Here is a 69,865-nt window from a genome sequence, read left to right as displayed (position 1 = left end):
GACAGGAACTCATTCCCAGGGACTGGGGAGAGGGAGGGTGGTCGGGCCTTCCCTGCCTGCTCCTGCACCTGCTACTTTGGACGGAATAGTGGGTTGGAGAGAAGAGAGAAGGGAAAGGTGAGGGCATTGGAAGATGAAGAGGGAAAAGGAGAAGGAAGAGAGAAATATGAGAGGGGAGTGGAGAAAGAAAGGGGGGAGAGGCAAGAGGAAGGATTGGGCTACAGGTAACAGAGCCTGTAATAACAGTGGCTTAAACAAGATGGTGGTTTCTCTTGCATACAACTCTCGGTAGGTAGTCCAGGGCTAGTCCTGAGCTCCTACTCTTCCCACCATTCCCAATAATCTCAAGCTTCAGTGAGGAGAAAGGCACACCCCTCACTTTAGGGACACACATCTCACAGCCAGAATGTCCTGACAAGAGCTACCTCTAGCTGCAAAGGATGCTGGGAAATGTAGTCTTTGTTCTGAGCATCCATGTGTCCAGAGTAAAAGGCTCAATGAGCAAGAAGGTGACAATGGATATTGGGTGAGAGGAACGTAAAGAAGAAGAGAAGCTCTCAGGAGGAGGAGGAGGCAGAAACAGGAAGGAAAGGAGAGAGAGACCTTTGGAGTAGCTTGCACTCAGAGTCAGACCTGATGTCCCAGCACATCTGGTCCCACCCCGGGGTGACCAGGCCTAGGGGTTCGTCAGGAGCCTTTCCCTCCCCCTGAGATCGGTTAATGTGCTACTGGGCCCAGGCCTGAAGCAGGCTGGAGACTCGGACGAGGGTCACAGAGAAAGGTCTGTGCCTAACAAAAGGGGAGGAGACAAAGTGCAGGTTCTACGTTCTTTCTTACCGAGAAGAGGCTGTCGAGTGTACCTGGTGGGGTGACTGGAGATGTGATCACTGTGCTGAGATGCCGGGGTCCAACCCCAGCGAGTCCAGGGGTCCCCAAAGGTGTGGATGGAGTCGGCGAAGAAGGAAGGACACGGAGACAGTGTTCAGTTGATCAGCAGCCTAGCCAGGATCTCTAGCCAAGTTCTGGTCAGGATCTCCAGCGAAATTCTGGTTAGGATCTCCAGCCAGGTTCTGTGTCCATGTTCTCTTGCTAGGTTCTCCAGCCAGGTTCTGTAGCCATGTTCCTTCGCTAGGTTCTCCAGCCAGGTTCTGTCCAGGTTCTCCAGCCAGGTTCAGTCACCAGGTTCTAGTCAGGTTCTCTTGCCAATTTCTGTAGTCAGGTTCAGTCCAGAATCTTTTGCCATGTTCTCTCCAGCGAAGTTCTTCTGTCTCTAGGTTCTGTGTAGGTTCTGTCTTCTAAGTTCTGTCTTCTAAGTTCTGTGTCTTGCTGTCTTGTTACATCTGTATTTATACCAGTTGATTCAATCCTATCAATCTCTATTCCAAAGGTTAGGGCGTTTCTTATCTCCATTCCAGGGAGTAAAGATTATGTAGCTTAAGCATGATTGTTCATAGTTAAAGTGATTAATTACCCGCCTGGCACTTAGTTAAGAGGTTTTATTCCCTCCCTAACTTCAGGGTAAAATCCCTACCTGGGGAAACAACCTTTTTCAGAGAGGAGACCTTGGTTAAAACACATAGTGCCAAGAAGGTGAGAAAACATTTTAAGAACAGTATGCCATATATGCCAGGTCCTTTGAAACAGCAATGGTGGTCCGGCTCCCGGCACTGAGTCACCTTCTCTCAGGATTTAAGGAAGAACTTGTCCAGTTTTCTTCAAGGTCTGTGCAGGTACATAAAACCGGGGATCATCTCGTATATCAATTCGGTGGCTTTGGGGCACAAGTCCCAGGAAACCCAACCACAATGTTCAATAACAAGATCCAGAGGAGACCGTTCCAGGATGGATTCATTCAGCAGCTCCGTGATGTTCCAGTTCTCAGAAATGCTCATGGCCTTTTCTTTTGGTTGTAAGATGGTAGCTGGTTCTCCTAAAATTGCTTCAAGGAAAGAAGTCTTCTCACCAGCGTCACTTACCTGGGAGAACCTCTCCCTCAGAATCCCCTTCCTCCTGGCTGGGCTGGGTTATCTCTCTATCTCTCCAGGTTAGGGTTAGGGTTATAGTTAGGGGTTAGGGGTTAGGGTTAGAGTTAGGGTTAGGGTTAGGGGTTAGGGGTTAGGGTTAGAGTTAGGGTTAGGGTTAGGGGTTAGGGGTTAGGGTTAGAGTTAGGGTTAGGGTTAGGGTTAGGGTTAGGGTTAGGCAAGGGGGGATGGGAGCACCCCTCCATGGTGTGGTTGGGTTAGACCAGTGATGATTCACCACCTGGGACCACCTTCTCTGGGCACATTGCAGCTGGATCCTAAGCAAAGACAAATTCTGTTTTCAGATAAACAGGGAGCCGTGGCTGCGGGCTAGGTCTAGGGCAGACATTAGTAATCAGTTACAGCTCTCCTTCTCACAGGGGCCTAACCAATCAAACGACATTGGCTCAGGAGATAAAGCGTGTGTCACCTTGGCCTTAGAGAATGGGAAGGGAGAAAATCACAATCCAGGCATCTTTACTGAGCCAGTCACCTTGCCACTGCTTCATGCGGTGCCTTTAAATGCGCCTACACATTCTTTGACAGCCCTTCCTTCAAAGCGTTGCAGCTAATTCCTCTCCCGTTGAATGTGGTCTGGGCGGAGTAATTCCTTTCTAGTGAATAGAAAATGGCAGGAGGGATGGTGTGCAAACTTTGACACTAGGTTTTGCCCTGCTCTTTTTTGGATCATTTGCTTTGGGGGAGGACAGCAGCCCTGCAAAGACATCTATGTGGGAGGAACTAAGCCCTTCTGTCCGCCATGCGAGGAAATCTTTTTTGAAGGGGATCTTTCAGTCCCAGGCAAATCTCCAGAGGAGCGCAGGCCTGGCCAACATCTTTACCACCACCTCAACCGCCACCTCATGAGAGATCCCCAAGCCAGGACGCCCCAGCTAAGCCACTTTCAAAGTCCTGACTCACTGAAACCATGATATAATCAATGTTTATTGTTTGTGGCCACCAAATTTTGGGGTAATTTGTTATGTATGCAGCCAGGACAAGGACTAGGGTGAAACCAGAGGGGACCCCAGGGCATAATATTTGAGGGCCAACCCTGAGGGTGAGCACCTCCTTAAATTTTGTTTCCTAGGTTCCTCCCTTGACTCACCCTAGTCCCAACCCTGTGTCTAGCAGGACATAAGCCTCCATCCCCTTTCCATTTCCCAGCTTGCATGTGGGGGTCCTTGGGGATCTGAAGAAGCTGGTTCCATCTCTGGTTCCAAAGGGGAGGGGGTGGGGCATGTGACAAAGCCCATCAGTACATTCCAGTGCCCTTAGGTCACAGTGATGGGATCCTTGTGGCCTGTGACTCAGTCTTGTCCCATCAGAGTAGATGTCAAGCCTTTTGCTAGAGATGCTGGGACAGGCATGATTTTACTCTTGCGGTGGAACAAGGTAAGTGTAACTCTGAGGAGTTGTGCCAGCCTTTTTGGGACCTGTGAGGGGAGGCCGTTTGGGGATACAGTTGCCAGCAGGGTACAAGGAAACTGGGTCCTTGGAGATACTGTGCAGCTGCTAGACTAACGCCCACTTGAAGCCAGTCTCGTCTCCGGACTTTTCAGCCGAGTGAGCTAAGCATTTCCCTTTCAACAGTTTAAACCAGTTTCAGTCTGGTTTTCTGTTACAGGCGAAGGAAAGCACAACTGCGATGTTAAACACACAGAGGAGACCCCGCATTGCTCACTCACACAGACGCTGCCAAGGATCCAGCTGCTCCGCACTGCGCAGCGTATCCAGATGTTTCCATTAGGGTGTGCTTGTTTCAGCCAGATGTTGAGTATCTTGTAGATGGAAGGTTAACATGATTTAATGCTTAAAAGCAAACATCCTTCCCTCCTTCTCCCTTCACCCCGTCGGGGGCCTGCCCACTCATTGTCCCTTCCAGGTAGCCATGTCCCACCCAAATCCTCAGGCAGGTGCCATGTTTCATATCCTGGTGTCATGTAACCCCTCTTCACCAATCCCCACTTGTCCCCTTCCTCCACTTTTTGGGACAAAGATTGGTCCTAGAGAGCCAGTGAGGAGGCTGGGCAATAACCCATCTGTGGCCTGGCACAAAGAGACGATCTGGGGCAAGCAGAGCCTGTCTTGGTCTCTCTGAACTAAGACATCCTGAAGGAAGCAGTTATAGGCAGAGCCACGAAGCAGAGGTGGAGCCATGGGAGAATGTGAAGCAAGCGAAAGTCATGCAGGAGCAGAAATGAGGGGCAGGAGGCTACAAGGAAAGGACTGTCCCAGCGTCCAGGGGGGGACTGAGCTCGCTGCCAGTGAGAAGGGATGGAGCTGACTCACCGAGAGAACGGGCTTCCTGAGAGAGGGCATGCACCCTGAGGAGATGGAGATCAATCAGTCAGGACAGGCCAGGTTCTGCTCTGGAAACAAACAACCCCCGTATCTTAGAGGTTTAACCCAACAAGAGTTTACTCTTGACCACACATGGTCTGTCCATCACCGGCGATCAAGGAAGATTGTACACCTGGTGTCATGAGCACTCAGGCCAATGGAGGCGCCACCTGGACACACGTGTCCACCATTGCAGACACAGGGGAAAGAAACTCTGCCCGTTGCTCCTCAGCTATTAAGGCTTCTATCCAGAGGTGACACGTGTCCCTTCTGCTTGCAATTGATTGGCAAAAGCAAGTGTCATGGCCGTGCCTAAGTTAAAGGTAGAAGAACCATGCAATGCTAGTGTGCACAGAAGGGGAGAAATGGGAATATTTGTGACCAGCCTTGCTGATGTCCACAGAGAGGGGAGCTAGTCCCTAGAGCTGCCTCAGATGTCACGGGTCCTGGTTGATACTCACACAGAATCTTCACTATTCTCATTGCCCCACCCATGCCTTGCAATAACCACCACGTTCTATTCACACATTTGCTTATTTCTTGCAACTTAAGACGTCCCTCCATGACTTCTTTAAAAAAACTGTTTTTATTTATTTTAGAAAGAGAGGAAGGGAGAGGAAGAAAGAGAGGGGAGAGAGAGAGAGAGAGAGAGAGAGAGAGAGAGAGAGAGAGAGAGAGACTCTGATATGAGAGAAATATCAATCAATTGCCTCCCATAGACTGGGGATTGAACCTGCAAATGAAGAAGCTGTGGCACAGAGAGGTAAGCAACCTGGGGACATGCCCTGACTGGGAATCAAACTGGCAACCTTTCAGTGCACAGGATGACATTCAACCAAGACAACCAAACAAGCCACACCAGCCAAGGCCATCCATGACGTCTTATTTCCTATGTTCCTTTCTCAGCTGGGAACTTCCTCCGTCAAAAGCGTAAAGCCAGCACAGATCATCTTTGGGTCTCTTTTTCATAACAGGTGGGGATCTACAGGCCCTCCTGCCTCGGGAATGTCAGAGAAGACTGCTGGAAACCCTATTTGCACACACCAAGGCTAACCTGGCAGGTAAGAGAACAAATCCATAAAGTTTTGTGGTGCTTTCGTATTTTAGGGTTTTTTTTTGTTTTGTTAGTTTTTGCTTTGTTTTTTGGTTTCTGTTTTTTTAGCCAAGCACTGTGCTAAGACCTTTGTCTGGACTCTGCCATTTAAAATACTTTCACCACCCAGGCTGGTGTGGCTCAGTGGTTGAGCATCAACTTATGAACCAGGAGGTCATGGTTTGATTCCCTGTCAGGGCACATGCCCGGGTTGTGGGCTCCATCCCCAAAAGGGGGTGCGCAGGAGGCAGCCGATTGATGATTCTCTGTCATCATTGATGCTTCTATCTCTCCCTCTTCCTTCCTCTCTGAAATCAATAAAAGTATATAAAAAATAAAATAAAATACTTTCACCCTGGTCGGGTGGCTCGGTTGATTGGAGCGCCATCCAGGACACCAGAAGGTGGAGGGTTTGATCCCCAGTCAGGGCAAGTACGGGAGGCAACAACCGATTGATGTTTCTCTCTCATGTGGATGTTTCGCTCTCTCTCTCTCCCCCCTTTCCTCTCTTTCCAAAATCAATTTAAAACGACAACACATACCACCAGGTGAAGATTTAAAACAATCAAAATACTTTCAACCTCACTTTGTGAATGAAGAAGCTATGGCATGACTGAGGTTAATCTTTGGGGAGGAGAGAGGACAGGTGGAGGCTGCCTCAGGTGAGCAGACAGCTTACCTCTAAGGAGGAAACAGCCTGGGGTCCAGGAGAAACACACTTATTGGGGCAGGACGTCATACCCTTCAGCTGCTCTTGGGCCCAGACTCAAGTCCTTGTTGGCGAAGATTGAGAAACTGAAAGAAAGTAAGTTGTGTTTGATTGAGCACATATAGTGACCGAACTGTGGTCTCTCTGCACCTTTTCTCACTGAAAGGAACCAAGGCTTCTTGGAGGATTGTCTGTTTCCAGGTCCGGAGCACAAACGTACAAGAGGAGCCCGGCGCATCTGGTTCCATAGGCAAGAAAGCTACCCGCCCCCACTGGGGTCACGTCAGAAGGACTCAGGTGCCAACTTGGAGGAGCTCATACTGGCAGAAGGGGATCATTTGGGCATCAAAACCAAAACTAAACAAACGAATAAAAACCCGACAATGAGCCCAGCCGGCATGGCTCAGTGGTTGAGCGTCAATCTAGGAAGCTGGAGGTCAGAGTTCGATTCCTGGTCAGGACAAGTGCCTGGGCTATGGGCTCGATTCCCAGTGTAGGGTGTGCTGGAGGCAGCCCATCAGTGATTCTCTGTCACCACTGACGTTTCTATCTCTCTCTCTCCCTCTCCCTTCCTCTCTGAAATCAATAAAAATATATGAAAAACAATTTCACAAACACTGCAATGAATTGAAACACATCAAATATTTTAAAAATACATAGGTTCAAATGACAATCTAAAAAACAGACATTTGGAAGGGTGCTTAGAGAAAACTATTCAGAGAACTAAGAGATAAAGGGCAGAATGTTTTTTAAAAGCTAACTTTGGGGCCTCCCAACGATTCAGGGAATTTGGGGGCTAGTTGGAAGGCTTCCCATGTACTCCCCCACTTCCCTTCTGGTTCTCTTCAGGCCTGAATTCCATCATTAGCGATTCATTCTTTGGGTTAAGATTGTCCTGAATCAAAGTGAAAGTAGCCTTGGGAGAGACTTGTTAACTACTTTTCTCACAAATTGTGATAGAGGAAAAATGGAAAGTCCTATGGCTCCGGGGGTCTGGATGGCTAGGGCTATAGCTAGAGAGGATGGGCGGGGAGGGGCAAAGAGCTTGTCAACATCCGGGGGGCGGGCAGGAGAACCTCCATGGGCTGGCCATCCAAAGTTCAGCTCCTCAGTAGCCCAAGCAGATGGAGTCTGATCCAGCAGGTGGAAAGAAGGACAGAAACATGCATTTTATTGCACAGCCCAGGTGCCTCAGACACATGTTGTTTCTGGGGACCCCTGGATCTCCCCAATTGCCCTGTGTGACTTCCTGCCCCAGCTGTGCTGGACTGTCACAGCTGAGCCCTTCCAGCCTCTGCAAACTTCACCAGGCTCCTCGCCTTGGGACCTCTTTCCTACGCCAGGTCCCTTTAAGATGCCAGGCCCTTCCCTGCGAGGGGAAGCTGGCACCACGGAGTAGGGACCCTGTGTGAGCTCTGAGCCGCCTGCCCTCAGCCTCTCTCACGGCGTCTCCCACCCCGTCCTGACATGCCCAGCTTTTTGGGTGACGGCCCACTCACTCCTGGCTCCTGATGCTTGACTACAGTTCTCGGGCTCTGCTAAGCCTGGGACCCTCCACCTCAGCCCAGGCCCTGAGGTGTCCTCTCTCCTCGCTGGGCCCTCCTCCCTGGGCAGGAGGTTCTTTGCAGCCCTGCTGAGCAGCGCTGTGCTCAGCCAGCTGTGTGGCTGCTCTGCCTGCACTCCAGAGTCTGCTCACGGCCCCCACGGTCCTCCTTCCCACTCTACCACCTCCCCTGGCCCCTGCTGACCCTTGGGCTTCTAACTGTCCTCCCTCCCTGGGGTCTGGCCCCTGCGGAGAAGAGCACCCGCATCCCAAGCCTGAGCCCCTCCTTCCCCAGCCATGGTCCCCAGCCCACCTCCTCCCTGGGGACTGAGCGCCCAGTTCAGGGCTGACCTTCGGAGCCTGGTCCCTACACGCCCAGCCCATGACTAATGGGCCCTGGCTGAGCTCCCCTGTTCTGAAACCTGGCCTTTGCCTGACCCCATGGGCAGGCCTGGGCACCAGCCTCGGCCCTCCCTGGCTGGCCTGTCCCCCCTGCCGCCTCAGCCTGGGTTATGGCATCTTTCCACCCAGCGACTCTTATTTTGAGAAGGCAAACACGGTGGTGCCCCCAGGCATTCGCACACGCTAACGCGTGCACACACACACACACACACACATGCACCCATACAGCACACACACACACACACACTCACACACACACGCAGGGCGTGAAAATCCGGCTGGTCATGTTTATTTTCCTTTCCCCTTTAGAACAAACACCCGTCCTGTACCGCCGACCACCCTCTGCCCTGTCCTCCCAGCAGCTGTGAATGGGAACAGAGCGCGGCTTTTAGCAGGAGGCAGCAGCCTGAATGAATCCATCGGAGCCTCAAAGCCGGCTGAGCATGTGTTTGCTTCTTAGCAACTCAGTGCCTCTCCCCAGGCGAGTTTTCCCTGGGCCTCGGCGCAAATGCCTCCCCATCTCGCCCCCTCCCTTCCGATTTTATTTTAGCTCATTTTTGGTCCCAAGCATTTTGTTTTCTGTTTTCTACAAGGGAGCCTGAATCTGGGCCTCAGAAAAACAAGGCCGCGCTGCCAACTGGAAATGTTTGCTCTGGGGGCGAGTTCGGAGGCTGGCGTCAGGCGGGGCAAGATCCGTGCCAGTGGAATGTGATTTGGGGGGGAAGCTGCAGGTCACTCAATTGCTGGCAGCCTGCCCGGGAGCAACTGCATGCTTTCTGGGCTGTGTGTGTGCGCGCAGCTTTCTTCCCCTCCTGCAAACGGAGCCCTGGGGACTGGAGACAGAAGCATTAGGAAGAAACTAGACAGGGGGCTGGAAAGTCAGGGGGACCGGCGAGATTAAGTGGGCGGGGGTGCGGGAGGGTGCCAGGATCAGTGCAGCCACTTGATCCGCAGCCATTGTGCTCTCAGCCGGGGGCGGGGGCTCTTGGGAGCAAGGAGAGATAGATGCAAACCAGCTCGGCCCCCAGAGAGCTGTTTGGAGAAACAAGGCTCCCAGTACAGGACCCAGGAGGGAAGACGTCCTGGAGGCGGTTCAGGGTCCGAGCCCTGAAGCATGAAGTGTTGGCGTTGAAAGGAGAACTATTTCAGATACTGTTAGCAGCGACCTTGTGCCAAGCCCCGTGTAAGCTCTTGACTTTGATGATCTCCTTTAATCCTCCCAACAACCCTACCAGGGCCAGGAATCTTCCTTTTTTTGTTTGTTTGTTAATCCTCACCCAAGGGTATTTTCTCCATTGCTTTCCAGAGAGAGTGGAAAGGAGGGAGAGAGGGGGGGAGAGACAGAGGAGAGAGAGAGACAGCTTGATGTTAGAGAGACACATCAGTTGGTTGCCTCCAGCAAGAACCTCGACCTGGGCAGGGATTGAACCTGCAACCCAAGAATGTGCCCTTGACTGGGCAGAAACCGTGACCCTTCAATGTGTGTGTGTGTGTGTGGGGGGGGGCGCGCAACGCTCTAACCACTGAGCACACTGGCCAGGGCTCTTTCTCTCTTTTCTGAAACTTTGAAAATGAGGAAACGGAGAAACTGAGGCCCAGAGAGATTAGGGACCTTGGCCAAGTCCCCAGCTTGTAAGTAGTAACCCTCGGTTAAGTTCAGGCAGCCCGACTCCTCATCACTGAGGGTCCTTTTCCACGGAGCCACTTTCCCTAGTGAAGGGCCTGTTTTTGTTTTTATTTTTTAAAGTTTTTTTTTTCTGTGCTTGGAAAGAGAACTGTTAAATTCAAGGTGGGGGATCTAAGATGCGAAGGTAGATTTCCCAGAGGGCAGCGTGGGAAGTGCTTGGAGACCCGAGAGGACCCTGCCCGCTTCATACCAGGCCAGGCCTCTCCTACAGCCTGAATCACCTGGCCGGGGGCCCCCACCCCTCCGGCACTCCCCCCCCGCCCCCTCCACGTGCCAAGTTCCTCCCACCCAGGGGTTCACTCTGGGACTGCCCACTTGGGGGTCCTCAGAAGCTGTCCACACTGCTCTGAGCCGTGGACGGGAGGTGAGCCGGCCGGATGGATTTGCTCAGGGCAACCAGCACGACCTTAGATTCGGAGTCAGGAGACCCGGGCTGCCACTCCTTTCCAGTGATGCCAAGTGAGGGCTTACCCTGCTCAGGTCTGTTTCCTCCGCTCTAAAACGGGGAGGAGCCAGGATGGCCTTCGAGCTGGCACAGGCGGAAGGCAAGGACCTAAGGTGGCCGGCTTGACAGGCAGGTGTGGGGTGGGGGTGAGAGGAGCTCGTCTAAGCTGTCCAGCCCCCCGCTGAAGGATCCTTTGCCGGAAGAAGCAGGGTCCGGCACAGGCTCAGGAGCAGATGGAGGGAGGAGGGGGAGTCCTGGTCAGGCAGTGAGGCCCAAGCTTGTTGCGTGGAGATCAGAGGGACAGTAATCTGTCTGCTTAGAACAGCTCCATTGGCCACTTGGGGATTTTATGGTCCTGAGGCTCAACAGTTGGCTAGTCTCACCCACTGATTCTGTTTTTACCTACTGATAACTACCACTAGTGACAGGTAGACACTGGCCTGGGGCCACCTGCCCCATCATCTGTGTTGGCTGAACTGACTCCTCAGTCCCATGAGACAACTGATTTGTAGCAATTATTTCCAGGAACCAGGCAATCTCCTGACTTCACCCAACCCACGAACTGTTTTGGCTTTTCAGAGACACACTGGATTTGACATCTTTGGTTCTCAGGAGACAGGCCACCGGCCACTTACCAGTAACAGCCAGATCCCTAAGAAGGCTGGGGAAAGCCCTGCCAACAGCGGGATTTGGGACTCAGTCTACCCCCTCAATAAAATGGGAAGATTGGACTAGACCAGCAGCAGCAAACACATGGCATGAATACTGCCACCCTGACTCTTCCATCCACGGTGGACACTGCTGATCAATTACCGCTCATCTCCGTGGGACCCCGGTGCAGCCTCAGAATCCTTTTCAGCCCGGGGCTTCACGCAGCCCCTGCCAACCAATTCGATGTGGCCTGTGTCATAAAAAGCATCTGTCCTCTTGGCCATCCGTGATCTCCAAGCGCCCCTCCAGCTGTGCCGACTCAGAATGGCAACTGATGGGGTGACTCGGGAGACAGACCACCAGATCGCCAGCTGTCCCCGAGGCTTCCCAGGTCCGCCGCGCTGCCCCTGAGCGGGGCCAGGGCTGAGCGGTGCCTTATTAATTTTCCTCACTGCTAATAAATGTGCATTGCGTCAGCTCCGTCCTGCCCCCTCCTGTTCTCCGGCGGCCGCCGTCAGCGGGGACTTTTTCAAGAGCCGTAAAAATAGTTTTTTTTGAGGAGCCTGCACAGAGAGGCAGCCAAGCCTTTTTGTTCCCTTTCTTTTCTGAGGGAATGGGAGAGATGGGTAGGGAATACTTCACAACGAAGGAATGTGCTCCTTGGGGAGCTGAAAGTTGTTTTCCTTAAAATAAAATAAAGAAGAAGTTATCACACGCTGGTTTCACATGGAGCCGCAGAGCGTCTGTGAGGCTGGGTAAGGGCTCCCGGGAGATCACCGGCTTCAACGGGGTCTCGCTAGGCTGCCGGGTGACAGACCTGAGGAACAAAGCCCTAATGAGCCCCTTGCTCCCCACCCGCCCCCTGGCAGGCCCGCTTCCCTGTCCAGTGGGCCTGATGGCTCCGTGAGAGAGCTTGTCCTGCCTGCAGTGGAGGCGAACATGGAGGAGAGCTTTCTTTCTCAGAGGGGATGTGACTTTCCCCAGTGTGCTCTGGATTTTGAAGAGACAAGACAGATGCTAAGAGGCCAGGGATGGGAGGGCCCTGAGGTACATAGGCTTCACTTCCTCCTCACTCTTCCGATTTTACAGATGAGGAAACTGAGGCTTGCAGGGGCTGGGGCTCAGGTAAGAAGGAGGGACCAGGGGGAAGGACACGTAACTGGTCCCGGGAAGAGGAGGCTTCTCTCGACTCCCAGACCAGCAAGTCCAAGCTGCAGGAACATTCGAGAGCGTTCGCCGAGCTCCTGGAGCCTGAGTGACATGTGCCCCTATCTTAACAGGCAACGCACTGTCCCAGGGCCCTAGGACATCATTATGCTCTTATGCTTTCGGCTTTTAATTCTGATGTAACTGCAACCCAAAACAAATTAATACATTAATACACAAGACCACAATAATATGGATAATATCGTTTTGCTGAAACAGAACCCACAGGGCATGGAACAGGAGCAGAGAAGAACAACAGAAGGCTCTGGGCTTCCGGTCAGAAGCCACTAGAAGGAAGGAATCTGGGGGCAGTTAGTGTCAGGGGGAGAAGGCAGGACCTGGCACGGGGCACCGCGTCTCCTCCCCCAGAGTGTCAGCTCCCAGGGGCAGCTTGTGCTCACTCAACGCTGCACCCCCAGCCTCAGTGGGCATTCTACACATGGGCCCTGAACTGTTAGAGGGGGACCCAGTTGGGGATGGGAGTCATCTGTCCTCAGTGCTTGAGCTCCTGACAGTAGACACCTGGTTTTCCTGTCTCAGTCCCATCGAAGGCTCAGCCTAAGATCTGTCAAATGAATGAATGGCTATTGATTAGAACTTACTGTCTCCTCTCCGTTGATCAGCCAGGGAGACCCAAAGTCAGAGATAAGAGAGTGAATTCAACACGACCACCAGTTCTCAGTGGTCAGAGCAGCTGTTCTTGTGACACAATTTAGCTGTCTCTGGATCTACTGGCTTCTTCTACCAAAGCAGCTGGTTGAATAGCTGAGCAAGCCCTGGTCTACACTAAGCAGTGGGCCTTCCTTCATTTAGTAAGTGCTTATTGAGTGCCTACTGTGTACTAGGGACTGGAGGCTGGGGTAAAGCAGCGAGCAAGGCAGGCAAAAATCCCTGCGCTCATGGAGCTGACATTCTAGTGGGGAGACAAACAAATAAACACACTATGTGTGCATATGTGTGTGCATATATATAGCCCGGTGCACGAAATTCATGCATGAGGCAGGGATACCTCAGCCTGGCCTGCACCCTCTCCAATCCGGGACAACCCTCTCACAATCTGGGTCCGGGATGACTGGCTCCTAACTACTCTCCTGCCTGCCTGCCTGATCGCCCCTCACCGCCTCTGCCTCAGCCCCTGCCACTGTGGCTTTGTCCGGAAGGAGGACCGGACGACTGGAAGATGTCTGGTCTATCTGGTCTAATTAGCATATTACCCTTTTATTAGTATAGATATAGTTAGATGATGGTGGTTAGTACTCGAAAAATTAAAACAGGGAAAAGGTAGAAAATACTGAAGAGGGAGGGCACAAATTTTATATGGGGTGTTCAGGGAGGGACAGCCTTACTGAGGAGGTAACATAGAAATACCAGACGTGGGTGGGGCAGTGAGCCATGAGGCTACCTGGTGTAGTGCATTCCAGGCAAAGGGAACTGCCAGTGCAAAGGCCCCGAGGAGGGAGGGATGGCTGGGTAGGTCTGAGGCGTGGAAAGGAGCGCAGTGTGGTGGGAGCAGAGTGATTGGAGGGGTGGGGGTGGGAAAGAGCAGAGGGGATGAGGTCAGAGAGGAATGGGGGACCAGAGGTCAACTTTGGCTCCCATTCCAATGTTCCCGTTTGCCTCTGCTGCATAACAAACTACCCCACACTGCAGTGGCTGAACACGCAATGCAGTGTTTGCTCCCATGATCCTGTGGGTTCACTGGGCTGCGCTGGGTGGCTCTTGCTCTGGTTCTCCCATGTGGTTGCAGCCAGATAGAGGCTGGGGCCAGAGGCATCTGAAGGCTCCGCCCACAGGCCTGGCGCCGCGGAGTTCTCCAGGTGGCCTCTCTTTCCAGCATAATAACCAGGACTTCTCGCGTGGTAACGAAGGGCTCCAAGTGGCGGGAATCAGCCAGGCCCCTAAGAGCACAGCATCGCTTCCACTTCTGCCCGCTCCATTAGCCAAGTAGTTGCTAGTCAGCCCAGATCATGGGGGTGGAGGAATAGACGCCACCTCCCTGGGATGCTGGGAGAAAAGAAATGGATGGTATCTCCTAACCGTGGTCGGCAAACTGCGGCTCGCGAGCCACATGCGGCTCTTTGGCTCCTTGAGTGTGGCTCTTCCTAAGCCTTAGGAGTACCCCAATTAAGTTAATAACAATGTACCTATCTATATAGTTTAAGTTTAAAAAATTTGGCTCTCAAAAGAAATTTCCATCGTTGTACTGTTGATATTTGGCTCTGTTGACTAATGCGTTTGCCGACCACTGTGGACCTAACCCAGCTGAGAAAAAGCAGCAAGTCCCTGGAAGGTTTGGGGCAGAGGAATGACATGACATGTCCTATATTTTAACAGGATACCTGGCCAGCTGTGTGGAAACCTGGCACCTGTCTGCTCACCCCACCAGGCTCCTCCTGTTGCTTACTGAGCACCGTCTTTCCGCCCTGCCCCTCACCGCAGCCACGCGCTCTGCAGGGAACCTGCTCCATTCACAGCAGAGCACATGCGCACTGCTGAGGAGGGGCACCGCAGGTCTCAGAGAAGGAGTGCTGAGGCCTCCCTCTCTCCCTTCTGTAGCGCCTCATCCGGCCTCTGTCCCGGCCCCGAAGACTCTCCGTTTTCCATAATTGGCAACTGGCACGGCCACACGGATAGCGGAAGGTAGAGTGAAGACCGGAGAGTAGGAGCTTCAGGCCTGGATGCCTCAGCACCACCTTTGGATCCAACATCCTGATGTTTAACGGTGCAGTGTGGGTGCTCTCACTTGGGGGCCACCAGGCGGACGGTATTCTACTTTCTGCTCCCTCCCTGGGGTGGTCCTGCCCAGGGCTGCTGTGAGTACACCTCCAGGGGGTGCCAATCACATGCATTCTGTTTCCTTCTGCCAATCTACTTCCTATTCTTTCTCCCTCGCATGGGTGACACACCCACTTTGGAACCATCTGAACATCAGAAATAGGGACTCCAGATTCAGGGATGTAGAGCGTCATCTCACCTGGCCGAGAAGGCAGCGATCACCGATGCCACCCTGCAGAGCTGTCCTGTCCCCACCCACAGAACGGCACCAGCCTGGATGCCAAGATCTGGGGTCCATACGCCTGAGACTCTTGAATGTCCAGAGGTGGTGCCTCTGCCATCTGACCTTTTCCTGGAAGGAACTGGAGGGGCACCCGGCTGGTCCAAGGGAGGCCAGCGGCTTCAGTGGAGAGGTGGGCAGCAGAGAGCTCACCCAGGCTGGCAGCACATGCAGGGAGAGCCAGGTTGCTAAACAGGCCAGGCCTATATGTGGCCCAGTTATCTCCCTCCTCCCCCCAAGTAGCAGTGAAGCACATGGTTCAAAACTTAGGTTTTGGAGCTATTTGGCTTGGGTTCAAATGCCACTTCCATTATTTCCTTTCTGTTGGCAAGGCTTTCCCTCTAGGCGCTCCATCTCCTACCTGCAGAATGGGTTCACCTCCTTGGGTTGTCATAAGGATTTGGTGAAATTATTCCCTGTGTGGCAGTCATTATTACTGCCTGGCTTTCTAGCATTTGCTCCCAGTGGCTTAAGCCCTAAGCCCCTGACTTCCCTTCCCTTTTTAGTTTTCTTACTGTTCCCTGGACCAGCCATTCAGGGGATGTGGAACCTCCCATCATGCTAGCCTTGAACCGTTGATTCAGTGGGGGATGTTTTTAACGTAGGGTGTACGTTTTCTTGGGGTGTCTGCATTGTCCCAAACAAAGCCGGGAGTGAGACCAGCTGTAACCGTGAGAGCCTTTTCATTCTGGCAACTCTATGACTTCATGAAATCCATATTACTGTCCTTGCAGGGCCACGAACCTGGCTCCACAGTCAGCCAGCAGATCCTTGCCGGAGACCACAATGTTGTGTGCAGGCCCGGCAGTGCCATACCACCAGGGGGCGCTGCCTGGCTGGGCTCTCTTCCCACTTCTCAAGGAGGCAGAATGGGAAGCCCTAGGTTTGAAGCTCAGACTAGGGGGCTGTGGACAGGGAGACCCGACTTTGAAGGTCTGCCACCTGGCAGGCTGGGAATGGCAACAGGGATTTTTCACATCACCTGGGCCCATGACAGGTTGCCTCCTGTTCCCCCAAATGCCATTCCATCTTATGACTAAGAGGATAATGCCCAGATAACGAGCCGGGGCTCAGAGAGGCGAAGGGGCTGCTTGCTGAAGGCCACACAACTGGTAAGTGGCAAAGCAGATTCCTCCTAGGCTGCCTGATGCCAACCCTGGGGCTGCAACATCTGACCAGCAGGAGAGGCCGAAAGGTAAGGGGGAAGAGCGTGCCCTGGAGACTGGAGACGGGTCTGCATCCCACTCTACCTCCACCCAGCGCAGCTGACCATCCCCTTCGCCCCGCTTCCCCTCCCGAGACCCCATGGATGGGATCGCAGGGAGCGCCTCCTCTTTTGGGTCAGTGGGTGAGGGGCTCGGGATAAGCATGAGAAGACCTCAATACTCAACCAAGACGTGTGATTTTCCTGGCACATAGCCTAGCCTCTTCAGGGATGATTTTCAGTCTTGCCAGAGACTTCCACACGCTCCCCCACCTCCCACGGACACCCCAGCTTGCAATTGCACCCCAAGTCTTGGGCAGGTGCTGGGCTAGATGGAGCCTGGGCACCTGTGCTAGGGAGTGAGACCACCTGGAGCCACAAGAGTGCTGAAGGCCACCATTCATTCTACTTCGTGCCCCTTGCTACATGCAGCCTCATTTAAGCCTCATGCCTGCCCTGTGAGGCACACTATTATCATCTCCATTTTACAGAGGGGGAAACTGAGGCTCGGAGAGTGCCTGAGCAGGTGGAGAGGAGGCTTGGCTTCCTCCCATCTCTGCCGCTGACTGGCTGGATGCATGAGGAGTGGGCAGGCTGGGGTCCTGGCCTCTGCTTGGGATCTGGAGAATGTAAAGGGCATGCGGGCTGGTTGTCTTTCAGCAAAGGTATCCTGGGCACCGACCCCGGGGACCGACAGGAAGGAAACAGCAGGCCTTTCAGGAGCTACAAGCCCAGGAGCTCAGACAGGTCCCCACCTGATAAGTGGCAGCAATACCTGTGAGTGAGCATGTGCAGAGGCCAGCAGGGGCGACAGGGGGCTCTGGTGATCAGCCAAGGCTTACAGGAGGTGGGGCTGGGGGTTGGTGGGGGGGTGAGTGCGGGGGGGGGGGGGGAATGGAACTGTCACCAAACAGTGTGCCCTGAAGAGGGGAGTGTGCCCTGAAGAGGGGAGTGTGGGAGATCTTTGAGCAAAGGCCGTGAGTGAGGGTCTCCGGCTGGGTAGGGAAGCAGCAGCAGAATGAGGGCTCCTCTCTGAGGCACACCCTTGGCCTTCAGGACATAAAGTGCAGGAAGACACTGCGTGTCCAGGGAAGGAGGGGCCTCGAGGAGCAAATGCACTATGATGTTGGAACACATCTCAGTGGAAAAAATGAGGTTTTGCATTTACTGTCATCAGAAAACTGCCTGCCTCCTCCGTATGTGTCCCTGTGGGGATGTGGATGTGTGAGTGTACGTTTGAAGCCTTGTGTCGAAGTCCTTTTACATCCATGATCTCTTTTCACTTGCCCAACTACTCTGAGAGGTTGGCTGCACAGAAATATTCTCAAGGACAGATGAGAAAACAGAACCCCAGTGGGATGAAATGTCTTGCCCGGGGTCATGGGGCTCAATGGTTGAAAAGCCAAGACCCACCTCGGGTTCCCAGTCCCCGCTCTATGCTCCTGGCCCCCGAACCCTCTGCCCAGACCCCATCCTACCTCCCAGGATTCTGTATGCCACAGGCAGGCTTGGGGCCCCCTGGAGTGGTGACCTTTGCCACTGCATTGGTAGGTATCATAGTTTGCAAAGTAGTCTCTCCCGGACTCTGGACGGTGTGTGAGCCCTGCATTTTCACAGGAAAACTGCCACCCGGTCTGGGGGTGGGAGGACAGGGCTGAAACCACAAAGATGAAGATCCCAGTGGCTGCAGAGCCCAGAGCCCAAGGCCAGGTCAAAGGTCCACCTTCTCTCCCCAAACTGCTTTGAACCACCACCACTGTGTTCAGGAGGAGCTGCCACAGAAGGGTCCCTGGAGGAGGGAAGCCCTCCCTAGGGCAGCCTTGGGACGCGGGTCTTGGAGGGGAGCCTGCTAGTTTGACCTCGTCTTTCCAGGCTGTCCAGCGGAATGGCATGAAGCCCTGAGGGCCTGGGGAGCTGTCTGGCCCAGTAACAGCGGGCACTGCTCCGAGGGGTGTGCACGTCCACGTTCAATGACGCCTCACGATCACCGGGAGGAAGGTCGCCTTGGAGGCACAGAGAGGCTCAGTAACCTGCCCAAGGCCTCTCAGTTTGTGAGGAGCAGAGCTGGGTGTTGAACCCAGAAAACTTGCCTCTCAGAGCTAGTCTGCCTCTTACGAATAAGATTAACCAAAGCTACCATTTGACTACGATCTATCTCCTTAGTTCCTCGCAGCCAGGCAGTGACTTGGGCATGGACGTTCTCCACATTTCGTAGATGAGCAGATCCCGGCTTGGCGGGCCGCTGGGGGCTGGGGGCGAGGTAGCTGCAGATTCTCACAGATGCTAGGTCTGGTTAAATCCGAAGCTTGCACCCCATTCGGCTTAGGAGGGCCTGTTTGACTTGCTGTGTGACTACAGGAAAGCACACTCCTTTTCAGAGCCTCAGTTTCCCTACCACCTAAGCCTTCTTGCTCCGGTAAGTGGCAGGCAGAGGTCGCGCTGCTGTGGGCGTGAGAGTCTCAGGACACTCCAGAGGCCCCCCCCCCCACCCCCCAACCACCCTCCTCGCCCCCACCCACTCCAGGAGAAGCTGCTGTTTCGTTTTTTCCTCCGCGGGTTAGAGTTAGGGTGGAGGGGTGGACGGTGAGGTGCTAGGTGCGCAAGTTCCGTGCTGCATCCCGAGAAGTCGAAGGGCAGGGTGGAGAAGGCCCAGCTCTGATTTGGGGAAGGGCCCAAGGGCCCCGAAACCACGTGCTCGGGCAGTTCTACCGAGCGCTGACCATCCTCTGGAACAGAGCAGCGCTCCCAAGTGGAGGAGGCAGTGGGCAGGGGGAGCCCGAGGAGGCCGATTCTGGGCAGAAGGGGTGGGGGTGGGGGGAGGCAGAGAGGACGCGGACAAAGGAGGCGGCCGGCAGCCCAGCTGTTTTGAAAAATGCTTCCTGTTTCTTTAAAGGCGCTCGCGGCTCGGGCGGCCGGGCTGGGAGGCGGTGGCGGCGGGAGCTGCCTGCTCTCCGGGCGGCGGCGCTGACTGATCTCGCGAACCGGGCTTCTGTGTAAACTGAGGCTAAACAAACACAGATGGGGCGCAGCGGGCGTGCTCCAGAAATGCTGGCACGGCGGCCGCGACTTCAGAGGACACTCTGAGCGCTCCGGGGACGGACTGCCCGGCAGCTTCGCGGAGCCGGCGGCGCAGCTGCCCCGCGCGCGGGGGAGAGAGGAGAGAGGAGAGAGGAGAGAGGGCGGGCGGGCGGGCGGGAGGGAGGGGGTGAGCGCAGGGGAGAGCGCGAGCCTCCGAGGCGCCGAGAGCGACGGCCACCGGGCAGAGCCGGGCGCCGCGTGCAGAGCGAGCGCGGCGGGCGCGCGTCCCGGGCAGCCCCACGCCTCCGCCTCGCGCGCTGCCCGCGCCATGAAGCACATCCCCGTTCTCGAGGACGGGCCGTGGAAGACCGTGTGCGTGAAGGAGCTGAACGGCCTCAAGAAGCTCAAGCGGAAAGGCAAGGAGCCGGCGCGGCGCGCGAATGGCTATAAAACTTTCCGACTGGACTTGGACGTGCCCGAGCTAGGCGCCGCGGCCACCAACGGGCTGCGGGACAGGACCCAGCGGCTGCAGCCGGTCCCGACCCCGGTGCCAGCCGCAGTGGCGCCGGCCGTCCCCTCAGGTGGAGGCCCGGACACTGCTGGGGAGCGCGGGGGCGCCCGGGCGCCAGAGGTCTTGGACGCGCGGAAACGCGGCTTCTCCCTGGGCGCTGTGGGTCCGGGACTCCCCACGCCGCCGCCGCCGCCTCCAGCACCCCAGGGCCAGGTACCTGGGGGTCCGGAGGTACAGCCTTTCCGGGAACCCGGCCTGCGTCCCCGCATCTTGCTGTGCGCACCGCCTGCCCGCCCAATGCCTTCCGCGCCCCCTGCGCCCCGGGAGACCTCCGTGCGCCCTGCGCCCCCCACGCGCCCCGGGGAAAGTTCCTACTCGTCAATTTCACACGTAATTTACAATAACCATCCGGATTCCTCCGCGTCGCCTAGGAAACGGCCCGGCGAAGCCACGACCGCCTCCTCGGAGATCAAAGCCCTGCAGCAGACCCGGAGGCTCCTGGCGAACGCCCGGGAGCGGACGCGGGTGCACACCATCAGCGCAGCCTTCGAGGCGCTGCGGAAGCAGGTACCGGCTCCCAGCCGCACGTTCTCCCTGCGCCCGGGGAAGAGGTCGGCGGGCGCCCGAGCGGGTGGGCGAGTGCCCGGGGGACTTATGGAGGGTTAGGGGTGTTTGTGAGGGGCAAGTCGTCCCCGCCCGGTGGGCCCCAGGACCCAGGCAGGTTTGGGTCCTCCTGGAGTAGTGACCTTTGCTACAGGCTTGGTACGTTTCTTAGTTTGCAGAGTGGGGTGAAGGTCCCCCTGAGGCGTGCTCTGGTCGTCCGCGCCCCGCCCCTCCCCTCCCCGCGGGGTGACCCTGCCTGCGCGTCAGACTTCGGCACTCGTAGTTAACTTTTATGACCGCGAGTATTTGTCTCCCGAGTTCCTTGGGAGCGGTGGGGAGTGGAAAGGGGGGATGTGGGAATGTGTCTCGGCCGGGGAAGGGGAGAAGACCGCTTTGGGCTTTTGAGATGGTCGGGGAAGATTGCCGAGTGGGTGCGTGAGTGCCCGGGAGGCCCAGAACGCCGAGAAGGGAGGTCCTGGGGTTGCGGGAACAGCAGGGTCCCGCAGCCCCCCTCAGCCCCCATCTCCCAGGAGGGCTGCCCCTGCACTCAGGTTGCTTTCGGGCTCTGCACCCCTTGCCCTGGCGTCCTGAATGCCGCGGGCTACAAGCCTGCTCCCTCTCCCCAGGGGCGGCCTCAAGAGCGGCTGGTGAGAGCCTTCCCCGGGGATCCCCTCCACCACTGCCCTCCATTCTCCGGTGAAGCAGGCAGTTCTGGGGTAGGTCAGGGGCTTCTCAGTTTGGGGCTGGTGGGGGTAGCTCTCACCCCACAGTGTCTTTTGCGGCGGACGGGTGGGGAAGGGCACTTTTACAATTCCACTTTCTAGACAAGGTTACCCTCTGGTTCTAGGCTTCTCATCTTAGAGAGAAGGGAGATCTGAGAAGAGGTGGTTAGGGCCCCCTGCTCCCACCTGCACAGGGAATGGAGAAGGGCAGGGGTGGGTGTTACTGGTTTGAGTAGTCAGGTTCTTTTCTTGCTCAGCAGCTGACTTCCTGTGTGACTCCAGGGAAGTTACTCAACCTCTCTGGGCTTTCGCCAGCAACAAAACAGTTCAGAAAGCATGATCTTCTTTTTGGATCACACTCTGCTCTTCCTTCTGTGGGTGGGGCGGGCAGTGGTGCCTGTGTCCATCCATGGGAAGGGAATTGAACTGCTGGGGGGAAAGCCCCATGACTATTCAGCCAAAGTGCCACCCACAGATTTGGGTTAAGATGTTTGTTTGCTCAGTGAATTGGGGTGGGGGTGGGGGGTCAAGTAGCTGACACAGACCAGGCTGAGCCACATGCCAGTTGGGACCCTGGGCAGTGGGCCCAGTGGAGCATTCAGTCCTGCCCTCAACCAGTAGCCAGCATCTGAATGCCTCCGGAGGGCGGCAGCCTATAGAGTCCTGCAACCCACCCCTCAGGACGGAATGATGACAGAAGGCTGTCCACCTGCTCACCTTGCTTCCCAGATTGGGGAGGCCACATGCCCAGAGCAGCACAGCTGGTGGGTAGCATAACAGGGCAGGGCTGGCACTTAGGTCCTTTGACAGTCAGTTCAGGGCCCTTTCTCTCCCTCTGGCGTCCTCTTTCAGTGCGAAGAAACTATATTAGAGGTGGAGGGACTGAGGCTCAGGGAGCTTATGCCAGGTGAGGGAAGCCTCGCAGGTTTTGCACTGCACGCCTCCTTGGCATGCCATTCACTAGACTCCAGTGTGCTGGTGCCTCCTTGGCATGGTGCAGCCGCAGCCTGCATAGCTTGTACCACCGTCATTGCAGAGCCTGCCTCAAATCGGTGTCAGTGAGTCACTCCCGTGCCCAGGCTCTTGACAGCTCTGCTCCTCAGTCTGTGGAATGCCCGAGAGCTGTCCACCCTCAGCACATGGAAGCCATCCTGTTTTGTGCACCAGGAAGGGAGCATGCGGGAATGGCTGCTTAGCCATAGCCCTGCAGGTGGGGGCCAGGCCCTCTGGTCTGGGGGGTGCGTGACAGCGAGGCCAAGATGGTGGGTGTGCGGGGCAGATGGTCAGGCCTCAGCACATGCCACCAGCCCAGCTGCACTGGGCCCTCCCTGCGCCTCATGTGAAGGCCATGTGTGCGCAGCTGGGCCTGGCCCATGTGCAGGGCTGCTCCAGGACCAGGTGGGAGGGGCTCGCAGGGGAAGCATGGCCTTGCGGGGTGGGTGAGAGTAGGGGCGGAACCTTCTGGCTCACAGACTGTGCTTATCCTTGGGGCATCTGGCATGTGTGCAGATTGCCGGTGCCCCTGGAAGCAGGAAGCCCTCAGCCTTGGCGCGGAATGGCAGGCGGAGGCCTGAGGCATCCGTGACGAGCCCTCAGGACTTGCTGAGGTGCCTTTTCATGAAGGAGGTGCCACATAGGTGGGGCCTGGGTCCCCTCTTCTGCTGCCGCTAGAGCAGGGGTGGGCAGCCTTTTTGTGAGTGCGTGCCAAAACCAGCAAAATCTCTGACTCAAAATTCTTCTGCGTGCCAACCCTAATTTTTTGAGAACATGTTACACCTACTTGATATCTCTTAAGGTGTACGTATGTGAAGAACCTTGAAGAAATAATAAAATTCATTCGAGCGACAGAAACACAGTATATGATGATGAAAAATACATTTATTTTTTAATGTATGCATGTACACTGGTAGTCCGACAGAAAACTTTATGACTCCGTTTGATATTATCAGTGGGACTTTTGCTGCTGCATCCCTGATGACAGATTTTACATCAGGTTTATATTTCGTGACCTTCAGATGTATGCACGAGCTACTACTTTCATCCATCAGGCTACTCCTATTACGAGACTTAAAATTCATCACTGAGAACAAAGATTCACAAGCGTATGTGGATGAAACCAAAACACTGGTCGGATCTAGGAAGGCAGGGAGAGTTAAGGCAGAGGCATAGAAATTGCTCTTCCCCTCTCTGGTGAATCCATGTCTATGGTCTTTAAGATAACTTATTATGTAAAATTATTTCTTTATCTAAGATGCACCTACACTGAATTTATCTGAAAAATAAAAAAGTCGATATTAAGAAAAAAATTGTAAATGGAAGATTGTAAGAGAGGGTTTCGCGTGCCAGCAAAAGTTACTGGCATGCCATGTTTGGCACATGTGCCAGGGGTTGCCCACCCCTGCCCTAGAGTCTCCCTGTGGATCCTCACCAAGGGGGTTCACGGTGGCTCAGGATGGGCTGTGGGGATGGTGCCCTCACCCCTGCACCTCTCAGCGTCAGACCCCTCCAGCCATGTTCACAGTCAGCAGGGCGGCAGCTTTGAGTCTCGCTGCATTGGGCCTGTGGTTGGGCATTGCGGTGCTCCCTCCCCATGCTGCAGACCAGGACGCTTACAGGGAGGTTAAGCAATGGCTGGGATTTGTACCTGGGCCTATCTGGCCCTGGGGCCATGACTTAATTACTAAGACTCAAATTCTCAGGGTCTAGCTAGCCTCTGTTGCTGTGTAGAAAGCTGGGATTTTCAAGAACCCATTTCAATAGAATTTGATAGGGACCTAGCTCTGTATAGAGGGGCTTTGTCTCAGGAAGTCTGCACTCAACTGACAGTAATTTCAAATGAAATCAGGTGCTAAGCTGTGTTCTGTGTGTGATGTTGGAGCTCTGTTACTGTCACAGTAATTTCAAATGAAATCAGGTGCTAAACTGTGTTCTGTGCGCGATGTTGGAGCTCTGTGGGGTCAGGAGTCTTGGTGGGCTTCCAGGAGGGCGTCTTGGGCTGGGGAAAGGTGGGCGGGAGCTGGCACAGAGGCCAGAGGGCTTGCGGCTCCTCCTGAACTGGGTAGGTTCTCGGCTTGACTTCTCTGTGGCACCTTCTCTCCTTTGCCCACAGCGATTCCATTCTGGGATCGAAGGTATTCTGTGCCCCTTTTATTGGTGAGGAAACAGAGGTCCCCTAAGGTTATGGCCCTGCTGAGTTCACGTGGTTGGCCAGGGGTGGAGCCAGGCCCTCAGGCGCCCAGGCCAGTGCCCTCTTCACTTCCTTCTGCTTCCTGGAGCCTGGAGAGGGTCCAGCTTGGGGTGGATGGGTGGAATGTTCTGAGGGCATATGGGACCTCATGAAAACCCCCACATTTGCTCCTCGGAAGCTGAAAAATCATTGTGGAGTGAGCACAAGGCAGTCCCTTTACTTTCCCGGAAGTTGGGCAGGCTTGGGAGTTGGAGCCAAGCGACCCTGCTGCCTCCTTTGTCCTATGTCCTCTGGCCAGAATGGCAGACCCCTGCACTGGAGCTCTCTGCAGGCGGTGGGGTAGCTGGGCTCTGGACTCACTGTGGATGCTCAAAGGCTGGGGTCCCAGGGGATCAGTCCAGAACTCTCCACCTGCCCACCTCCCCACCTTATGCTGTAGACGCCCATCCAAATCTCCAAGCAAGTCCTTCTGGCCCATTGGAAAAAGCCCAGCTAAGGTGGGAGTTCAAAACCCAAAAAACCTCCCACCAGCTAAGAGTCCTCCACTGCCCAATGCTCCTGTAAAGTAGAAGCGATGCTTTCTTTCTCTTGGGGCTGTTTTAAGATGAACGTAGGCCTTGTATTCAAGATCCTCAGCTCTCTGCCTGCCTGGGTAGAACACAGTAAACAGCCAGGGCTGGCCTGGCCCGAGGGGCCATGGAGGGCAGGCAGAGGTCGCTAGCCCCACTCTACAGATGAGGAAACTGAGGCTCAGAAGTGAGAGGCACTTGCTCTGACTCACACTGCTGGGAAGTGCCCGGATTCAGACCAGCTCTTCCTCCTGATCTTGGCCTCCCAGAACTAGAACCTGCCATTGGATTCTCACTCTGCAGTCGCTGCCCAGGCTGGGGTGCCTCTGAGCTGGGATGTCAGGGCCCAGGTGCTTCATCCTGCAGATCAGGCACCAGGAGGATCTGGATTAGCCAGGGCAGCTGAGGGACACCCCCCTCCATGGAGGGGAGGAGGCAGAGGAGGACTGATGTGGCCAGAAATTGCCTTTGGTGTCTCATATTTGGCCACCTCTGGTGGTGGGAGCTGGGAGAGCCCAGTGGCCATGTGCCTTCCTTGGGCATCAGACAATGTGTGCCTCCAGCCAGGTCTTAGCCGTGTGACCTGGGGCCCAATATGTCACCTCTCTGCTTCCTTAAATGCAGATGGGATAATAGCCAGGTTTTTTTTTTTTTTTGGGGGGGGGGATGGCAGTTTTGTTTATTTATTTATTTTTAAAGTTTTGTTTTTAATCCTCACCTGAGGATATTTTTCCATTAATTTTTAGAGAGAGTACAAGGACACACACACACACACACAGAGAAACATTGACACATTGATTGGCTGTCTCCTGCATGCACGGGGGATGGAGCCTGCAACTGAGGTATGTGCCCTCCTTGTCTGGAATTGAACCTGCAACCCTTCAGTCCACGGGCCAACGCTCTATCCACTGAGCCAGACCAGCTCGGGCTGGGAGGAAGGTTTTAAATGGAATAAAATTCCTTATCAATAGCGACCTCAGTGCCTGCTATGCAACCAGAGCTCAGTAGGTAGTTTTCTTGTTGGACCTGGACTTTGACAGAAGCAGCAGGACAGAGTGGCAAATCCGAGACAAAACTGGCCCAGAACCTGGCACCGGGGCCCCTAGGTCGGCCTTGACCTTATCTGCTGCTCTGTATTCCCGCAGTCACCCTGGATCCCATGTGCAGGGCCCTCCTGAGATCCCTGCTCCCAACTGGCAGGGCAGCCAGCTGTTCAAGGGCCAAGGGCTCACCGAGCTGAATCACTCCCAGCATGGCCTCTGGTGGAAACGGCGCTAGGGCCTGTGTCACAGACCTGTCCGGGGCCGCCGGGGCGGGCACGCCCTCCCGGGGTGCCTGCCCTGCCTTGGGACTCTCAGGCACCTTTCTGTCCCACAGACCTGTTTATTTGTTCGTGTTGATAAAGCAGGATTCTCTGGCCTCTGGTTGGGAACAGGCAAAGTGCATTGTTCTGCCGGCTTTTCTTGGATGGGGTTGGAGCTGCGGCCAGGCTGGGAGTGGGAGGTAGGAAGGGGAAATGCATGGGAGTTGGCACTCTCTCTGTCACCTCCCTGCCCCTCCCTGGGTTTCCTAGTCTGGTGAGGGGCGACTCCTTGGCTGCCGGAGCATTTTATTTTTTATTTTATTTTATTAAATATATTGTTGCCCTAACTGGTTTGGCTCAGTGGATAGAGCGTCGGCCTGCGGACTGAAGGGTCCCGGGTTCGATTCTGGTAAGGGCATGTACCTTGGTTGCGGGCACATCCCCAGTAGGAGGTGTGCATGAGGCAGCTGATCGATGTTTCTCTCTCATCGATGTTTCTAACTCTCTATCCCTCTCCTTCCTCTCTGTAAAAAATCAATAAAATATATATTTAAAAAATATATATTGTTATTGATTTCAGAGAGGAAGGGAGAGGGAGAGAGAGATAGAAACATCAGTGATGAGAGAGAATCATTGATTGGCTGCTTCCTGCACGCCCCCTACTGGGGATCGAGCCCACAACCCGGGCATGTGCCCTTGATCAGATTCGAACCTGGGACCCTTCAGTCCGCAGGCTGATGCTCTATCCATTGAGCCAAACTGGCCAGGGCCTGCTGGAGCATTTTAAAAGGTGATAGCAAACCTTGCTTCTGGTGTGGGTGCGTCTCAGGACCCCCAGGGGGGAGGGGACAAGCAGGTGCTGTGCCCTGGCTGCAGCTGTCCTGCCTCTCGCCTTCTCCGGAGCCTCTCTTCGGTCTGTGCTGTTTTGCTGAGTTGTATCAGGCCTTCCTCTGGGCGGTGCAGATGCCATCTCATTGGCTCGCGACCACGCTGTGAGGTCAGTCCTGCTAGCAATGTGACGAGGACGCCAAAGCTCAGAGATTCTGCCACTCGCCCAGGGCTTCAGAGCAAGGAAGGGCTAGAGCCAGGAGTTGAACCAGGTGACCCAAAGGTCTGTGTGCTTAAGCTCTAGGCCTAACTCCTCATCGTCAGCATGAGGAAAGGTTTTGGAGCCCAGTTTTATACATTCTGGAGTCACCGGTGAATGTGGAGGGAGCTCATTCATTTTCTCATTCAACAAACCCTTTCAGGTGCCTGTTACAGGCAGGACCTGCGCTGGGCTCTGCAGACAGGGGCTTCCCCTACCACTTACAGGGAGACTGAATCATTAAATGAGGAGGAGTGGAGGACAGATGGGGTGCTATTAGAGCACTAGCCAAGGGCAGGCGCACCCCCTCCCCACCTTACCTTCAGCCTCATGGTTTGGGGCGGGGGTGGGGTGGGGTTGGGGGGCAGTCAGAGAAAGCTCCTGGACAAGCCCTGGCTGGTTTGGCTCCGTGGATAGAGCGTCGGCCTGCGGACTGAGCGGTCCAGGGTTCAATTCAGGTCGGGGGCATGTGCCTTGGTTGTGGGCACATCCCCGGTGGGAGGTGTGCAGAAGGCGGCTGATCGATGTTTCTCTCTCATCGATGTTTCTGGCTCTCTATCGCTCTCCCTTCCTATCTGTGGAAAATCAATAAAATATATTTAGAAAAAAAAAAAAAGAAAGCTCCTGGACAAGGTGAGGTTTAGAGTGAGATCAAAGTGGATGTTACATTGAGGGTCCCCCTCTGAGGGGCCTGTCTTGTTCATGCTTTATCCCCGGGGCCTAGAACAAGGTCTCTCACTTCAGCACTGCTGACAGTTGGGCCGGTATCTCCTTGCTGTGGGGGCATCGTAGGATCCCGTGCATGGTAGGATGATTAGCTTCTACCCATGACAGGCCAGTAGCAACCCCCCATGCTCCCCAGTAGTGACAGTCAAGAGTGTCTGCAGGCATTGCTCACTGTCCCCCAAGGGACACAGTTGTCCCCGGCAGAGATCCACTGACCTAGAGCAGTAGCTGGCATGGGTGTCTGTGCTCACTAAATACTTGTTGAATGCACGTGCCATGGGGGTCCCTCTCTGTGGGATGAGGGTATCGGGACCAGATACCAGGGGCAGGTAGATCTGTTGCGTGTAGATCCTGGAGCCCAGAGAGGGGAGGAAACCCGGAGCCTTGGTGGCCAGGCGAGCACGCTGGGCCGTCCAGGCGAAGGACGCCTCCTGGCAGCGGTGGCTCTGAGGATGCGCCCTGTCCGGCGACTTGTGGTGACCTTCCCACGTTACAACACAGGCCTTGCTGCAGGCCTCATAGGTGTCTGCTCACGCAGCCCACACGCTGGTGACAGCGTCAAAGAGTTAGAGGCTCCATCTCTTCACCTGGTACACATCCCTGTGCCATTAGTGAGTGTCTAGTTGGTGGTGAGTCACTGACAAACGTGTCCAGTCTGGTTGTGGCTGTAAGTATTTATTATGCACGTGTTGTATGCCCAGCAGCGGCTCAGGTTCAGAGGGCACAGAGAAAAGCAGAAAAGAAACAGAAAGCCCACCACGTGTGCCCTCTCCGCTGAGCCCTGTCCGTTTCCTTCTCGTATATTCCCAGAGTCCCGGACTCTGTTTTGAAGGCAGGAATCACATTATTCGTTGTCAGAACCTCAAGTGCTCAGCAAAACCAGCCTTACTGAATGAATGAATGAATGAATGAATGAATGGAAGGAATATCAAAGCTAATAAGAAATGCCTGTTCTCTCAGAGAGATCCCTCTCAGGGAGGTTGGGACAGAGCTCTCTCATGGTGGGAACACACTGTACTTCATTCAGACCGGCTCTCGGGCAGGAGCTGAGCCCCAGTGTCTTGCCCTACATAACGGAAATGTGTGCACTCCCCGAGGTTGTGAGCGGGTGAGCTGCGATGTGTGTGCGGCTGCTTAGAACAGAAACTCAAACCCGGGTCCATGGCTTCGACAGGCCGCCCCCGCTGTCCAGCCGTCCCTCTCAAGTGGCGCAGATGTGACTGTGAGCAGCCCCATGCCCGCCTGGCCGGGGTGCCCCGCGGGGTCGTGCTCTGCAGAGGCCCCGGCAGTCCTCCTGACGCCTTCTCACCCACCAGGTGCCGTGTTACTCATACGGGCAGAAGCTATCCAAACTGGCCATCCTGAGGATCGCCTGCAACTACATCCTGTCCCTGGCCCGGCTGGCTGACCTCGACTACAGCGCCGACCGCAGCAACCTCAGCTTCTCCGAGTGTGTGCAGCGCTGCACCCGCACCCTGCAGGCTGAGGGACGTGCCAAGAAGCGCAAGGTACACGTGCCACCCCTCGGGCAGCAGCCTCTGGGAGAGGCCAGGGCCAGGGGGGGCGGGGACAGGAGCTTGGGGTGCCCACACTCGCCCAGGAGTCCCAAGGGCCAGTGAGATCCCCCTCTTGGAGCTTTGCTGGGGTTGCCCCAGCTTCAGAGCTCCTCACAGCCCTGAGATTGATTAGCACGGGACCCTGCTCCTGGTAATGGGCTGCTGGGCACCTTACGCAGCCACCCCGGGCCTCCGGGCCTGCATCTGCTTATCACTGAAATGAGGACGATTTGTCTCTGAAGCTCTTTTCAGCCTCTGTGCTCTGGTGCTGATTCCTCAGGGGGGCCCTGATGGAAGTTGTATCAGGATGGGATCCCCTGAGCAAAAGAGAGCCCAGAGAACCCTTGGGCATGTTTTGGGGAACGGACTTGGCCTGTGGGTTATCTGCGGCTATGCGTTATGGTAGATGATATTCATTCACTCACTCACTCATTCATTCTGAGGGATTTGCTGAGCCCCAGTCTGAGTATGCTGGGCAGGACCATAAAGGTGATAAAACATATGGTCCCAGTCCCCACGCACCTCCCAGGATGGTTAGACCCTCCGGCCAGTAGAGAAGGGCAGGGCAGTGTGGTGAGGGTGTCCCAGAGGCCTGTGCTAGGGGCTGTGGAAGGCCAGGCGGAGGAGGGACAGGTACCGCTCCTGCCCAGGGGAGTTTGAAAGGGCATCTTAGTGTAAGTGGTGTTTGAGCTGAGACCAGCAGGACAACCAAGAGGCACCAGGCAGATGAGGCAGAGGGAACAGTCTGCACAAAGCCTGGTGTTTGGAGACATTTGTGCTGGAGGAAAGGTGTTGGGCATGACTGTGGTTCCCAGATGGCCTGTGCGTCCAGCATTTCCAGTTGGGGGCCAGGGCCAGGCAGTGCTAAGCAAGGTTTATGGAAACCTTCCGGAAGTCTGTTCCCACGAAGCTAGAGGAGAGTCTATATCTGTGAGGAGGGTGGTTGGCTCCCCTGGGCCTTCAGACATGGGGCGGGTGGGGAGTTGTAACTGGCACCCTCCATGGTTCCTTCCTTCCTGGCCTGCCCTCCCCCTTCCCAGCAGGTCCTCCCTGGGGGTTCTCCAGGTTTCCCAGAGGGCCCTGGGCCCCATAGCTAGGGGCCCTCCATGGACTCTCCTGCCTACACGCGGAGGGTCACGGCATGTCCTCGCAGCCGGCCGTGCTGCTGTGATAATTGCACACTGCATTCCTGGGAGTGATTAACATGGACCAATTAGATGAAATCTTCATCGAGTGGGTGAGAGAGGAAGTGCCAGTGGCTGCTCACAGGGCGGCTTTCCACTGGGAAGTGACACGGGTAAATTAAGGGCGTGATTGATGGCTCCGTGCACCGCCCTGTGACAAAGGAGGTTTGTAAACTGTCTGTGAACTTCCCCTGGCACTCGCCAGTCTGGAGGGCTGGATGGGCAAAGCGGGCAGGCATCTTTTCTCCATCTCTGCTCCTGTTCCCCGCCCCCATGCCTCCCCTCACAGCCCCTCCCTTCCCTGTTCTTTGATTGGAGCAGTGTCCTGGGCTGGGGAGGAGGCCCACGCTGGAAGGTGAGGAGAGAAGGGAGAGTGGGGTGAAGATGCCCCGGGGAGAAGAGCTTTTGGTTTCCTCTGAAATCACCTCAAATCTAAGCGACATTAAAGATCATCAGGTCCAACCTCCCCATTGTCCAGATTGGGAGACTGAGGTGGAAGATTGTGGTTAAGAGCATCCAACAGCTCTGACTTCAAAGTCCTGGCTTGCCACCTGCCAGCTGTGTCGTCTTAGACCCGTTTCTTCACCACTTTGAGCCCCAGTTTTCTTGTCACCAAACAGGGACAGTGATGATAAATGGTCAGTGACTTCTAAGGTCCTTTCTGGTCTGACTCTCCAAGAGGAGGTTGTGCCTCACCTCTGACGGGCACTGAGCAGCTTGCATTCTGCATCACCCTCCCACCAGGCAGGCTGTCCTGGGGCTGCCGTCTCCCAAGTGCTGGGCCTGGGCAGGCACCTCTGCCAGGGGGGGACTTACATCAGCGGTTCTTAACCTGTGGGTCGCGACCCCTTTGGCGGTCAAACGACCTTTTCACAGGGGTCGCCTAAGACCATCCTGCATATCAGATATTTACATTACGATTCATAACAGTAGCAACATTACAGTTATGAAGTAGCAACGAAAATAATTTTATGGTTGGGTCACAACATGAGGAACTGTATTTAAAGGGCCAGAAGGTTGAGAAGCACTGACTTAGATGGAAGGACGGGACAGGGTCCCGGAGCTGTGGGAGCTCCTAGGGCTTCTCAGGCCCAGCATTCTGTCCCAGGAGGTGGGGGGCTCACAGGACTACCCCACTCCTGCTGCTGTGCCTTCCTGCATCTCCGTCACCATGCAGGTGTGTGAGTTCCGAGGTGTCCTCAGGGGCGGTCTCCAGTGACCTGCCCAGTGGACCTGAGTGGCTGGAGTAGGCCTCTGTTTTGTTAACCAAACCAAGGGGTATGGTGTCTCTAGAGATTCACTCATTCATTCATTCATTCATTCATTCAGTGTTTATTGAGCACCTACAACAAGTTGCACACTGGGGAATTCTATGCTGAGCCCATGGGTACTGTGTCGGGCAGAGCGGGCTTTACCCTCCATAGTCCCTGTAGACAGAGGGTATGGATTTGGGGCTCAGATCAAGCCCCTATTACCGGCTCCCCTGCAGCACGGAGGGTTTGGACACGGGAAGGATCCTGGCTTACATCCTCATGAGGGAGATAGAAAGCAAAGATAGGAAGAAACTGGAAGACGTGTCAGTGTAAGTGACAGGCTCACACGAAGTCCTGGATAAATGGCAGCTGGATGGTGACCGTCACTGATGCGGTTGGTGGAGACTTGAGGACACTCCCTCACAGCTAACGTGCCCCGAATGGCTGGGCGATCCTTTCCAGGCGGCCTCCGGGAGAGGTGGCACTCAGGTCCTCTGCGGTCCCTTGCAGTTATGACCGTTGCCGTCCCTCCAGTCGTGTGTTAAGAATGGGATTTACAGTGAACCCGGCTCGCCCCCAAGGCCCAGGCTCATCCTTTTACCTTTCCTACGGGGTGGGGGCCGCATCCCTTGGCCGGTGAGTCTTTCATCTTTGGTCCTCGCAGGATGTGCTTTTGGAGGTTCGGAGCCCGGTTGGGAAGCCCCAGTAGTGCAGAGGCCCATGTCAGAGGCCGCCCAGTAGAGAGACAGGCGGGAGGAGTTGAGGGGCCCTGGAGAGCTCAGTTCTGACTCCGGCTGCAGCCAGAGATAATGCACTTTAAGCACCTGGCTCTGGGCCATGTTTCTGCAGCTCCTGTTTTTAAAGCAGCAACTCCTGGAAGCTGAGGAGGAGGAGAAGGAGGAGGGGGAAGAAGAGGGGGAGGAGGAGTAAGAAGGAGGAGAAGAAAGAAGAGAAGGAGGAGGAAGAGGAGGAAGACTAGCAGGGGGAGGAGGGAAAAGGAGGAGAAGAAAGAGGACAGGAGGAGGAGGAGGAGAAAGAGTAGGAGGGGGAGGGGAGAGGTGGTGAGGGGAAGGAGGAGGAGGAGGAGACAGAGAGGAGGAGGGGTCCTGGCCTGTGTGACTTAGCTGGCGGGAGCATTCTCCCATGCACCAGAAGGTGGCGGGTTCCATTCCTGGTCAGAGCACATGCCCAGGTTTTGGGTTTGATCCCCGGTCCTGTTGATGCTTCTTTCTCACATTGATGCAACCTGTTGATGCTTCTTTCTCACATTGATGTTTCTCTTTCTCTGTCTCCCTCCATCTCTCCCAACAATCCAGGGCACCCCCTTCCAGTGATGTTAAGCCACTGAGTATTAACAACAACAAGGATAGCTACTAGCACGGAGGGCATAGTTTAGGCCAGTCAGTTCCTGCACTCAAGTTGCTCTCCGGCCCAGGGTTGGAGATGGGGAGAGAGAAGAGGAATCCGGATGCCTTGAGTGAAGGGCTTGGGCAGAGGCCTGGACAGTGATTAGGGCCCCCGGGCCATGTGACTGGAGCCGGCACCGCTGGGAAGGCTGGCTCTGCGGGGCCTGAGGGTGCCCCTCACACTGTGGGCGACCCGGAGCCAGAGGAGGCCCGATGCCAGGCAGCTCCTGCCGCCCCTGCCTTCCTCTTCCTGCCGACCTCTGGGCGGGGGAGGCCTTTCATGCTGGTGGTGAGTCTGAGAGTGACCTGGCTCCTCTTGGGAAGAATGTCTCGGGTGCCAACGTCTGTAGCTTCAGGCCTGGGAACTGGCTGAGGTGGCACGTTGGTGTGGGGCTGGGTGTCCGTGGGATCCGGGTGTTCCGAAGGGCTGCTTACTGTCTAGGGGGCTGAGCCCAGGCCTCCAGAGGGCCGTTCCGAGCCCCTGAGTGTGCGAGCGGAGTCTCGAGAGCACCCGCCCCCTCCGTGTGCAGGGCCTCTTGTGCCCCCAGAGCGCCCCCTGTCCTGGTCCGTCCCCACCTGCGTGTACATAGTCACCCTCAGCAGGGCCTCCTCGGTCTCCCCTTCTGTCAGGTGAGTTGTTGCAGGAAGTGATTTCTAAGGCCCTTTCCAGGTAGACTTCTGAGCCGAGGTCTCCCCAGCCCCTTTTGCTGTCAGCTCATGACGAAATGTGTTACCCACTTGCCCCTCTGCCCATCACAGGATAGCAGAGTCCCTCACAGAGACTGTGGAGACCCCAGTGCCACGCGTCCCAGAACACTGAGCATGCCCGATGCTCTCAGAGCCTGGGTTCCGTGCCAGGCGTGGTGCTTACTGCTTCCGACACTCACCTCACTAACCCCTCCTGCCAGCCCTGCAGCCTAGGTGCTGGCGTGCCCACCCACAGAGAATGAAGGCCAGACGCTGGCCCAGGAACTGGCCCAGGGTCACCAGCCAGTGAGAGAGGTGTGTCCGGGCTCTCGCCGCTTCCTGGCCTGCCCCCCTGCCCGCCCCCCCGCCGCCGCCCCCCAATGGAAGTGCGCTGGGTGAGAGGAGGTTATGTTTCCCAGTCCGCCGGCCAAGTTATTGAGTTAAATACCATTTGCTTTCAAAGCCCACAGAGTCCATCGATGCTGGGAAAAAGGGGGGTGGGTGGGAAATCACCATCAAATTTCCTTCTTGTCATAAAAATGGATGCAGTTTATTTTTTCTGGCATTCCAATTACATAGACGTTTGTCACCAGCTGTTTGTTCTAACACGGAGTGTTCTCTCAGCTGCTGTTTCTCCTCTCAGTTTGACACCATTAGCCCACAAGTCTGGCAGGGACTGGCTGGAGGGATCACTGCTGGGGAGCCGCCCAGGTGAGCTCAGAGCCGCTTCCCGCTGCCCTCAGATGTTCCCTGGGTGGTCCCGAGGTGGGGGTGGGGGCTGGGGGCGCTGCTGTCCTCTCCCCTTTCACGTTGTGTTCACCCACCTCCTCTCTCCTTTTTCAAATCGCTCCCCTCCTGACATGGACTCACAGATCCCACTCTTCTCCCCAACATGCTGTGTATGAATGAAAACTTGGGGTCTCGGGTATCTATAATAATAAAAGAGTAATATGCTAATTAGACTGAACGTCCTTCCGGACATCCTTCCAGACGACCTTCCAGACGAAGTTGGGGCTGCAAGGGCTGAGGCGGCCGCCATGGCAGGTGGGGACGGAGGCAGAGGCAGCCGGGGGCCAAGCCCCTTGCACAAATTTCGTGTATCGGGCCTCTAGTAGTGAATAAGAATTAACCATCAGGGGACATGGGAGGTCCCCTTTAAGGCTCTAACTGATCAGCCTTTGGAATGCAGACTCATCAGAGAGCCACTCGCCTTAGAGCCAGGGCACCCCCCCCTGGAAACCCCTGTAGAGGCTCCTGCCCCGCCTCCTGGAACCTGGAGGAAGATGTCTGTGTAGATGGAGGTCAGGTCGAGAGAACACTGCAGTTCTTTTCAGTTCCCTGTGGGGCTGCCATTTAACGTTAAGGCACACAACAGGGAGACCCTTGCTAAGACCATGAAGTAGGTGAAGTGTAGAGTTTTGGGGCTGGAGACCTGCATTTGAGTCCTGACCTTGGCCTTTCCTTGCTGTGTGTCCTTGGGCATGTTACCTAACCTCTCTGATCCCCATTCTCTCACCCCTAAAGTGAGAGCCTACGTACTTTCTTTGCCACCTTGCTGGAAGGATTAAACAAGATCCCTCCCTTATGAGAAAGTGCTGGCATTTTCTGTGAGTGCCAGAAAGGAAATCCCGTGAATTTATAGCTACAAGATAACTTTATGTGGAACCCCAGGGAGGAACAGCTCAGAAAAGGGCAGTCCCCAGGGCTGGATGAATGACTGACCAGCCAAAATGCAGGTGAGGGCAAGCAGTTCTGAGTGGGGGTTCTCCCCTCGTTAGCACTTTAGGCTAAACTCCTGCTCCTGCACCTTGAAGGGGGGCACGCGTGCAGCCAAACCAGAAATCCCTTGGCTTCTGAAGTTCATGGCCTCACAGCAAAAGAACATGCATGGCGTTGGTTTCACACAGAAATAATGCTAATAGACAGATTACCACCACCGATCACACTGACTGTGGTAAGGACCCACGGTGCCAGGCACCTCGCACACATTCTCTCTACCCCATAGCACAGGGGGGAAACTGAGGCCGGGAGAAAGGCTCTTGCCCAAGGCCATGTGGCTAGAAGTGCTAGAGCTGTTACACGTCTGTCTCTTGGTTCCAAAGCCCGAGCTCTTCAACCCCTGAGGCCGGTCCGGCCCTGAAGCTGACACAGCCCCGCAGGGTGGCCTGCGCCCAGGCGGCGCCCAGCAAAGGCCGGTGCGGGGCCTTGCCAGAGCAGCAGCCTTATGTAAGCAGCCCGGCTGCAGCACGTGGAGGCTTCATTAAGCTGCGGGGAGCCGACAGCCCACTGGCGGTGGCGCTGGGGGTGGTATGGGGTGGGGTGGGCGCGGGGGTGTCCCTGGCCCTGCGCTGTGCCGCCAGCGAGGCCTGACACCGGGTTAAGCCGCCTGGCGGCCCGGGGCTGCAGCTGGGAGCGCGCCTGGTTCCCATTCGGGCGCTGTGGTTTTGATTAGCTGTTCTGCAAGGCGGGCCTGGTGGTGAGTCCATGGGAGCTCCGCTGGAACAGAGGGTCCCCCGCCCGCCGCCGCTGCGGCCCCCCCTCCTGGCAGCCCCAGACTCCAGATGTTCCGAGCTCTCGCTGGGAAGGCCTGCTGGCGCCACGGAGGGCAGAGGGCAGGGAAAGCACGCGAGCTGGAAGCCCAAGCACTCAGTCACCGCAGGCCTTGGCAGCCCGCCCAGCCCTCTGCTGGCACATTCCCCAGCTCTCCCCTGGCCATCTGTTCCCAAAACACCCTTTCAGAGCCTCATCATCACTCAGGATACAACCGCGCGAGCAGCTGGTTGGGAGGCAGCGGGGGAACCGTGCAAAAGGTCCTTTGTGAGAGAGGAAACTCGCTTATGAATAACAGGGCTGGACGCCGTAAAAGTTGGCGGCTGCAACTCTTGTTTCTCAGGCGCCGCTGTTTTCTCTGGACGTTTTATCTCTGGTTTTTATTTTGTTCCCCCTTGTTTTCTTTTAACGTTGTTTCTTCCTCTTCTCGCACCACTGTGGCTTTCCCTCGCCCCCCGAGGTGCCCGAAGGCCACCTAATTAGTTACCCTGGGTGCTGCTGAACTTTTTTTTTTTTCTTCTTCTCAAAGCTGTTAAAATCGGGGATGGTTGGAAGTGACTTTTTTTTTATAAAACCTCAGCTTGAGGGGACAGGAGAGAAAGGTGCCTGGGAGGACACAGCACGGGCAGGGCTCAGACCATCAACGTGTTCAGCAGGAAGTGAGCCCAGCCGCACACTGAACACACAGATGTGAACGGCGTCCGTGTGGAGGGAGGGTGGGGGCAGAGACAGCAGGGAGACCCCCATCAGCTCATCAGAGAGAACAGCGGTATTAATACACACCCCGGGTCCTGGGTCGCCCCGCTGAGTGCAGAAGGACATGGGACCTTTTTAAAGAACTGGCTGCCACCACCGCCAAAACTCCTGGGAGATGTTTGCCTGGGATCTGGGCACCTCCTGGGAGCGGTCGCCGGTGGCCTGTTGGGGGCCCATGGGGTGCTGCGGCCGTGCTGGCAGCTGGGAGGCCAGCGGTGGGGAGGAAAGGAGAGGCCAAGGCCTGGCCGCCTTCCTCGGCCCCTGGGTCCTGGAGGAGGAGCTGAGCGCCAGGCCTGGCTGCCAGGTGGAGGTGAGGAGGCAGCTCCCAGGTGTCAGATGGAGGTGATGTGATGGGGTGGTGGGGCGTCGGGGGGGGGGGGGGCACATGTCAGGGCCAGGGGACTGGAGGTTTCCCCTTTACTTTCTCTAGTCCCTGTTCCCCTTTCACACTGCCTGCCTCCCCCCTACCCTCACGGTTGCATCAGACCCAGAAGCTCTGGCAGCCCCGCACCCCGGCAGTGGAAAAAACCTGTCATCCATGCTGCTGTGGGTGGCCAGGTTTTCACAAGCAAAAATTCTGGGCTTTGCAGGGTATTTGTGCATTTCATTCATCTACACTTTTCTCAGGCCCCAGACGTCATTCTTCTTGCAATCCTCTCTGCTCTCCTCCGGTTTCAGTTGGAGAGATGGCAGCTCCAGCAGCACCAAATATTTATGTTTATCGCAGTTTCAGGGCCATTCATCTGAAGGGCTCAGTGCAGGACGATGAGACCCCCGCATCCCCCCTCCCCCACCGCCCACTGTGGCCACGCTGGGCAGGTGTCTGGGTCCGAACTCTGAAGCAAGCCTCAGCTGCGTGACTGGGGGGCCTTGCTCCAGGGTGTTATCTGGGAGGTGCCCACCCAGCCTCCCAGATCGCTAGAGGGATCCATGGCACAAAAGAATGTGAAATTGTTTTGTGAACTCCACCCTCCCTCCCGTGTCTCCTGCCTGCGAAGTTGTTCTTCGTGGGCCCACGGTGAGGAAGGCCTGGGGAAGAGGAGGGGCCGCCGGCTCAGGCCCCTGGCGCGGATATGGCGTTGGCCCCGTGACCAGAAATTGCTTCTAGATCAGTGGTTCCCAATGTGGGGCACATGCCCCCCAGGGGGGCAATTTGATTTTTTAAGGGGGGGGGCTATTCGAGAATGAGTTGTTATTTTTTGCATTTCTTATGGTTCTAGGGGTCTCATAGACAGTATGTAAATATATATTGTGATATACTAGTATTGGTGCATTTCAGTTCTCTATTATATGTTTTGAAACTTTATTTGCTATTTTTCATATCACTTCATATTATTATTATTTTTAGCAATTTCTTAGTGATTTCTTCCTCAGTACTTCCACTGTCCTTTTGTTCTTTTATTTTTCTCTTTCAGGGATGCCATGTTCTTTGGAAGCTTGTTTAGACCATGTTAATGGCCTTTTAGGCTTCCTCTACGTGAATAGTTCACTTTTTGAATAATAACAATTATGTGTTTATATGTCACGGTGGAGGGGGGAAATATCGGGATGTTAGAGATGCTTAGGTGGGGCGTGGCCAAAGAAAGGTTGGGAACCACTGTTCAAGAGGAAAATGGGGGAGGCAGGAAGACGGGGTGATGGGGCCTGCCCTGCCCGTTGCCTGGCCTTAGCTGCTGGGCCCAGCACAGTGGGAGGCGTGGGACAGGGCCGCCAGCAGGTCCTGGCTCCCGCCTGTCCTGGAGCAGGCTGTCCCCTTTCTATGCCCTGGGGAACCAGAAAGCTGGTTCTAGGGGAAGTACAAGCCCTTGCCTGCCTTGAGCCCCTGGTACAAATATTTTAGAAAACAAAGTTGGACCCATTCCCCCATCAAGCCCTCCACCCTCTGCCCAGCCTGTCCCCACCTGAGCCCCTCCCAGCAGCTCTGCTGAGAGCCAGGTCTCACCGCCTCACTCGCCTGCTCAGGACCCTCAGGGGCTCCTCACAGGCCAAGGGTGGGGGCCGGACTTCCTCATAGGACACCTGACCCTCCTCCTCAAGTGACCTGGCTCCAGCCGGTCATTCCCTGTGTCCCAATTTACACCCCAGCTGCACGGAACTCCTCGCGCAAAGGGGCTATTTATGCCCTCTGTGCTCATGCCATCCCTGCCGCCTGGCATGCCCTTCTCCCCTGTCTGGCTGCCTCCTGCTCATTCTGGAAGGCTCGGCTCCTGGAAGCCCTCCCTGACCCCTACCGCAGCCTCCTCTCAGGGCCCATGGCATGGCCACCTCACTGCACTCCCACAGGGGTGTGTCCGGTCTAATTCAGGAGAGCATCATATGATCCACTATGAAGTCATGACAGAAAATGTCCTATTATGAGACACTCTATTCTGCGATACATTAGAGTTCCCTTTCTGTCATTACATTAGATTATATTTGTAGGTGACCTGTTACATGATAGGTGATGGGCTAGAACCAATACACTGCGTTTGTTACACAATGTTATTTGGGGCTTGTCACACAGTAGGGCCCCCTAATAACCACACACTGTTCCTTCAACTAAAATCCACACTGTGGGGGCTGACCATGCTGCGCTGATGGCAAAGACTCTAGGGAAGGACGAGCCAGGGGCTTCCGGACGGAGCCAGAGAAGGGCCAGGGCTTGTCCAGACCTCTGTTCAGGAAGCTGGTGCCTTCCCCCTGGAGTCAGTGAGGAAAGCTTTGCATTTATCACGGGAAATCCTCAGCCAGCAGCTTACACTCCTGGGGCCCCTGTTTCTCACTGCTCAGAAGGCTGAAGGCAGGAGCTGCTTCCTGGGCCCAGGCTCTGGGTCCTCACCTCATGGCCGCACAGTGGCTCCCACGGCCCCCAACGGCAGGGTGCGGGTCTCACGCAGAGAACGTGTCTCCTCACCAGTTCAGCGAGTCCTGCCCGGACATCCCCTACCTCCCGTGAAGTCGGGGGCTCCTCCTGAAACTGAGAAAGACATGCAGGGCTCTCGGCTGGGAAGGGGCAGGATGAACAGTCAGGTGGCTCATCCCTGGGGGGCTGACCCTCCCCTGTGACAAGTGGTTTCCTCCCCAGTAGGGCTAACCTGTGTCATCACCTTTATCAGATGGCAAAGCCCACTTCTGTGAGCTTGCCCACCCTCACGGCAGCCCTGCCAAACGCGTGCCAGTGGAGAGCCTGGCAGCCTGGTGCCTGTGCACAGCATTTCACGGCGTGCCGAGCCCGTTCCTGCTCGTTCTTCCCTCGACTCCGGTGGCAGCCTCCTCAGGGCCACATCACTGACCCTGGGGCCAGATGAGCAGGCTGGGACCCAGATCACCCAGGTCGCACAGCTGGCGGGCTGGATGGGGCCAGGCAGGCTCATCTGGCCCCATGAAGGGAGTGCTCCTGAATCCAGGTGCTCACTGTCCTCCGCTCCGGCAGGGGAAGGTGTGAGCGGCAGGGGGTGTCTGGCAGTACAGGGCCTGGAGCTGGGACACCAGGGTCTGCATCCCAGCCCAGCCACTCGGGAGCCTTGTAACCTCAGGCACGTGCCTGCTGCAAGCTCCACTGTGTTCATAAAACACGGGAAAATGCGTCCGCAGGTGAGCAGGGCCCCAGGAAACAGGCCAGGCAAGGGCTTGTCAGCTAGGAGCGCAGCACCGGCTGAGGGCTTCCTGGAAGACACGGCTGGTCTGTCAGGAAGGTGGGCAGAGGGACCCCAAATGTCCCTTCCCCACCCAGAGACTTGGAGAGTGATTACCAGACTGGTTGCTGACCGAGAGCTTGATTCCTTTGCCAGGCAGAGGACACTGGGTCTGACCCTCTGCCGTCTGCCATGAGAGAGAGAGAGAGAGAGAGAGAGAGAGAGAGAGAGAGAGAGAGATGTGTACACACCTGCACAGGTGTGCTGGCGCGTCTATAGGCACCATCTGTCAGGAGCAGATGGAGGGCCTCCCCTTCAGGTGGGAAGGGGGTGCACACTGGGTGATGGCTGAAGGTCTCCGAGGGGTTCAGAACCCCTGGGGTCCCTGTCCCTCTCCCCTGGGGGTCAGGAGCACTTAGAGATGGGCCCGTGGGGGCAGCCCGTGAGCCCACCCAGATGGAGAACAGCTACACCGCGTTGCTGAGAGTCACCCACCCCCTCCATGACCGTGATATGCTGCTGCCACCCCGCCCCCCCCCCCCCCACACACACACAGGACGAGGGTGGGCAGCCTGCAGGGCTGTATTTGCAAACCCATCCCCTCTACACATCCTCACTGCCCACCCACGTCACCTGTTCAGTCTCTTTAGTTACACGAGCAGAGGGAGATGGAGAGAGCAGGAAGGCCCCGCACATTTACTTAAGAATAAGTAGTTTTGAGTGTTTGCTACGTGCCAGGCAGCGTTCTGGGTGCTGGGTCCCTCGGAGATCCAAACAAAGGCCCCGCCCTTTGGAACACAGGGGGAAACGCGAGGCCAGGCATGGACGCGCACTGGAGAGGAGAGCCGGTGGGTCGGGACCTACTGCTTGCAGTCTGTGCTTACAAGCTTGACTCCCTGGCGTCTCAAATCAGAGCAGCTGAACAGAAACGGCCTTTTGACGTGGGAGGCCAGCTCCTGGAGCAGGTGCAGTGACAGCACCCAGAATCGCAGCCAGGGGCCTGGTCGTCTGGGAAGCAGCAGCAAAGCACACGGAGCAACGCCAGAGGCTGAGAAGAGCCAAGAGACCTGGGGCCATTGCGCGTCGGGGCGAAGGGCCCCACACGTGTCAGGGGCCTGGAGAGCCTTCTGTAGACGGACACTTCTGGGCTTGACCTTGAGTTGTCAAGAGGAAGCTAAAGTACATGCAGTAACGTCTGGCTGAGGGTGCGGGGAAGTGCATCCGTTGTTGGGAAAGGACCTGCCCACGCTCTTTGGCACGGAAAGCGAGAGGCTTCCTTTCCTCCGTAGGGAAACGTGCTCCTCCTGGGACGTCGGCGTGGGGAGGGCAGGGCTCCTTGTGGTTTGCTCGCGGCAGAATCCTCAGTGCTTTGAATGGAGCCTGGCTTGGTCTAAACACTCAGAAGATTTTTGCCAAATGCACGGAATGATGGAAGCTCAAGGAAATGATGTGTCCCAGTCGTCCTCCGCAATAGCTAATGGGCAACTCCTCTGTGCCCTGTACTGAGTGGGGCCTTGGCACTCTGAAGCGGGGACACAGTGCCTGCCTTGAGGAGCACGTGTAAACACAGACACCCACACGTGTGTGTGTGCTCTGGCATGTGGCTGCCTGATGCTGAGTGCTGGGCTTTGTGGCCACTGTGTTCTTTAATCTCGCTTACTATCTCATGAGGTAGATTATTATTATTACCACTTTATAGATAAAGGAACTGAGGCACAGAGAGGTTAAGCAACTTGCTCAGAGTCACACAGCTGGTAGAATGGGGAAGTCAGGATTCAAACAGAGGCTGCCTGATGCCATAGCTGCTCCATGTAACCACGGTGCTGAGTTGCGTATGCTCACACCTGTGGGCGTGGAGAGTGTGTGTGTATGCATGAGTGTGGGTGAAAGAACTGTTTCTCTTTCCAGTTGTGGCCTCTCCCGTATGCATCTGGAAGCTACTGTTGTGTTGTCACTAACGGTCCGGGTGGTAGTGAGTCAAGAGCCCCCAAGCCGAGATGTCCCATTCCTGCTGAACCCCATGCTGGCTCCAGGGTCTGTCTGTGCAGGGCTTAGGGGTGATGGGAAGGGCTCAGGGGGTATTTTTCTCATCTTAAAGCTGCATTTTCACACTGTTTGCAGAAATCATTAGGTTATTTGGGCTGTCCAGGGATCTTGTGGTCTCTCCCAGCCACCCTATTGTTGCCGCCACTGATCTTGAAATACCCAGAGCTAGACTCCTCCTGGGGAGACACACTGTGGTCTGTCCACAGACCAGGCGGCCAGCACTTTGGCATGAATGGCTTGTCTGGTTGGCGCCCCATCACTCCTGCTGTCTCTCTGTGGTCAGGATTGGGGAGGGGAGGACTGGGAGAGGCAGCAGAGTGATGGGCAGCAGCCCCCGCCCCGAGGAGGCAGGCCTGATGGGGATCCCAGGTTGGGAGTGTGTGTCTGTGTGGTGTGGAGGCCAGGAGGGAGCAGGCCTTCCTCACCTGGCTGCCCGCCCCTGTCTGCACAGCTGTCTGCTCCCCTCCAGCCTGGGTGCCTCCTCTGGCTCTGGGCAAGCTCATGGGTCCTTGAGCTTCTGGGTCTGGAAGAGCAGCGGGTAGCCAAGTGGGATTGGCTGACAGCATCACAGGATGGGAAGCAGATGGGAAGCTGCAGCAGCTGGGCCGCAGGCGTCACCGGGCCAGCTCGACCCTCGCGGTGCCCTGCACTGTGGGTGGATTGGGGGCCAAGAAAGACAGATAGGCTGATGGACGTGGAGAGATAAACACAGGAAAGGCCAAGAGGGGGTTGGCACAGAGACATGCAGGCAGAGCATGGAGACAGAAACAGAGATTGGCAGCCAGAGAGAGTGGCCTGCAGCCCAGGAAGGAGTCAGCACGGCGGGGGCCTCGGTCTCCCTGGGCCCTTGCAGCCTGGCGGGCTCCGTGTGAGCTCTGGCCCGGCACTGCCAGCGCCAGGACTCCCAGGGCCAGCCACCTTCCCTTAGGCTCCAAGGGACAACGGCTGAGATTTTCTTAGAACCCAGGGAGGTGGCGGCTGGGTGGATGGTTTGGGGACTTGCCAGTCCCTTTTGCCAGTGAAGAAGCTGAACTCTGCAGGGGTCGGGGTTTGCCTGGCTCTGCTGCATCCCTGCAGGGGGGCCTGGGCGAGGGAGGCAGCTGCTCAGGGCCCATTTCCTAGTCTGCAAAACGAAAGCAGCAGTGGTCGTCCCCGGGGACCATATGCGACCACAAGTGCGAAGGGGTGCAGCGTGGTGCTGGGCCGAGGCTGCCCGAGTGATGTGGCTCTGAGCACCGAGCCACTCGCTGCTGTTCCCAGGCCTGGGGGCGGACAGGGGTGTGGCAGAGCCCTCAGGAGCGCTGGTTGGAGATAGGTGGGGTGAGCGAGGGAATGATGGCAATGGCACCACAATGAGTTGTGGCACGGAGGGATGTAGGGGGAGTTTCTCCACCTGCAGTGGAGGTGGGAGCCAGGGGCTAAGAGGCTGGGCTGGAGCCGGCCCTCACTGCCCTGGACGGGGAGACAGCAGGGGCATAGCCACCAGAACCTCTCCCCCCTGGAGCTCTCCTTTCAGTGGGCGGCAGGAACCCCAAGCGAGGCTGCAGGACAGTGTGGGGTGCGGGCTGTGCGCGGACAGGAAACCCGAGACCCAGCTCCCTCCGAGCACCTTGGCACAGAGGGGCCCCGGGGTCACCTGCTCTCATTCTCAGCGACCGGTTGTTCTGGTCGTTCCGCCGTAACGGTCGCGTAGGCTTTTATTATATAGATTGTATAGATAAAGAAACTGAGGCACAGAGAGGTTAAGCAACTTGCTTAAAGTCACACAGCTGGTAGACTTTGTCGGATGCAGTGGTTGTTTCTCACTGGAAGGAAAGTTCTTCTGCATGACATCGACTGACCCTGAGGTCTGGGCATACCCACTGGCCTCAGTAAATGAGTGGTTTGGCCTGCCAGACCCACCCATGCCCAACCTGGGAAGCTGGGGCGTGTGGGGCAGGGAGGCCTCTGAGCAGCTCGGGCAGCTGTTCCACACCGCGGCCGGGATCCCCACCAGCTCAGCCACCGCCGGTCAGCAGCCCGAGGAACAGAACAGATCGGGGAATGGGCGGACCGGCAGCATTTACCGGCAGCAGTGGTTTGCAGCTTTCCCCTGGAGCCGGGCTGAACGCGGCCCGGGAGAGGGACCGGAGCCGCAGTGCCTGTCACAGAGCTGGCTTCCAGGAGGAGCTCAATCAATCTTTGTTGAGTAAATGAATTTTTCTCCCGATTCATGGTCCCCAGGCAGACTCTCCTGGCTCACCAGGGGCTCTGGCCGTAACTTCGCAGCTCGCAGACGCCTGAGACCTCCACCGGCCCTCCCAGCCTGGACACAGTGTGATCCTTGATTCACGCCATGTTCCTGCCCTCCGCACACAGCGGCCAACTCCAGCTGCTCATAAATTTTCTGCCTGTCACCCATGGCGCCCAGGCCAGGCGGGGCGGGAGGCGCTGGGGGTGGCCCGGCCGTACCTGCTTCCAGCTCCCTGGGAAGTGTGGAGGCTGGAAGCCCGAGCCTGCGCTGGTGCCCAGAATAACCTCAGCGAAGCCGGGCCCTCCGAGAAGATGTGGACGCAGATCTGCCAAATGCAAAGATGCATGGGCTGCTGGGGAACACATAAACACCAGCTCACGGCGCGGTTTGCACGGCATAAGTCTACTTCCATCAAATACCGCTTCGGTGATGTCGCAGAGGGAAAGGGGCACCCACCCGGTGCTGTCAGTGGTTTCCTCTTGATGGGGAGATCGAGGTGATTTCATTTTTTTTTTTTCTGTTCACTCCTCTGTGGTTTCTAATTTTTCTGTAATTAACAGGTGCTACTTATGCAGATTTTTAAAATTTTTAACAGCTTTTATTAAGATTAGTTCACCCATTTAAAGTATACAATTCAGTGGCTTTTCGTATTTTCACAGATATGCGCACCTATTGCCGCAGTCCATTTTCAGAGCTTTTTCATCCGTCTAAAAAGAAACCGTATGCTTTAGCTATCATTTCACTCCTCCCCGCTTCCACCCCCAGCCCCAACTCCAGGTAACCACTAATCTATACAGTTCCCTGTTCTAGACATTTTATGTGAATGGGGTCAAATATAGGTGGTTTCTTGTGTCCGGCTCCTTTCACTTAGCGTGCTGTTTTCAAGGTTTATCTTGTTCTATCATGTATGTTGGCACTTCATTCCTTTTTTACGCCCAAGTAATATTCCATTGTATGGGTATACCACACTTTGGTTATCCATTCATTGGACGATGGACATGACAATGCAATTTTTAAAATTGTGTTTATTTTTTTTAAAGAATACATTGAAATCAAATCGCTCAAGATGGCAGTTGGCTCAAAGTGACTATTTCTGGTTCCTTGTTTTGAGACTTCTCAGCCTGTTTATTCTGTTTTCAAATACCAGTTAGTCAAACTGAGGAGCCAGCTCTTTGCGGGACAGTAAGCCGGCGCGTTCCAGCGCTTCCCCTGCGCACCGGCCCGACAGGGCACAGCTCCATTGTCTCAGTGATTCTTTGTAAATGAAGAAGAGGCTACTACTAGTGTGCTCATTTAAGAAGGAGGAGACCGAGCCCTAGCCGATTTGGCTCAGTGGATAGAGCATCAGCCTGCAGACTGAGGGGTCCCAGGTTAGGTTCTGGTCAAGGGCACATGCCCGGGTTGCGGGCTCGATCCCCAGTGGGGGTCATGCAGGAGGCAGCCGATCAATGATGCTCTCTCATCATTGATGTTTCTATCTCTCTCTCCCTCTCCCTTCCTCTCTGAAATCAATGAACATTTATTTTTTAAAAATAAAATAAAATAAAAATGAGGAAATGGAGGCCTGGAAAGACTAACCAGCTTCCCAGGGCCCCACAGCCTCCTGACGCTGTGACCGAGATGAACAAACCCCAGTGTTCAGCATTCAGAATGGGACACTCCCCCCCCCCCCCCCCCGCCCGGCTTCTAGCCCACATACTGGTGTACTTAAAAGTGAAAGGTGAAATAATGCTTAATAGTGCGGGTCTCCAGAAATACTTCTCCCATGTCCTCCTTGCTTGTCTATCATATTTAAGTTTTAAAATAACACTTGAAACCTGACTTCTCTTTTTAGGACAAAACAATTAAAAAAAACCTTTCAGAATTTCAATCCCATTGGATAACTTTTTAAAAAATATATATTTTATTGATTTTTTACAGAGAGGAAGGGAGAGGGATAGAGTTAGAAACATCGATCAGCTGCCTCCTGTACACTCCCCACTGGGGATGTGCCCGCAACCAAGGTACTTGCCCTTGACCGGAATTGAACCTGGGACCCTCCAGTCTGCAGGCCGATGCTCTATCCACTGAGCCAAACTGGTTGGGGCTGGATAACTTTTTCTGCAGGTAAAGGCTGTGTCCGAATGGCTTAAACATAGGAAAATGTCTAATTTGAAAATAGTGGAAAATGGTTAAGCAGATAAAGTGAACACCAGTGACTGAAAATGAATTTAAAAGGTAGAGTAATTTAGGAAGCGGATATAATTGTCTTTATTCAATGCCCCGACGTGGCGAAATTACCCTGCAGCACACAGAAGTGATCAAGAGAGGAAACCAACCCACTTACGCCAGGGGCAAGCTTAGGAAGCTTAGGAAGCAGAGGAGCTGTGATCAGGATGAAACACTGGACGCGAACAAGAGCAAAAAAGAGGCAAAATTATTTCAGGATTCACAGTAACTACCAAAAGCTCCCCTAAAGCACAGGCACATTGACAAAAAGGCTCAAATGTTCTGTTTGAAATAGGAAACACACCCTGTGGTATATAAAAGCTACAGTGGCCCTGGCCAGTTGCTCAGTGGTTAGAGCATCGGCCGCAGACGGGACGGCCCAGGTTTGATTACCGGTCAAGGGCATGTACCTGGGTTGCCATCCCGATCCTGACCTGGGTTGAGGTGTGTGCAGAAGGCAACCGATCCATGTGTCTCACATCGATCTTTCTCTCTCCCCCTTCCCTCCCTTCCACTCTCTCTAAAAATCAATGGGGGGAGGGGGTGCTATAGTAAATAAAATCCCCGCAACTAGAAATATTTATTCGCTTGTTCAGCAAATACTGATTGAGATGCTGCTGTGTGTCGGGCACTGTCCTTGGCACTGGGACTACAGCGGCGAACACGACAGACCGCATCCCCGTTCTCGGGGAGCTGATGCTCTGCCGCCAACGAGCGAGCAAGTGAAACGGTGGCTTCTGAGTGTGATAAACTCAACCCCTTTGCCTCACTGACCAAATCGCCTGGGTCCGACCCAGCACGGCAGGCCAGCTGAAAGGGACCGGAGAGGCGGTCTCGTTTTCAGCGTTTGTGTTAGCGGCAGAGCCTGTGTTTGAAGGGCACCTTACATGGTGAGGGGCGGTGGTGCAGGGGGTTCTGTAGGACAAGAGCCTTGCCCAGCCGCACCCAGAGCCTTGGCCACAGCAGAAGCAGTGCCACGAAAGCGCAAGGGGGTAGGGGCGGGCGGGGGGATGCCAGAGGCCCTCCCAGGATGTGCTCCTCACACGGGGGTCGGGTGGGGTGACGCTGCCAGGTGCCTGTGCATAGTTGTCACACAGTGGGGAGTGTTGGTCAGCCTACTCCCCTGTGTTGTCACTCATGGGCACACACTCACCCTCCCTGCCCACCCCTACCCAGCTCCTTCTGAAGAGACGGCCTGGGCAGGTTTGTCTCCTGTTCCTCAGCCAGAGCTGATGGGTCCAGGGGGAGAAACTGGACTGAGGCTGGACCAGTCGAGGTCTCCACTAGGCGTTGGGGGTTGGGATGCTGAGAGCCTGGGCCAGTGGGCAGGCAGGCAGGAAAGAAACAGATTCTTGCAAGTGGCCTCGTGCTGGGTTTGGCTGGCACCTGGAGGGAAGGCCCGCAGATCGCCCCGACGGAGGTTTCCAAGCCCTTGGCCGCCGTTCCTGGGACCCCCCTCCACCCCCACCCCGGCCCTTTTGTAGCCTTAAGGAAGCTTTACTTTACCAGAAGGTTGAATAAGTTTCTACTCGTGATACACTTGGAATCGCATCATCCATCGAATGAGTTCGGAAAACACTGGGTAAATAAAACCACAGGAATTTCTCTGCTGCAGGACTTGACAGAGCCTTTAATATGCTAGGAGGCACAGTAACTTTCCAGGATGGGCCAAGGCCTGTGAGGTTTCCCAAACTCATGAGATCCATCTCACTCCGCTCACGTCCCGCAGAGCACCCTTTGGGGAGTGCAGACCCACATACAACCCCCTTGCTGCACAAGCGAAGGACTGCAAGCACAGAGAGGGAGGGCGTGCCCCACGGTCACACAGCTGGGTAACCACGGAGAAGGTCCGGGCACCTCAGGCCTCCCAGGGTGCTTCCCACCACGCCCCAACTGACCCAAGGCTTCCTGGGACAGATGATGCATGTGCTGGGGTTCCGGGGCCCAGCTGGGTGGTGGCAACACAGGTCCGGTGTAGGCTCGGGGGGGGGGGGAAAGGGTGGGGTCAAGAATTGCAGGGCAGGCCCTAGCTGGTTTGGTTCAATGGATAGAGTGTCGGCCTGTGGACAGAAGGGTCCCAGCTTCGATTCTAGTCAAGGGCACATGCCCGGGTTGCGGGCTCGGTCCCCAGTGTGGGGTGTGCAGGAGGCAGCCGATCACTGATTCTCTCTCATCATTGATGTTTCTATCTCTCTCTCCCTCTCCTTTCCTCTCTGAATTCAATAAAAATATTAAATAAATAAATAAAGAATTGCAGGTCAGGTCTTGGCCAGAGACACCTCATCTCCCTTGCTCTTGGGAGATAGCCCTGGCTTCAGGAGGGCCTGAGAGCTGACGTACAGGCAAGCGGAACAAGAAAGGAACTCCGCTGTCCTCGGTGGGGCCCGCCCAGGCATCCAGCGCCAGGATGACGTGGGCTGTAAATCACCCCGTGGACCACAGACCCCGGGCCATCCCCACGGGTTTCCTTTCCTGCTTCTTAATCCTCCTCCTCAGACGGGGTAACAGAAAGCAGATTCCTGCTGGGGCCGGCCGTGCACCGCAGGGGCCGGGGGATGTGAGCCAGGACTCACCACATCAAGATGCTCCCCGCTCTCACTCTCCCCGCTCCTCCTCAGCCTCTGTTTGCCTGAGGACACACCCTCCCGCTGGCCCAGCTCCCTCGCTGCCCGCTGCCTTGGACCCCACTTTCAGCCTCGCCCCAGCCTCGCCCCCTGGCTGCCTGCTGAGCGGGGCGCCCCAGGACTGTGGTTCACAGGCCCTCCAGCCTGGTGGTTTGGCTCCTTCCCGGCTCCCCGAGCCTCCGTTTCAGCAGGAGCAGCCCCTGTGTGGCAGGATTAACGCCGCCGATCTGGATTCAAATCCTGTTGCTGCCAACTTCTCGCGCGTCTTTCCCTGAGCCCGAGCCGGGGCTGCCTGAGCTGGGGTTGCTCAGCCGGCGCTGAGGGGGATGTGAGGAAGTGCCCTGGCATGTTGGTGGTGCCTGACAGATGTTTGGCTTCAAAAATAAGTGCTTAGCTGTTTGGTCAGGGTTGTTGCAAATCGGGAAGGAAGTATTTGGAACTGCTTTACTTGGGGTGTGCTGGGCCGGGTTAAGGGACTGCCGTTACCCGTTCGCATGTTTGGGGTGGACTTGGGGCCCTCACAGAGCCTTCCCCACCAGCTCTGACCTCCCCCAGAACTAAAACCCCAGCAGCCCATGACCTTCCCCATCTCCTGGCCCTGCCCGGGAGCAGGTCACACCCTCCGGCCGGTTTTCTCACAGGCAACACCATGTTCAGCTCCCAGGGTGAAGTTTCCCAGGATTAGGACTGAGGAACTTAAAGGTGGACTAACCTAGGATTTTCCAGTCACGTTCCTCAGTGCCCCAGGCTCTCGAGATGCCCAGGGATGCAGCGTGGGAGGGAATGCAATAGCACTGGGCCCCCCTCGATCTGTCCCCCTCGCCCCGATGCTCCAGGTAGCCCAGAACCGCGTTGATCCGTGTTCTGTGTTAGGGGCCACGGCTCAGACTTATTTCTAACGCTTACGAGAAAGCTTGAACATTCTCCACCTGCTCCAGTCCTGTCATTTTACAGACGAGGACACTGAGGCACAGAAGCTGCGTCACTTGTCTCGGGCCATCCAGCTGCAGGTGGCTGGGCTGCAACTAGCCCGCCCCTGATGCCTGGTGTGGTGCTCTTGTCAACCAGGGCAGGGAAAGGGCCGAGCACACCGTCTCCTAGGGGCAGGCTGACGGGCATCCCTCAGAGGTGTGATCCGGCATTGTGGTCTCAGGACCAGGAGTCCCTGAGCTGCCTGTACCCCCTGCAGCCTTGCCCATTGCCCCAAACCAGCACAATCAGCAGTGGCTCTGAAATGCTGGGGTGATGGTGGTGGCTGTGGTGATGGTGGTGGTGACACTGTGGTAGAGGACGGGTAAGGGGACAATGTAGTCCCTGGAGGCAGCCAGTCCTGGGTCAAAATGCTGGCTCACCCACTTTCTGCAGCCCCTGCCTAGGCCCATCCAGGGCAGCTGTGATGACTGAGCGAGAGCAGGGGCTGGGGGGCTGGTCCTGGTCGGCCTCTGGGAATGAGTCAGAACGAACAGGGGCAGCTCCTGACGGTTGGCTGTGTTTTTCAGGAGTGACTGGCCCTGCGCTGGACCAAGGACATCCTGTGGGCCCTCTTTCCAGTCGAGCCCGAGGAGAAGGGAGCTCGCCAAGTCCAGCCTCGTCTTCTTCAAGGTGCCGCCCGATGCTCAGACCACTGCCTCTCAGGGTCAGACAGGAACACGCTGCCTCCCTCTCACCCTCCCGCCCTCCCGGCCACTCCACGGTGACTGCACTTTGCCCTCTGCCTGGCGGGGAGGGGAGAGCTCAGCCTCCCTCTTGCCTGGGGCCCGAGGCCCACCTTCCGGCTGCAGCAATTCATTGCCAAAGACACCACAGAGACACTGAGCAAGACGTGGTGAGGAAACCCCACGGAGAAAAGCCTCACTGGTGCCCTGTGTCCTGTGCCCTCCTGGTGCCCGCTTCCATCTCAAGCCAAAGACGAGTCAGCAGTTCCACCAGAACTCATGGAAAGGAGGGACGTTTGGTGACCACTGGGTGCACCTGACCTTCTGACCTGGACCCTTCTTTCTACACTGAGCCCTGAGCTAGTGGGGTTCAAGATAAGCCCCCGGGGGTGTGAGAGGCAGGCTAGGGTGCCTGTCGGGAGTGGGATCTGAGATCCCGGCCCCCTTCTCTCCCTCTAACCGGCTGCCCAGGCCTCGACCCTGATTCTCAATGTTTCCTGGGTCCAGGCTTCTCTTCTTGGGCTCTGAGCACCATGGGAAGGGGGGACACGGGGAAAAGAAGCAACATTGACCACCCTATACCCCACCCCAGGGACCTGCTCAAGGAGACCTGCCTAGGGGGTCTTTGCTCCCCAGCCAACACTTCCTGGCCGGGCAAAGGAGATGGCGCCTGCTTGGAGGCCAGTGTTCTCTTACTAGTTACGCAGGGGGCCGAGGGAGGAAGGGACCAGCGGAATGGGCCAGTATGTGGGGGAGTGGGCATGTGTAACGCCAAGGCCTTCTCCTTTCTTTGCTCAAATGGCCAAAGCTGTTCATATCTGTGCTCAACCGTCTGCTTCAAATTGAAGTAAAAGCCCCAACGTGTAAAGAAAACGCTTGTGTCGAGTGGACTCTGTGGGTGAGCAGGGCTTTGACTGGTGAGTTGGGGGTGGGGTGGGTGCTGGAGGAGGGGAGAGGTGGATCTCTGCCTAGAGATTGGGGGCCCTTCAGGAAGTGGGCAGTGTGTAAGAGTGTGTGTGTGTGTAAGTGTGTGTGTGTGTGTGTGTGCACGTGCACACGCAAGCAAGGGGCAGAGGGACACTCCCCATGGCCTCCGCCTGCACTAATGACCAGGGGGCCTGGCAGGAACATGTGGCGAGCTCGCTCCACTTCGTGCCTCACTCAATCCATAGCACAAGTGCATGAGGTGGGGGCTGTACTTTCAATCCCATTTTATAGATGAGGAAACTGAGGCCCCATGGAGACATGGCTAGTCAGTGACAGCTGGTTCTCAAACCAGGGTGGCCTCACTCCAACTCCTGTGCTCTTAACCCCTCTCCAGCCCCCAGGTGGTCCCAGCTCTAAGTCCTTGGGTGGCCTTGTCACGTCACCTCATCCCAGTACGCGTGCCTGAGACGGGGCAATAAGGGCCCATTGCAGACAGGAGGGTACTAAGAACAGGAAAGGACTGTGTGGAAGGGCTGTGTGGATGGGCAGGGCTGCCCCAGGGGAGGGAGGCGAAGAGGGAAGAAGGCTGTGCTCATTTGGGATGCACCTCTGTCCCTTGTCCCTCCCGTGTCATCCTCTCCTGTCTGCTCCGGGGGCTTCTGGGCTGGGGCTGGGTGTCTGTGGGTGAAACACTGTAAGAAGCCGCCTCTTGCACTCATGGCCCCTTGCAAGGACCAATATCTGGGCAGAACCCAGGGACCAAGATTGCTCAGAGTCCCCGGAACACACACACACACACACACACACACACACCTTCTTGTGTGTACATGCACTTCAGACACACACTTATGTACATTCCCAGGTAAGGGAATTTCATTTCAGATAGATTCAAATTTCATCAGCTCCTGGGAGCCAGCCAGCCAGAGTGGGCTGGAATGGGGGCTGAGAGGGGACAGTTAGGAAGGTCAGTCCCCCTGGGACTCCAGACAGAGGTCACAGCCCCACCCAGTTGCCCCTCTGAGCCTCTGAGTAATGCCTGTGGCACTTCCTAGGGAAGCAGGAAATGGGACCCATCAGCACCAAACTTGGCACCAGGGGACTCTCTCTGTTACTAACGGGTGGGGGGAGTACCCCCATCCCACTGCCAGGGAACCAGACCCAGAAACCACCCATGGCCTCCACTGCCCACCCCTTTCCCGCTCATGACCTCCATTGCCCACTTCCCTTTCACAACAAAGCTTCTTCTGACCATCAGCGGCATGCGGCCATGAGGCTGAGTGCTGGTGATAATGAGATGGGTCCCATGGGTGCCTGTCTTCTCAGAACTCATGGTTCTGTATAGACAGACAGACAATGATATTGCATCAGCAGTCTCTAAACAGTTTTCCGTAAGCAGCCCTCCAAGAAGACCCTCACCAGAATAAACATGTTGACGAGCACCCTTGTGGGCCCCGGGAGGGCATTCCCACACCGGCCGAGGGTTCCTGGTCCCAGAGCCACCTGCAGATTTGTTTTCTGCTCACCCTCCTTGCTCTGTCCTTTTGCTCTGGGTCCTGGCCCCAAATGCAGTGATGGCTCATCAGTCACCAGCCACAGAGGGGCACGGGGACCCTCTCCAGGGACCTGGGGACCTGCGTGAGTGGCTGTGTGCACACATCTGCATGCGTGCCTGGTTCCTGCAGCACCCATGCCGCCTCCACTCGGCAGGAGGAAACCACAGAGAACGGCCTAAGTCGGAGGCCTCCCCAGCTCACAGGCCGAGCCTCACAGGCTCTTCAAAACCCCTGTGCACGTAGCTGCCCTGCCTCCTGGTCCTGGCCTCAGACCGTCCCAGAAGAGAGGCCTACGTTCTGGGGAGGGGGTTCCACAAGTCCTTGGGTCCCTTTTGGGGATCACAGCTGGGCCTGAGCCCTGGGTGGATTCCATCTCCTCACCCTGTACTTCTTCCTGTCCCCATGGCCCACCACTCTGCCCTGGGACCTTCTCCTTCCCTCCTCCACCTCACCGTGTCCTCCAAGGCCCTGAGCTGTCCTATTTCTTTCCCTGATTACCACCCCCACACCACCACCACCACCTCCCCTTTCTCACAAGCCAGGAGTGGGCAGGTCCCAGGGGCTGAGAACTGGAGAACACAGCCATGGGCAGGGACTGTGCTCAGAGCTGGGGGAACCGACAGAGCCCCTCTGTACCCGCGATAGGGCAGAGCCGTGGGCACAGCGGATGGGCTGAGACAGGTGCTGTGCGGTCAGCATGGGAAGCAGGCGACGGGGCTGGAGCATGGACTGCACTTGCCCTGCTCCTTCCATGCTGCTTCCTGGGCTACAAGGGGGCGGTGCCAGCAGCCGGAGTGACAAAGAGCCTGGCCTTTGGAGAGCAAGACTCCGACTGATGTCTCCAAGTGTTTCCTTTCAGGGGATCTGTGTGGCCATTCTCACTCTGACCTCTTGCTGCCACCCCACCCGCACAGCTGTGCTCTGTTTCGAGGCTCCAGGGGTACAGGGAGGCATGGAGGGGGCCCTGCCTGGGCTGGGGCTGGCATGGGTGGGGGACGGGCAGCTGGCCTCACCCTTCGCCCCATGGGTGGTCACCTCGTGCACATTCCCTCTGGTCCCCTGGGCCCCAGACCAGAGTGTCTGCCTCCCTGAAGCCAGGTGCCCCGAGGAGTTTGGATTTATAAACTAGGACGATTTTACAGGTGTCTGGGCACGTGTTTAATCTTTAGATGGTGCCTCCCAGAGGGCAAAGATTGGGCATAATTCATCTCCAAATCCTTGGAAAGGGCTTGCAAAATGTATATGTTAATTACTTTGTTAAAGAAATGAATAAAAGTGGAAAATATGGTAATTCATGCATTTACGTTCTTCCACAAATAACTACCAGCAGCTAATTTGTTGAGGCTCTGGAAGAATGGGACACAGGCCTTTCCCCAGGCCTCGGAGGAGCCCCGAGGGAGAAGGTGCAGAGCGAAGCGGAGCCTGGGGTTAGGGGGGTGGGGGGAGAAGGGGGTGGGCAGGGGGCCTTTTGCTCTTTCTGTGGCTGAGCCCTAGAGAACTGAGCCCTGCAAGGAGGATGGCATCACAGCACCTGTGCCTGGCCGGTAGCAGGTGCTGAGTAAACAGTTATTGGGTGTGTGTGGTGAGTATGAATGAGCGTCACCTCACTCCCGCACCTCCCACCCCAGACATCACCCATCGGGGCGGTTCTTCATCTCAGGGGTCCTGAAGCTGCCGAGTCCACGGCGGGGCTCCAGGCAGCCGCTCTTCATACATGGAAGAGACACGCTCTCTTGGCCATCCTGGTCTCAGGGCTGCCCTGCCTGGAGTAATGCAGTGGGGACATCGCAGATGGACCTCCTGGGCACCACGGGTGGTGTGACAGAGGCTGTGTCAGGACGGCCCTTCATTATTGCTCACGGGGCTGGGTGGCCACCTCCTAGCTGGCCTCCCCCCCATCTCCGATGAGTCCCTGGTCGACCCTTCCTCCGCTGTGGCTGACAGAGAGGTTTATTTCTGAAGTCCCTTCCCTGGCCCACACCTCCGGGTCCAAGTCCAGGCTCCTTAGCTGCCCATCGGACCTGTCGCTGATGGTCCCTCCTCTTCTCAGTGTCCTCAACACCTTCCGGTCTCCGCGGCCTCCAGTCTGGCCATCTGGGGCACTGGCTGAACCTCAACCTAACATCCTAGCAGCGCCCCTTTCTCAGTCATGTCGGTTTCCATTTCTCTGGCTGCCCACGAAGTAAGATTCTTTCTGATCCCTACTGGTTGCTGCAATGAAAGAGTCCCTTCTCCCCCCACCCCCAACACCCCCACCTCCCGCCCCGTCTGTTCTTATTGATTTGTTATTCTTAGGAAAGCTCACTTTTGACTGGACTCAGACTTAGAGGGAGAAGTTCTCAGAAAGGACAGCCTCCGTCTCTTGGTCTGTTCCTGGAATTTTCTTGGGCCTCTTCATTTTCTTATCCCAAAGTTCAGCATATTTTGCAGCCTTTTCCTTTTTTCCCCTTACTATGCTGTTAATAGGCAGGCAGGCCAGCAGTTAGGAACCAGTGGTCCCGGATTGCAAGAGGGATGTCCAACTGCCAGTTTAGGCCCGATCCCGCAGGGATCCCTGCAGGATCGGGCCTAAACCAGCAGCCTGACATCCCCTGAGGGGTCCTGGATTGCGAAAGGGTGCAGGCTGGACTGAGGGACCTCCCCCCCTCGCCCCTCCCCTCCGTGTGCACAACTTTTGTGCACTGAGCCTCTAGTATAGAAATAAAATCATCCCCCCTCCACCCATCTTCAGTGGGAAGCCCAGCATTGCCGCGGGTCTCTGAGGACTCTCAGGGGCTGGTATCCCCATGGTTATCTCTGCCTTTGATCTCTTGGGTCCCCTGAACTCATAATCTCTCTCCCCACGGCCTCCTACGGCTGATGCTTCAGCTCAAGGGAACACGGCCATTAAACAATGTTTACACTCACAAAAAAACAAACAAATAAGACCTTGCCATTTTCTTCCCAATTAATTTAGTGGATTTCATGTATTTTTGACAGGTTCCTCATGTTTCCGGCAGTTAAAAATACCCTCCCCTCTGGCTCCACTCCCTGACCCTGCATTTCTGGGCTGTGACTCACGAAGTCGTCCCACAGCTGGGGTTGAGTCCAGTCTCTTTTTTTAAAATCTAACACCCCCTACCCACCTCCAGGGCACCCTCAGACCCAGGCCTGCCAACAGGAGACTGTGGCATATGGTCCCAGTGGGAAGGTCATGAGCAAACACGGCAGCTGCCTGGGCACTCACCCCCCTCAGCAGAGGGAGGAGAGATGCAGGCCCTGGACCAGCCCCATTGCCCAGCCCCGGAGACCCCCGATTTAGCCCCTTCCAAGCCCAAGATCCAAGCTACCTTCCAAGCTATCTGGCCCACAGACAGCATGCCTTCACCCTCTGGGTTTCTTTCCCAACTCCACACTGGAAGTTTTGAGGGAATTTCCCTTTGCGCATACGCACATGCATGTAACACGCACACTTTTAAAACAACAACAACACCAGTTCTCTGTTTTATTTTTTTTTAAGATATTTTTATTGATTTCAGAGAGGAAGGGAGAGAGAGATAGAAACATCAGCGATGAGAGAGAATCATCGTCGGCTGCCTCCATCAAGTCCCCTCCTGGGGATCGAACCTTGCAACCAGGGCACATGCCCTGACCGGGAATTGAACTGCGACCTCCTGGTTCATAGGTCGATGCTCAACCACAGAACCATACTGGTTGGGTTTTGTTTTTGTTTTTTAAATAAGGAACTCAAAATGTTTCCAATACCAGGAAAGAAATCTCCATTTTTTAGAGAGGAAAATAGAACAAAAGAGCAAGTTTTGGGGTACACTTTGGGATAGCTATGCTGACCTTTATTTTCTAAATAAAAATCAGGGCAAGGGGTTTGACAAGGTTTTCATACCTCTCCCAGGTGTGAGAGGCAGCCTCGGAAGGCAAATATTGCAATTTGATAAAGAGCTCTAAGATGAATAGGAGTCGGCCCGCTAAGAACAAAGGGTTCAATGATCCTCTCCACCAGGGATCACAGCATACTATATCCCTTTTGCAAAGGCTCCGACAAGTCCTACAGCAAGAAGGCCCACGCAAATGTGAGAACTGATTGTCTCCCAAACTTATTTCAGCACTTATTCTTAAAAAAAAAAATTGTTATCGTGGTAAAGTATACCTAATATAGCATTTAAACTTTTAACCATTTTTAAGTATGCAATTCAGGGGCATCAAACGCATTCGCGATGTTGTGTAACCATCACCATGACCTATATCCCAAACTACTCATCATCCCCAATAAAAACTCTGTAGCCATTAAAAAACAAATCCCCCCTTCCCACCTCCATCCAGCCCCTGGTAGCCCCTACTCCCCTTTCTGTCTCTAGGAATGTGCCTGTTTTACAGGATATTTTCCCTTCTCTGTCGGGTTTATTTCACTAAGCAGAATGTTTTCAAGGTCTAGCCACAGTGTAGCATGTCTCAGAGCTTTGCTCTCATTTTGATGCTGAACAATGTTTCATTGTGCGGGTAAACATTTGCTTTGCCCATTCATCCTTGATGGAGGGTGCTTATTCTTTATTTCATGCCCGATCTCTCATGGGCCATCGAGGGGGTTCCCTGGAGCACGTCTGGGGACCACTGGAGTACGGAGCCAATAGAATGTTTGGATTTGGGATAGGCCAGGGTTTTCTTACCCGGGCAGAGGTCCCAGGCACTGCCAGAAGGGCTCTGGTCTGCTTGGTCTCCAAGCAGAAGCCTGAGGGGGGAAGCCACCTGGAAGGCACCCAGGAGGGGTGGTCAGGGGTCTGCCCCTGGGGCAAGCAAGGGCAAGCCTCTAGCCCTCACAGGACACATGACCCTGCTATGCCGTGGGCCCCGTGGATGACTGACAGCTCGGTGTTGGTGACATCTGTCGGGGATGCCTTCCCTGGCTTTGATGACAGCACTGGACAGCAGCCAAGCTTGAGGGGAGCAGTTGCCTGAGAGGCCCTGGCCCCCTTCTGGCAGCCCCACAGGTGCGCCCTGTCCTCCTCCAGGGAGCTGGACGGGCTGTTCCCAACCAGTGCCGCCCGCCCCCCCAACCCCGCCCTTCCTGTCAGCACTTCCCACAGAAACCCCTTTCTAGCAGACCTGCTGGGGACAGTGGGGGGAGGTGCGTGCCCCGGGGTCCACCCGCCTTTCAGAGGGTCTGGCTGCAGTCCTCCTCTCCCAGGAGGGGCCTGGGACAGGCAAGTGAGGAGATGCCCGGAGCCCTGTGACGGGTGAGCATGGGCCCCTCTGGGAACCTGGAGGCCTGGGCCAGCTTGGCCTGACCTTCAACTCTTCGTGTGACCCCTCTTGACAGTGGCTCTGTGACCTCCAAGACCCCTCAGGGCGATTTGCAACCTGGGCCCCAGACTGCCTTGCTCCTGCTTGCTGGGCTGGGGCTCAGGTTACAACTCCCCACAGCAGCTCTTGCTGGATCGCCTTATTCTCCTCTCAGCGGATTATCTTTTGAGCCAGATAATTATTCAAAGGTGCAAAAACCTTCTGGAGTTGTCCAACAAAACAAAAACAACACAGCATCTCTGGAGAAACTGTAGACAAATGAGTGTTCATCCTGCTAATCTGGGGATAGGCCACCTCCCCAGACCCAGGCCTGCCTTTCAACTAAAGGTCCTTTAACCTTTGTCCAAACTCCATATACCGTGGGCCTCCCAGGACACCCCCTTTCTCCTCATGGCGGTGGTACCTGCCTCTCCACACCTTCCCGGCTTGGTGTACCCTCCAGAGGGAGGTGTGCACCTCTGGCTGTGGCCCCGGTGCAGGGACAGCTCCCTGGACCTGAGGCACCACGTTCAGTGCTACTGGCCTGACCAGGACAGCGCCAGGGACTCTGCCCTGGGGGAGGGGCTGCAGGGCGAGGGGCTGCCTACCCCACTCCAGCCCGAGAGGGGCTCCTGCAGAGCCCAGTGGAGACTTGGGTGAGGGAGAAGAGCATTAAGTAGATGAGCGTCTGCAGTTTGTAAAATGAATAAGAAGTGGGAGTTGGAGGGAACCTGTGAGCACTGAGCTTCTCCACCCGAAGCTGTGCTCAGGGTGGAGGTGGAGTTGCCTCCCCGCCTGTCTGCTCTCCCCGTGCTGAGCCCCATGAGACCTGCCTTCACAGAGCTCCCTCTCCCGCTCCCTCTCCCGCCTGGCCAGCCTGTTCTCAGGACCTCTCTCCTGCCACAGAGCCCCCCTCCCCGCCTCACCCCCTCACAGCCAGGCCTCCCTGCCCCTCCCTCTGTTGAGCCCACCTTGCCCCTCCTGGGTCCTGCTTCCCAGGCTTCCCAGGACATGCAGGCTGCACCCCGGGTGCCCGTGGCCTGCACGCTGCTTCTCAGCCCGACACTCACTGGCTGTGTGACTCCGGTGAATCACTCCCTCTCTGAGCCTTAGTCTCTCCATTTGTAAAATATGCAGCTGGAGGACATGATGGCTGGAGCCTGGTCCAGCTACACAGCCCTAGCTCTCCAGAAAACGTCACTCACACCAGGCTGAGTGCAAACGCTGCTTAACGTGGACTCTTCATTCACCATTTTAAGGCCGCCCTGCCCTTCCCCACTAGGCATTACCCACAGGGAGGGAGGGGCATCTCCTGCCATCTGCTTTTCTCACTCAGGACTGGCCTCAGCTGGCCTGTCCTCTCTCCCCAGGCCCTTGGGCGCCTCCCAGGGCCGTTCCTTCCTCTGGCCAGGCCCGCGTTTGGGACTCATTTCCTCCTCCACGCCCGCCCGCCCAGTGCTTTCCCCAGGAGCCAGCACTGTCCCTGCTGCCTGGACGCTTCCTCAGAGGCAGGGCCGGCCTCAGCTTGGCAAGCGCCTGCTTGCTGTTGATGAGACTTAATTACCGTAGGGACTTGCTTTCCTCCTGGCCCTGGTGACAGGCGCCTCCCGGGGAGCTCAAGGACACAGGGTACCCCATTGTTCTCCCGGGAAGCCCAGCTGCCCGCTGCAACTGCTCATCGGGTCTGTCAGCTGCTGCCCGCGGGCTCCTCCTCTGCTCTCCGTGGTCGTCCCACTTCCTGTCCCAAAGGGGCTTGTCCAGGTGCCCACCCTCAGGGACCGGAGTCCTTCCCTTCCCAGGGCTGCCGCTTCCAGCCATTCTCCTTCCGGATGGCCATGCTGCTAAGTCCAGTCATCCTCGTCCTCACGACTCGACCTGTGGGCACATCTGGCACAGCCCATCCCGCTCCCTGAACCAGAGTGCAGTCTCCCTGGGTTGCCTCCCCCTACGGCTGCTCCTGCTCAGCCCCCCACTGCCTGTTGGCATGCCCAGGGGCTCGGTCCTTGGGTCTCTGTTCTTCTCTCTCCTTCCTCACTCAGGGTGACCTGCCCTCTGTAGGCTGTTGATGTCCAAATGCATATCTGCATCCGAGAGATGGCTGGGTCCCACCCAGAGTAAAGCCACATCCGTATAAAGACCTCTAAGGCCTGCACCCCTTGCCCCGTCATCTCCCTGACCTCACTGCCTACCACTGTCCTCTATGTGGTTCCTTGACACCCCAGACCCAACCTGCCTCTAGGCCTCTGCATTGGCTGTTCCTCCACCTGGAATGCTCTAGCCCCATGAGTTGTCCTCACTTTCTTCAGTTCTTTGATCAAACGCCACCTTTTCAGGGAGGCCTTCCCTGAGGACTCTCCTTTAAATTGCAACCCCCACCCCACTCCACCTCCCTCGGCATTCTCTCGCTCTCACTTCCTTGCTTTATTTTTTCCCATAGCACTCAGCACCCACTGACTGACCTGCTATGTCTTTTAAATGCATCCATTTGTTCATTGAGTACCTCCTTCCTCTGGATCCGCGGGGTCAGTGGGGTTTGGTTGTTTTGCCCACTGTCTCCCTGGTGTCTGGAGCAGTGCCTGGGTACATAGCAGTCGATCAACAAATATTTGTTGAGCAAACGAGTGGATTCTTCCATCGAGGTCCCTGTACGGACATTTGCATGGTCTGGTGTTTTTATTTTTGTAGAGTAGATCCTGGAAGTCAGGCTGTTCTGTCAAACGTTCACACAAAGTATTTTTAACTTTAACAAACAGCTCTAGATTATTTCTCAAGATTATTTTTCCAAGAGGTTGTAGCAATTATGCCCATTTCCCCACTTGTGCTGGATGTCACCACACTTGAATCCTGGCCAGTGAGCTGCGGGAGGGGAAGGCATCTCATTGTTTCAAGGTTCATTTTCCTGACTAATTAGAGAAGAACATGTTTCTTGTTTATGGGCCACTTGCATTTCTATTTCTGTGAATTTGTTTCTGTTGGTCTTTATTTGGACACAGCTGATCTTCCCTTAGGAGTGTGTAGAGGGCATCTTCATTTCTTAGAAGCAAACCCCAGGTAATTCTATCTATGGAGGCCCCGAAGCCGTCGCTCCAGAGAGAGCACACTCCTTCGCAGGGCCTGGCACGCCCTGGGGTCCCGATGTGTTTGGGAACTAAAGATGTTTTTATGTTATTTCCCCCCTGTTGGTTCTCTGTGTTTTCTACAACAAACGGGTGTTACTTAAAAAAGAAAAGGTATTTAAGAACAATCATCAGAAAATCTTGGCGCTGTCGTGCCAAGTGGAAAAGGCACTCACAATTAGGGGGCACTTTTTGATGACAGCTACATAAAAAGGCTCTCTGTAAATAGAAACGCCTGCAGCGAATCAACACAAGAGAAAAGGGGGGATGGTGGGTAGTTTTTTCTGACGATGGGAGGCAGGCAGGGAAGGTGAGAGTGAGGCCCTGTGGGAAAGGATGAGCTGTTGGAACCATGGCACTCGGGTTACAACGCTGGCCTCGGTGCAGTGCCGTGGCGTCACTAAGCCACCACTCCGTGCTTCCTCCTCAGCCCAGACTCGGCCTTTCTGGAGACTGGATCAGAGCTGGCAGGCAAGATGCCCCATCGCCCCGGCAGGAGGCAGTGCAGTCAGCCCTGGCCCCACCCAGCCCGGCCCGCAGCAGCCTCTCCGTGCTGGGCAGTGACATGCTTCCCAGCAGCATCACGGCTGCACTGGGGCTGCAGCCAGGTGGCCCTCCTGTCCAGCAGTGTGCCTGGTGGGGCACCTGGGTCTTTTCAACCTGCACTGGCCCCCATCACTTCCTGGAATCTCTCCTCCTCCTCCACCTTGGGGCTTGTTGGAACCAGGAGCGCTGTCCTCAGCCCAGATGTGACTTTGTCCAGACCCTGGCACATCCCTCCGGGCACCACACCTTGGCCGCTCTTGGCCTGACTCTCCAGCCTCTGACTTCGGTTCTCATGATTCCTGGCATGACCCGCGCCCCCCCCCCCCGCGCCCCCCCCGCCCCCCCCCCCCCACGGTCCCAGCTGTGACTTTGTGCCATGAGGTGGTGGCACATCCCAACTGTCTGACCAGGCCGCTGGCCCTGCCCCTCCTACCTGCCCTGCACTTGGCTTGCCTCAGAGCTGACAGACTCACCAGCGAGACTCACTGTAGGAGGCTCAGAGAGTCCTCACCAACCCTTCTTCTCTAGCCCAGCATGGGGAAGTGGGTTGATTGGAAAGGAGAGGAAGAAATGTTTTTAAAGCCTTTTCTGTTTGGGGAAAAACAGTAGATGATATGGAAAAAGCGACACAGAAATGTATGAAACATTGCCAGTAATTCAGCCACCTGGAGATAACCAGTTATTGTGCTGGTGAACACCCGTCCAGTCACCTCTGCCTCCACACCCACTGAGATGTGTGTGCATACATTATCTTAACAGGGATCATGCTGTTATTCAGCTGTGTTTTTCACTCACCCATTTGTCATGAGTATCTGAAAGGATGCCAGTGATGGAAAATATGGTCTTCCTCTCCTAGAATGTAAATTATATCCCCAGGATTATTTTCCCTCCCAGCATATCTTCATTTTTGCTTCTTCTGAGGCAGAAAATTTATTCATTCCTGATTCCTCTCCCCTACTAAGAGATCACGGATTTTTAGTTGGGTGTACAGCCACTACAATGAAGACAACATATCCCAGTCCTCTGTGGCCTATGTGGTCATGTGACTGGGTTCTAGCCACTGGGGTTCAAGCAGAAGAGGGATGTGTACAACTTCCTGGTATGCACTGTGGTGGTTTTACATAGGTCCTCAAATTCTTGGACACCCTTTCTTTCATTAAAAGTGAAGCCTAACTCCCCTCCCTTAAGTTTACGCCGCACTTAGTGACTTGCTTCTCATGAATAGAATGATGTCATTGTGTGTGACATCTGAGATTAGGACAGAAGAAGCAGTTGGCTTCTCTCTCTCTCTCTCTCTCTCTCTCTCTCTCTCGTTATCCACTCTGGGGAAGCCAGCTGCCATGGCATGAGGACAGTCAAGAGGCCCTATGGAGAGGCCCATGTGCCAAGGAAATGAGGCTTTGGGTGAGTGTGCCATTTTGGAAGCAAATCCTTAGGCCCAGTCTAGCCTTCAGATGACTGTGGTCCCCACTGGCATCTTTTTTTTTTTAAATATATTTTATTAATTTTTTACAGAGAGGAAGGGAGAGAGATAGAGAGCTAGACACATCGATGAGAGATAAACATCGATCAGCTGCCTCCTGCACATCTCCTATTGGGGATGTGCCCGCAACCAAGGTACATGCCCTTGACCGGAATCGAACCTAGGACCTTTCAGTCCGCAGGCCGACGCTCTATCCACTGAGCCAAACCAGTTATGGCCCCACTGACATCTTGACAGCAACCTCTGACTTCCTGACTCACAGAAACTGGGATAATAAATGTTTAAGCCACTAAGTTTTGGGGTAATTTGTTATGCAGCAATAGGCAACTTAACAGGATGAAGCGGACTTCCCTTGCCCTTTACCCTCTCTGGATTGAAGGTGGATGTGTGGTGCATCATCTTGGATCTCGCAGGTGAGGACAAAATGCTAGAGATGGAGGAGCAACCACATGGATGGGGTCTGGGCCCTTGATGGCTTCATGGAGCAGAGTCAACTAACAACTCATCACTCTTCCATATGAGAGGAAAAGAAACATCTATATTCATTAAGCCAGAACTTCCCAGCCAATGTGGGGCCTCCCAAATGTGTGTAAAAGGGTTACAGGTGTGTGAAGCTACTGATCGCCTCTAACCCTGGGCCAGTGGCCTTTGCACACACGCAGCCTATGCTTTCACCCCACTGAGCTACATATTGTTACCATTTTCTCTGTGTGCCATGAGGAGAATGAAACGTGGAATGCTTTGGATCTCTGTCACAACAGCCAGATTTTATCCTAACAAATATACCTGCAAAATGAGATGTCGCTTCGTACATTTAACATGTGCTACCCTCCTTAGTCAGGTCCCTGGGTAGTTACATTCCCCGAAGGAGTTTGTCAGAGTGAGGCTAATGGGTGCTGCTGGAGGTCGGGATTTCCCCACATCCATGAGGCCCCACCGTGCTGGTCACCACTCTCCCTGCCTGCACATACAGTGACTCTGCAAACCACAGGGACGAGCTCTTGGCTCCTATTGGGGTCCAGCCCCAGCAGGTCCAGGGGTTCCCAAAGGTGTGGATGGAGTCAGCGAAGAAGGAATGACACGGAGACAGCGTTCAGATAATCAGCATAGCCAGCTTCTCCAGCCAGGTTCCTCAGCCAGGTTCCTTCTTTATTGTCCTGTTACATCTGTATTTATACCATTTGATTTTAATCCTATCCATTCTATTCCAAAGGTTAGGGCTTTTGTTATCTCCATTCCAAGGTCACTACTCTATTGTTCTGTTAAGCTACAAGGAAGTAACTGAAGGAGATTATCCTAAGTAAAGATTATGTAACTTAAGCGTGATTGTTCGTAGTTAAGGTGATTAACTACCCACCTGGCACTTAGTTAAGGGGTTTTACTGATTTATTCCCTTCCTTAGTCCTGTTAATCCCTTAGTCCTGTTAATCCCTAACTCCAGGGAAAAATCCCCACCTGAGGAAACAACCTTTCTCGGAGAGGTGACCCTGGTTAGAACACATAGTGCTAAGAAGGAGAGCAAACATATTAAGAACAGTATGCCATATACACCAGGTCCCTTGAAACATATGCTGTGCAGATGTTTCTTCCCTGCAGCGACTGTGTCAAGCAACAAGGATGGACTGGCTTCTGGCAGACTCCAGCCTCAGAACCAGAACTGCCTTCATCTGCCTTTGACCCCTGCTCTCCTCCCCTTGAGCTGTGTCCATTCCCCACCGTCCCTTCCTTCTTGGGATCTGCCCACCTCAGGAACAGAGGTGGACGCACCCCTCTTCTCATAGGCTGTTCAATCCTGTCACTTCTCCCTGGCGACAGTCATGGGTCACACATCCAGACAGAACCAAGCCTCACTTGGACAGAAGTCTCTTGAGAGGGATGGGCCTAGGGCGTTCCTGATAGCACCCTCTCTGAGCAGCAGAATCCCAGTCTTGGCAGCTTGGTAAGGTTCACCTGACCCAGGTCATCAGCTGGAGGGGTCCTCCCTCCTGTTCAAACTCAGGACTCAACAAAAGAATCGTTTTAGTGTGATGACCTCACATTGCGACATGACAACCACACACAAATATAGACTCAAATCTATGTGACTGACCATCAGCATTCTGGTGCCACTGCTCACCAATAACTGGGGGGGGGGGGGGGGGGCGGGGGCAGGGGCGGGGGGTGCTGAGCAGCGGGGCCAGGAGATGGTGCTCGCTGGGACCTGGTGGTTCCTCTGCTGCAAGCCCTGCTGCTCCCTGTGCCCTCCACACTGTGCTGTCTCTACGCTGCTGGTCTTGGAGTTGGTGTCTTCTTGGTTCAGGGCTCTTGTTTTCAAATTAGTTAGTATCTGCCAGGGTGATTGCACAAAGTTTGCTTTGAGCATTAAAATTCCCCGTCCGTCCCCCCCGCCCCCCCGCCACCCCCTTGTTTTTTGGCAGAGATTTTTTTTATTGTGGTAAAATATACATAACATAAACATTGACCATTTGCCCATTTTTCAGTGTACAACTCAGTGGCACTAAGTACATTCACAGTGTTGTACAACCGTCACCGCTATCCATCTCCAGTACTTTATCACCCCAAAATGAAACTCGGACCCATTAAACGGATAACTCTCACGCCCCCCTTCCTCAGCCCTGTTAACCTCCGTTCTATCTTTTGTCTCTGTTTCTACTTTCTAGGTACCTCATACAAGTGGCATCACACAATATTCGTCCTCTTTCGTCTGGGCTATTTCACTTAGCATTCTGTCTTCAACGTTCACACATGTTGTAGCCCATCTTTTGGCTGAAGATTAAGTTTTCAATCAATGGATTTTCACCAGGGTTGACTTTTCCAATACGTTCTGCAAAATTCCCACAGACACGTAAGAAGCCTGGGATCGGCTCCTCTCCTGTATCTTCGTTCACTTTATCTTCCACATGGCGTCTGACATCTGGTCGTGCCGGGCAAGGTGTTTGATTCGGTTCTCTTGGGGAAGAGGTGCTGCAGGTTGGAGGGCTATGCTGGGAACAGATGCCCCGTGGTGTGGCAGCAACGGTGCACGCAGAAGGCCTTCTCCTTGGTGATGGGGAGGAGCACTCACTGTCACACTCCTCTCCATGTTCCACAAGCCTGGTTGGCATCATGCTTTTTTTTTTTTTTTAAAAAAAAATCTGGTTTTCTGTTTATTTTTACTTTTCAATTACAGTTGGCATTCAATATTATATTTAGTTCAGGTGCATAGCCTAATGGTTAGACAATTATATCATTTCTTCAGCGATCCTGTGATAAGTCTAGTACCCACCTAACGCCATACAGTTATTACACTATTATTGACTATACTAGAGGCCTGATGCATGAAATTGTGTGAGGGGCTTGGCCCTCACAATCCTGGCTGCCTCAGCCCTCACAGCCCCGGCTTCGTCCGGAAAGTCGTCCGGACGGTCATTCTGCTGTTCAGTCTAATTAGCATATTAAGCTTTTATTATATAGGTTATATATTCCTTATGCTGTCCTTTATATCCCCATGACTATCTGGTAATTACCCATTTGTGCTTTTTAATCCCTTCACCTTTTCACCAGCCCCCCAAACCTCTCCCCTTTGGAAACCATCAGTGTGTTCTCTGTGCCTATGAGCCTGCTTCTGTTTTGTTTGTTTGTTTTATTCTTTAGATTCCACATATAAGTGAAATCATATGGTATTTTGCCTTTCTCTGCCTGACTTATTTCACTTAGCATAACGCCCTCTAGGTCCACTCATGACACGTGAGGTGATATCTCCTTGTGATTTTAATTTGCATTTCTTTGATGATTAGTGACCTAGAGCATCTTTCATGTCCACTGGCCATCTGCATGTCCTCACTGGAGAGTTGTCTGTTCGGGTCCTCTGCCCAATTTTGAATTGGATTGTTTGTCTTTCGGTGTTGGGTTGTGGAAGCTCTTTATGTGTTTTGGATATATAGGATGTACCATTGGCGAATATCTTCTTCCATTTGATGGGTTGTCTTTTTGTTTTGTTGGTGGTTTCCTTTGCTGTGCAGGGGCTTTTTGGCTTGATGTGGTCCCATTTGTTTATTTTTTTTCCCCCTTGCCCAAAGAGACATATCCAAAAAATATATAATTAAGAGCAATGTCAGAGAGTTTACTGCCTGTTTTTTCCTAGGAGTTTTATGGTTTGGGGTCTTCTTACATTTGAGTTTTTGATCCATTTTGACTTTATTCCTGCATATGGTATAAGAAAGTGGTCTAGTTTCACTTTTTTGCACTTACCTGTCTACTTTTCTCAACACCATTCATTGAAGAGACTGTCTTTATACTCACTGTATTTGTCACAATTTAATTGACCATATAGACATGGATTTATTTCTGGGCTCTCTATTCTATTCAATTGATCTGTGTGTCTGTTTTTATGCCAGCACCATGCTGTTTTGATTAATACAGCTTGTAGTATAGTTTGATATCAGGTAGTGTAATACCTTCCACTTTGTTCTTCTTTCTCAATATTGCTGTAGCTATTCAGGGTCTTTTATGATGCCATACAAATTTTAGAATTATTTGTCCTAGTTTTCGGGAAAACGCCACTGGTATTTTTATAGGGATTGCATGGAATCTACAGATTGCTTTGGATAGTATGGACATCTTAAGAATGTTAATCTTCCTATCCATGAGCATGGTATATGCTTCTATTTATTTGTATCTTCTTCATTATCTTTTTTTTTAAATTTTCTGAGTACAGGTCTTTCACTTCCTTGGTTACATTTATTCCTAGGTATTTTCTTATGCAATTATAAATGCAATTATTTTCTTAATTTCTCTTTCTTTAAAAAATATATTTTCTTATTGATTTCAGAGACAAAGAAAGAGGGAGAGAGCTAGAAACATCAATGATAAGAGAGAATCATTGATCGGTTGCCTCCTGCAAAACCCCTACTGGGGACTGAGCCTGCAATCCGGGCATGTGCCCTTGACTGGAATAGAACCAGGACCCTTCAGTTTGCAGGCTGACTCTCTCCACTGAGTCAAACTAGCGAGGGCTAATTTTCTTTCCTGCTAGTAGGTGATTGATGTATGAAGATTCAACTGGTTTCTGAATATTAATTTTACGTCCTCTTACTTTCCTTGAATTCACCTATCAGTTCCAATAGCTTT

The 69,865-nt window shown here is 54.9% G+C and overlaps 1 protein-coding gene across 2 annotated transcripts; it reads left to right on the top strand.

Annotated features, from left to right (window-relative positions):
• The first annotated feature begins 19,569 nt into the window (after positions 1-19,569).
• ATOH8 (atonal bHLH transcription factor 8) lies at positions 19,570-52,730 on the top strand. 2 transcript variants are annotated; one of them, XR_004971760.1, is made up of 4 exons: positions 19,570-20,455; positions 29,402-29,593; positions 45,361-45,866; positions 51,702-52,730. XR_004971760.1 is itself a non-coding variant. In XM_036333941.1 (3 exons), the coding sequence occupies exons 1-3, from the start codon at positions 19,706-19,708 to the stop codon at positions 51,705-51,707; spliced, it is 948 nt and encodes a 315-aa protein (XP_036189834.1). In that variant the 5' UTR covers positions 19,570-19,705; the 3' UTR covers positions 51,708-52,730. The 2 variants fall into 2 exon arrangements, 1 of the variants encoding a protein (XP_036189834.1); XM_036333941.1 differs by lacking the exon at positions 45,361-45,866.
• The last annotated feature ends 17,135 nt before the right edge of the window (positions 52,731-69,865 follow it).

Source organism: Myotis myotis, unplaced genomic scaffold (assembly GCF_014108235.1).
Source record: "Myotis myotis isolate mMyoMyo1 unplaced genomic scaffold, mMyoMyo1.p scaffold_m19_p_14, whole genome shotgun sequence".
Classification (NCBI taxonomy): Eukaryota; Metazoa; Chordata; class Mammalia; order Chiroptera; family Vespertilionidae; genus Myotis; species Myotis myotis.
Note: the sequence above shows the minus strand (reverse complement) of the source record. Positions and strands in the feature narration are given on the sequence as shown.

Coding starts and splice junctions, on each gene's coding strand:
- ATOH8 (XM_036333941.1), top strand. CDS start 19,706: ATGAAGCACATCCCCGTTCTCGAGGACGGGCCGTGGAAGACCGTGTGC. Junction 20,456..29,401: donor TCGAGGCGCTGCGGAAGCAG/GTACCGGCTCCC, acceptor CTCACCCACCAG/GTGCCGTGTTACTCATACGG.